Source organism: Pelobates fuscus, chromosome 6 (assembly GCF_036172605.1).
Source record: "Pelobates fuscus isolate aPelFus1 chromosome 6, aPelFus1.pri, whole genome shotgun sequence".
In the NCBI taxonomy this organism is placed as follows: domain Eukaryota; kingdom Metazoa; phylum Chordata; class Amphibia; order Anura; family Pelobatidae; genus Pelobates; species Pelobates fuscus.
In genome coordinates, this window is record NC_086322.1 from 276,272,688 (window position 1) to 276,344,776 (window position 72,089).

Consider the following 72,089-nt stretch of genomic DNA (forward strand, 5'->3'; position numbering starts at 1 on the left):
CTCCAAATTGAGGGTGAAGTACAACTGAGGTTTTTAATGACACACACTCTGCTTTTATGCCCATTCTACAAACATAGTACCACCCACAGGGTTTTGAAGTACAACCAATCAATACATACAATACACTCAGACACTCCCACACAAAATCCTTCCCTCTGCCTGTGATATAATTACTGAACACAATGGGCTAATGTAATTATCACAGGCGGGAAAATACACAGTTTTGCACAATATTCATAACTCCAAAAGTATACATCACATTCACATAAAGACTCAGCATACTCCAAATACAAACATACGTCAAAATCATACAAATTGGTCCAGTGGGTCAAAAGTTAGTTGGAAGTCCCTTTGTGACTGGGTGTGGTAAGCCAATTATCTCCAGCATACAGAAAATAGTTCTATTCACAACAACAGTAAAAACACATAAAAATTAATATCATACTGAACAGAACCCCCACATTCAACCTATCCCCAGATAGCTTGGATCTGAGCGCTCACTATATCCAAACAGCGCTCAGATCCCATGAACACAGTCAAATCGCCATGGGGTTAAACCATAGCAAGGGCTGATGAGAGACACTGGAGGGGCAAAACAGCAAGTTCCAACTGGTCTGGCAGTGTCTCTGGGACAATGCCCTGCTGGAGAACAATAGACAGGAAACGGGGGAGGGGGAGGGCCACACCTTCCCATGTATTCAAAGGGGCAGCCCCGTCTGGATAGCTACTGTCCAACCCCTAGCATACCACTCACGAACATGAACGCTTATAGCTAATTGTACCTGAGACTGAGCATGCACTAACAGACCCTCGAATTAACCGTGAAGGGACTTTACTACCAGGACTCAACCTCAGGTGTCTTACCTCACCATCATGTCCCGCGCAAATACCTACTGAACACTGGTCTTACTTTACTATTACTGACTTGAGCACCCGGCTCTGGAATTGCTGCATAGGCGCTCTGCAATATTTACTAACACTGCTTAATCTACTGTTGGACCTGTTTATCTTGACTTTAGTTTGAATCACGCAACAGCCTGTCTCAGAGCCTGCTACAACCCGACCTAGCATAGTCCTGCTTTCAGATTGTCCTAGGCTGCACAATTACGTACCTTGTCACTGCTGTTGGAAAGACCCTGCCTGTGTTACCTTATGCCTGAGCCAGTTCAGATGGCAACGCTAATCCTTAATTTACCTAACATGTACCTTAAGCGTGAACTTTAATCTATATCACTGAAAGAAGCTGGTATCCTTTCCTGTGTTTCGATAATATCTAGCTAAAATGTCTGATAAGCCTGTCTATTTTCATTTTACTTTTAAAAATTGTGCACAGTATTTTTCATGCCATCATACTATGTTATTGTATGGTTGCATACAGCTGTTGTGGCGAGGCAAGCCAGAATGTTATTCCATGCACAAACAAAAAAAAGATACTATATACGAAGGCCGGAGATTGCACCGAGGCACTAACAAGACCAGGAGGCTGGAGTTGTGAGTGCGGGATACTTGGAATTGTATATATGTATGCAGTGGTGTATCCTGGTTTTGTGCTGCCCTAGGCAGAACAAAACTCAGGCGCCCCCCGCGCGCGCCACCCCCACCCAACCTTTACCCCGCCCCGCATTCTAAATACACACACACACATTCACTGACAGATACGCATACACTAGCTAACAGAAACACACACTCGCTAACAGAAACACACACACTAATAGACAAACTCACACTCAGTAACAGACAAACACACTCACTAACAGACACTCACTAACAGACACTCACTAACAGACACACACTAACAGACACACACTCACTCACTAGCAGACACAAACTAGCAGACACACACACTCACTGGCAAACACACACACTAACAGACACACACAGTCAGACACACACTCACTCACAGGCAAACACACACACACACACACACTAACAGACACACACACACACACACACTAACAGACACACACACACTCACTCACTAAGAGACACACACACACTCACTCACTAAGAGACACACACACACTCACTCACTAACAGACACACACACACTCACTCACTAACAGACACACACTCACTCACTAGCAGACACAAACTAGCAGACACACACACTCACTGGCAAACACACACACTAACAGACACACACAGTCAGACACACACTCACTCACAGGCAAACACACTAACAGACACACACACACACACACTAACAGACACACACACACACACACTAACAGACACACACACACTCACTCACTAAGAGACACACACACACTCACTCACTAAGAGACACACACACACTCACTCACTAACAGACACACACACACTCACTCACTAACAGACACACACACACACACTCACTCACTAACAGACACACACACACTCACTAACAGACACACACACACACACACACTCACTCACTAACAGACACACACACTCACACACACTCACTCACTAACAGACACACACACTCACACTCACTAACAGACACTCACATTAACACTTTTTTTTTTTTTTTTTACTTTAACCCCCCCCCCCCCAGCCTCCTTACCTTTGGGAATGCTGGGGGGGGGGGGGGTTTCCCTGGTGGTCCAGTGGCTGCTGGGCGGTCGGGCGGCGCTGTTGGGCGGCCGGCGAGGGAGCACTTCCCTTGAGCTGTCTGTTCAGCTCCCTCGCGCGCCGCACAGTGAGGCTGGGAGGCGGAGCCGGAATATGACGTCATATTCCGGCTCCCAGCCTCACTGTGCGGCGCGCGAGGGAGCTGAACAGACAGCTCAAGGGAAGTGCTCCCTCGCCGGCCGCCCAACAGCGCCGCCCGACCGCCAAGCAGCAGCCCAGCATGTCTGTTAGCCGCAAGGCTAACAAGACATTTGCCTTGGGCATTTGGGGGGCGGCTTTTTTTGCCGCCCCCTGGAAAATGCTGCCCAAGGCAAATGCCTTGTTTGCCTCGCGGCTAATACGCCCCTGTATGTATGTATGTGTGTGTGTGGGGAAGGGGGGTGGGGGGTTACCTTAAATTATCAAACCGAGTGTACCTAGACTGACCGATCTATTAAACACAGATGTTAAATTAGCTTAATTTTCTATCTGAATTAGAGTGCAAGCTTTATTGGTAAAATTAATTACATTAGAAGGCTAGCTTTATTGTGCTTTAAACAAGGTGTTGTTGCATGATATAACATAATGGATGTGGGCATGATGTCCTAGCAAGCCAATTATTTTACAAGGTGTGCTTTTTTGTGCTTTAATTGTAGAAAGCGCAAAATGAGCCAGAAAAGGGTGAATAGCAGGACTATTGATTCCTTCTTCAGTACTAGAGCAAAAAAGTCAACTGAGCACAGCCTGTACTAGAAAGCACTTCAACTATAGAAAGTGACACTAGCCTCCCTTCGTGTTCTGGTACACATGTAGAGCCAATACCTTGTCAAACTGATTCTGTGTTGCCACTGTCTGTTGATACCCCACCTCAAACTGGCAGTATCCTAATGAATGACATTGGCACACATCTTGGGAAAATAATTGATGACTTCACCAAATGCTTGTTACTGGAAAATCCATGGCAACCTCCTCCTGGATATGAGCTAGCTTTCTCTGTTCAGAACATGACTTCCAAAAATGGAGAAACTCGGACAATCAAACGATACTTGTCAAAACAGCATATTGACAGTTTTCCTTGGCTAGTATATTTAGCTGTTAAGAAGGGTTTGTTTTGCAAGTACTGTGCGTTGTTTGCAAAACATCGCAAAGGTGGTCATAACAAAGGCATGGCACTTGGAAAATTGGTAACTGGAGATTTGGAAGTCCATGCAAGACTTGTTTATCACCAGGAGAGTGTAACCGAAGGAAAAACATTTAAAAAAAACCTACCATTCCCCTGACAATGGAATTGTCAATCAAATAAATTCACATCGTCTTCAGAAAGTGAAGGAGAACCAAGAGCGAATTCGTCCTGTCATTGAGTCCATTATATTCTTGGGTAGAAAAAAATATAGCTCTACATGGCCACTGAGATGATGGTGCATTAATGGATGACTCCACTCCGGACGTGAATGAAGGGAACTTTCGGGAATTGCTAAGATACCGCGTTGCATCTGGAGACAAAATGTTAGAGAAGCACCTCCTTACTGCATCTTCACGTGCTACGTACATTTTAAAATCCACACAAAATTACTTCATCAAGTGTTGTGGTGATGAAATCTGCAATATCATTGTTGGTAGAATTAAAGAGGCTTGCTATTTTAGTGTAATATTTGATGAAACTACAGATATTTTACATATAGAACAACTTTCACTTAACTTTAGATATGTCTACAATGGATCTATTCGTGAAGATTTTATAAAATTCGTAGATGCCTATGAATTTGCAACTCAGAGTGAGTCAGGATTGGATAGTTCAGATTCAGAACTGAGGCTTACAGGGCAGGTTTTAGGCCAGATGGTAATTCAACTAATCAAAGACCTCTCCCTGGACATCACTCAATGTGTTGGCATTGGAACAGACAGTTGCAGTGTTATGTCTTCAGAGGTGGCTGGTGCTGCTTCAGAAATTATTAGAGCAGCACCCAACAGTTGCAGATGTCCTTGCTACAACCATTCTCTGAACAATTCAATTTCAAAGTCCTCACAAGTTGCAGTAGCAGTGGTCATATCAACCATTTCATTTTTTAACCAATCAGCAAAGCGTCATTTTGTTTTAAAGCAGGAGTTAGGCTCTCAACTGACAAGTCTTTGTGAAACTAGATGGGTAGAGCGCCATGATTCTCTTATAAGATTTTGAGATGGACTAGTTAAAGTGGTGAGTGCACTATCAGCAATATCTCAATGGAAATGCTCAAGCTCTAGTTAATCAGCCTCTACTCTCATCCATTCTCTGTGCAGTGCAGAATTTATCTTTTCCTTGATTTCACTTATCAATGTACTGAAAGTAACCCTACCTCTGAGTCGTTTTCTTCAATCTCCAACACTTGATTTGACAAGCGCATCTGAATGTCTGAATGTCACCATGACAACCCTGGAGAATATGCGATGTAACGCTGATCATACTTTTTCCACTTTGCATATGGAGGCTACAGTATTGGTCTCAGAACTTGGAGTGGAACTAAAATTGCCACGTCTTGTAGAAAGACAAGTGCACAGATCAAATTACAATGCAGGATCAACTACAGGAAATCTTTGTATATTCCTTTGCTGGATAACATTATTAACGCTTTAAAAGCTTGTTTTCCAGAAAACCCGATGCAGTGTATGGGGTGGCGCAGGGGTGAGGGGGGGGGGAGGGGGCCTGAGTTTTGTCATGCCTAGGGCAGCACAAAACCAGGATACACCACTGCTTGCCACACCTCCCCTGGGTATGAAAAAAAGTGATTTAACTCCTAAATGGCAGAGAATTGAGCAGTGAGGCTGCAGGGGCATGTTATATACACCAAAACTGCTTCATTACGTTGTTTTGTCGACTATTGTGTCCCTTTAATAACTTTATCCCATACTATCTCTCATGCCAGCAATCATTAGACCTGTTTATTAGTACAGTGAATTAGGGAATTTATAATCTCATTAAATTGTTTTGCTGCCACAGTGTTCAAGTATTACTGTTATGCACATTTATGTTGTATTCAACAAAGTTGTTTTGAATACACTGACGTCATCACGCCTGCAAATCATTAGTGGACGTTAGTGGACAGAGCTAACAATCAGGAAGCAACCATGCTCCCAATCAGAGCTCTGATTCCAGGACTATCTCTCATTGGTAAGAGGGCATCACGGAGGGGCGGAGTAGCTGCTGGGGGTACACACCATACAGGTAAATGGCTGGCACACCCACCGATACAAACTTTTGGGTGGGGTGCTCATTTACACAGGGCCTTTGAAGGTAAATTCAATCTCACAAGCACACAGCCCTGCAGAATTCAAGACCGTCTCCCCTCCAAGGAGCCCATATGTTTTACCAGATAGAAATCAGTTTTTCCACTAACAGAACAGATCTGCATCCCCATATTGCATTGAAGCCCTCAACATGCTATACCTAAAGGAGAAATTCCCTGTTGGATTCTTTAAACACTGCCCTTGACTTGGTGAGATCTAACCATTGTTAGATGTACACTTTGGAATACTGATTAACTAAATTGGGGGCAAATATTTGCCTCATTTCGGGATTTTATTATATTTTTATGCTTTTTTGTTTTTGTTTCTTGTTCTTTTTATGCTTTTTCAAACTTTTGGGTGGGGTGCTCATTTACACAGGGCCTTTGAAGGTAAGTTCAATCTCACAAGCACACAGCCCTGCAGAATTCAAGACCGTCTCCCCTCCAAGGAGCCCATATGTTTTACCAGATAGAAATTAGTTTTTCCACTAACAGAACAGATCTGCATCTCCATATTGCATTGAAGCCCTCAACATGCTATACCTAAAGGAGAAATTCCCTGTTGGATTCTTTAAACACTGCACTTGACTTGGTGAGATCTAACCATTGTTAGATGTACACTTTGGAATACTGATTAACTAAATTGGGGGCAAATATTTGCCTCATTTCTGGATTTGATTATATTTTTATGCTTTTTTGTTTTTGTTTCTTGTTCTTTTTATGCTTTTTCAAATGTTTTTGGGTTTTTTATACATGCTTTCTTCCCTTTTTTGCTGAAGACCTAAAGTACTTAGAAACTAACTATGGATATACGTAACTTTATGGACTGAGAGACTTTGGCCCATATTGACTTTTTCATAGACTATCCTGCTGGATGAGTTTCCCGGTCTAGTGCTTAGGGAATGATCTTTGGACAAATATACTAGTTGTTTAAATGCATTGTATATTCCCTAGTTCACAGATTCATGATTTCAATATAGGAAACCTGTAGGAGAACGAGGCTTGGAACGTGACGCGCTCCCGGCTAAGTGGGAGATCCCGCGTGTCTCCACCAATTATCCCCCTACTAAGAGGATATATAAACAGGAACCTTGCTATAGGAGATGCACACCCTGCTGAGGAAGCCTGAGGCGAAATGCGTTCTGGACAACCTGTATCCATTTGGACTTATTTTATTTTGTATATTTTAAAATATCTGTTAATTTACAATAAATTTGATGCATTATTCCAAGGAAGATGGTATGGCCCTTAGCCATACAAAATGTGGAAAGTGAGCCCTATTTCGAAGCTCTTTATTTGTTAGTACCATTTTTTTTAAATGTGGGGAAAGTGGCACTTCTAATTGTAGTGTTTATTTTTTTTGTACCCTTTTATATTGGTTTTATACAAGATTATAATATAGTACTACTCAATGGTATATACCCCATTGAGTCACTCTAAAGGACATTTTGGGAAGACATGTCATATCAAGAAAGGCAAGGGTCGCTTTTACAGACCCTCATTACCAGAGCTAGGTTTGGCAGCACTGTATGATGTACGTATTCCACTGTTACTCTTACACAAAAACATTTTTGTAAAAAGTTTCACATTTTTGGTTTTTTTTTTAAACACTGCCTAAAAAGGTTTTAAGTGTGATTCTATTACTATTCACTTATTCGCTAAATAAACGCTCCGCTGTGTTGTTGTTGTTTTTTGTGATTAACCCCTTAAGGACACATGACATGTGTGACATGTCATGATTCCCTTTTATTCCAGAAGTTTGGTCCTTAAGGGGTTAAAAGAACAGCTGCCTGCAGTGGTGATGGTGCCAGGAGAGCCCTGCAGTCCCTGGGTTAAGCAGGAGAGCACACTACAGGTTACCAAAACTGACCACATAAATAATTACTGTGGGTATTTCCCAAATGCAGTGACAGGATTTATAATAACACCATCATATTCCCAGAGGCAATCATTTTATTTTAGTTCATTGATGTCTATGGTAATGGATTCCCTTTTGTCATTCCTTCTAGTAAGTCCCTATGCCTAGATTAATTAATATTCGTATTTCTTCCTCCTGAATTAAGCAGCAGGAGAGCACACTACAGGTTGCCAGTAACAGAATCCATTTTGTGAGCACAGAATAGCATCCAGGTCAGAGGTGAAACAGCTAGAGAAGGAGCAGTCCCTCCCATAGCAACAGTTGCTAAGAAGTTAAACAACTTCACTCTGACCTATAAAATCTGCTTTCCAGTTAACTAATTAAACTCTGTGATAACTTAAATATTGCCCTCCTCAACCAAAGTACTGTTTTGGTATCCCCACAATAAAAATAGATCAACTGGAAAAAAAACATTAACTTTAAAGTGGAAATTACACTTCTTCGCTTTTAGTATAATTAAACTTAAAAGTTTAATTGTTAAAAGTTTTTTTTTTTTTTTAAAGCGGCACTGTCACACCAAACTTACTTTTTCCCAAACTTTTCCTCTTCAGGGTCTATTCTTCTTTTCTTCCTACCTGATCTTGTTTTCTTTAAAACATAAGCTAAAGTAGGGACTACCTTGTCTTATGTATTTTTCCTACGCTTGACCTTCTTTGACCAAAGGAAGAGGTTAAGTCCGCTCCATTTCCTGTGATTAAAGACATTTTCCCACAATACTCACCCTCCTCCTGTGTTCTCGTGTTGCTTAATTTGCCGTTCGAACGTCATACTATTTAGACTAGGGCGCCGGCGAATTCCCGAATTTTGTCCTAACAGAATGAGTACAATTTGTCTATTCGTGTTAGGACGAAATTCTGTATTTTTTGTTGGGTTCGGAATTTCATTCGAATAAATTCAATTCTGATCTGATTTGTGCATTTTGCAGCCATTTTGTAAATAGCTCTCTAATTTCTGCAGTTTTAGGGAGCTATCTACTAAAAAATAACTTACTGTTAGTAAATAAGGGAATTGAATTCCCCCTTCTGCCTCTACTCGCAATGCCGTGAGTAGGGGCATGTCTACTAAAATGTGAGCAGCCGTTGGACCCCCCCCCTTACCCAATCTAATAAAGTGCCCCTTGGTTGGCCACCTCTTAAAATAATTATGTGAAACAAAGAGATGGTAGGAGTCCACACCCCAAATAATATTTAAGAAATATATATAAATATATACGTACACAATTCTTTTGATAATTGTACACACAGTTGACCTCGAAAACAAAAACAAAAATTATACAATAGTGCAGTACAGGATAGTTGGTGAAGAGTGGTGAGATAATCTTATGTTATAGCACTCACATTTGTTTGAGCTAACTTAGAGCTCAGCTGTAATACGCATGGACGGAATAATCCCCGTCTAAGGATGTGTGTAGATGTAGACGTGCCTGATGTCTTAAATAGGATGAGGTATAGGACATAAAAAAAAAACAATAAATAAAGCGCATTTTATTTATTGGTTTTATAGAGTTTATTGGTTTTATAGAGTTATTTGTGTCAGGATCAGGAGTGTATCCATTTAGGTCAGACCTTCCTCACTGCACTTAATTGTATTACACTATATGTTTTATTCTTTTACAGCAACTGTTTTAACCCTTAGGAGTAAGTGTATATTTTGCTTGCGCTGCACGTTTCAACTAGTGGTGAATTTTTTATCACTTATTTTCCAATTTACATTGTATTTGGTAGGGTATGAGAGTTCCTACATTGTGTGGTAGCAGCTATGATATTATTCCATTAGCACTTTATTGTATTTGAAGTGCCTTGTAACACAGAGCACCTTAGTTTTGATGTGGAATTATTAAAAATTATTATTGTACTTGTATTGAATTATTGTACTAACTCCATTTTAACCTTATATTGTGACAATCCTCCATTTTGTCCTCCTAACCTGACTTCTTCAAATCCTCCATTTTGTCCTCATGACTTAACTTGTTCATTTTAAAACTACATTACGTGACTGAACTTCTCAACCCAATTAATACAGTAGACAAAGACCGTGTTTCCTTCAAGGACAAGTACCAGGAGGTGCTGGCTACTCCTTAAGACTTGCTGGCTACTCCTTAGAGCTTGTAAGATAGTACAGTTTGAAGGCCACAGAACACAGTAGTAATGAAATGTTCTATTCATAAGAGACCTTGCACCTGGACATAAAGCCTGATATCATTGACCGTGTAAAATGACGCTTAGGACCCCCTTGTCCCCCACCCGTGTCCAGAATAATCCCACCTCTGATGGGTGGGCACGGGACTAACCTCTTAATTTTACTAACCAATAGGTAAGACACTAACTCCGTCACTTAACAATTAATCCAATTGATGATGTTTATTTGCTGATATTCTAATAATCAATGATGACGCAAAATGCCTCTTAAAAGGGCCTGCGCGCCCGCTTTTACTTCACTTGCCAATAAACTTTCTCGAAGTTATTTTAACCTGAACCTCGTGTGTCAGACTTAATTACTTCAGCGTATATACGCAATTTAATTTATTGATTTGGACAGGAACAGATAGACTTTGAACATTTTGGTTTACTTTCAAAAAGTACCATAACAACTTGGCGCCCAACGTGGGGCATCGGGCTATGTCCGGCCGGTGAGCCGTCCTAAGGAAGACAAGGGTGGACGGAGGAATCCAGGGGGAAGGAAGGGAGATTGATCACCTCCAGATACACGGTAGAGACTTCTGCAGAGCCACCGGTACGTTCCGGCCCCTTTGATTGACCCGTCCACGTGTCTGTGACTGCTTCCCGGGAGGACATCAAAGACAGGTAATATCTTGCCCGGTGTCTCGTTACTCACTTGTTTACCTGCATTTTAGTCTATCTGTTGCCTGGGTGTGTTTGAATTGTTTGCTTGTTTCCCCATTTTGAGATAAAGGGGGGGTGGACCTGCAGGGGTTTTGCCTGGGGTTCTGTCTTGCTTGTTTTCCCCTTTTTGGGATAAAGGGGGGTGGACCTGAGGGGATTTGCCTGGGTCTTCGGTTTGTCTGTTTATCTGTTTGTATTTTACCTCTTTTGGGATAAAGGGGGGTGGACCTGAGGGGATTTGCCTAGGTCTTCTGTTGCCTGTTTTACTCCTTTTAGGAACCACTGTGCTGTGGTTGTAGGGAAAAAGGGGGGTTGACCTGTGGATGTGTTCCTGGGGGTCATCTTTTCCTGTTTAACTCTTTTAGGAGCCTCGTGGCTGGGGCTGTAGGGAAAAAGAGGTGTGTTGGATCTGTGGAGATTGTGTAGACTCATAGTTTCCTGGGGATCCTTCTTGTGCCACTTTGATAGCCTAGCTAGCTTCTCTGTGCACGTTACTCTGCTTGCAGAGTGGTGGTACCCTCCAGCTTTGAGCGCTGAGCTGGAGCCATTCCAATTTTTATTTTGTGGTGTGTGAATTCGGGCAGGCATTGCTGTCTTCATCACCACGGAGTAGTGGGACTTATAAAGTGGGTCTTTATGGGGGCACTACAAGAGTGAGGGTAGCGCAGACACTACGAGTGGGCTGCTGTGACGAGGGAGGCATATGGATTTCGGACCGGTGTTAGCTGTTATCCTTGGCCGTTGGTAGTAAGATACTACGGGATTGAGGGAGGTGACTTTGGAGTAAGCACACGAGTAAAGGAAAGGAATTATTGTTGATTTCATTTGAATTGTGATGCATGCACTGTATTTCAACTGTATTGTTGTCTTGTTTGTTTAATAGGAGTCTCATGAACTCCTGTGTCTGTCTCTAAGGATTTTCCTTGCCTTTCATCTTTTCTGTACTTCCTATATTATTATACTATCCACTCCCATTCCTCTTGAAGGAGAAGTGATTGGTCACACACTTCTCACCTCGCTCCAATCCGTGTCTACCACCCCGGGTAGGCGGATTCAGTGACTAGTCTACGTTTTGGGAAGACGCACCTGAGAAAGTTTTACGGTTCTCGGGTGGCAGTCGAGCATTGTAGACGTTCTTGTTCCGTTTTCCTTCTCTCTCCCTATATCTAGGACGCTGGTATAGGGGTAAAGGGATTATGGGGCAGGATTTAAGCAAGCCCAATAAGGGCTGGTTAGCATGTGATTTGGTAGAAAACAGAGAGGGTGAGGAGATGGTTAAAGGTGTTGTAAAGATTGCAAAAGTATGTAAAATTACTGTACCAACGGGTGGAAGATTGCAACCAGAAAGTTGGCGTAAGTTACTGGCAGAAATGAAAGGCAAGCTTACAGATAATGGTTTATTAAAGACTGCTGAAGCATGGTACAGAGTAGCGAAGGCTATTCAGCTAGAAGGTTGGGTTGAGGAAGAAATAAATCACAAGGGTGTGAAATTGTTTGTGTATCATCAGAATTGCGTTGCTGGGGTCTACCCTCAGCCAGCGCCCCAAAGTGGCGCCCAGGGGACGTCTATCCCCAAGGTTCAGTCAGCAGTAGGTGATAGCCAGCTGACTATGTTCCCCGCTCCCAATCCTCCTAACACTCATCCCGCCACCTCCCCTGTTTGCCCGGTCCTGAATTCTGATGGATCTTTCTTTTCCCCCTCCCCGTCCCTAACATTCCCATCATCCTCGTCCATCCCTACGCTACCTGCTGTACCTCCCCCTAACATTTCATCTGCCATTCCTTCCCTACGCTCCCTCTCCGTTCATGACCCCCTCCCCTCCTCATCCGCCCAACTAACCACCTCTTCCACCCTCGCCCCGACTCCTCCCCCTCCCATCTCCACCCCAGTCCAATACCCCACCTCCTTCCCCTCCCCAGCCTGGCCCTACCCCTTCCCGTATCCCATGACTCTGCCCTATCCCGGATATCCACTACCCCTTCCCCAAGCCACTCCCCAGGTCCCGGTCATGCCCAGTCCGACACAGTCTGCCCCGGATGTGCCCTCTTCCAACATGGCCGCCGCTTCTTCCCTTAACCCTAATGTAGCACCTTCTCCGGCCACCAATATGGCGGCCCCCAGTTCGGCCCTGATGCCGGTAATCCCCGGTGACTACCTATCCCCAGGTTATGACTCACTAGCCACCCCTGCATCTGGGGCTCGTTCCCAACCACCGATCCTTTCACCTCATTCGGGCCCTGCACCACGCAAAAGAGCCAATATCATAGAATTCGATGATGACGAGATGGACAGGGTGTCCCATGTCTCATCGGAGCTTGCCGCGGGAGCCCCAACTCACCGTTCTATCGATGACCCTTTTGGCCACAAGGGTCGGGGAGAACAGGCCCCTTCTAAATATGTTGCCTTTAACCCCACTCAAGCTAGCGCATTAATGAAATCGCTCCCCGACCCAGAAAAACAGCCTATGCCTTTTTACCGAGGGATAGTTCAAATTCAAAAGACTTATTCCGCCGCATGGCGTGATCTACTCAGCATTTGTGCTATTAAAGCAGGGGATGCCTATTGGCCAAGTATGGCCCGTCACCTCAGTACAGATCTGCTTTCCAGTGATGTTGATTACCCCTCCGGGGTAACCTTTTGCACCCAATTAAGAGAATGGGCTAAGGACAAACTTGCAGATCAGGCTGCTGGCCTTACTGATGTTGTTCAAGAAAAAGGAGAATCAGTGGAAAAGTTTCATGCAAGACTGTATCAAATGTTCACAGATTTGGGGTTTGATCTTACTGACAAAATTCATTCACAAATGCTGTCAGGTGCGTTTGTCCAAGGCGTTAAAGACTCTATACGCAAGGGAATTATTGCTGCACGCCCTGAATATAAGGTTGTTCCCCTGGATACCCTGCTTTTAGTCGCTAGGGGCCTAGAATCTGCCCAGACCCCCAAAAGGCCAAGCTCTGCTCCTCTTATGGTATCACGCAGTATCCCTGTTCCCAGGGGCACCAGACCAGAGGATAGCTTCTGCTTTAATTGCAAAGCTAAAGGTCATTTTAAAAGTGATTGCCCGGAACCCAAAAGAGAGATAAGAAAGCCATCCAGACCTGCCCCGGTCACTAAGACCGAAAAAGGGGTCCCAATAGTTGAGGAACCCGATGAATAGGAAACTGGCAAGCCTGTGTCTGTAACCCCTGTAATGGCAGTGTCTACAGGGGATAAGGGGGGGCCACTTGCCACAGTGACTTTGCCCATTGAAGGCCACCCCACCACATTTCTAGTTGACACAGGTGCAGCCCGTAGTGTTCTACGAGAACAAGACTTGCCAGACCCATCTTTTCTGTCAAATATTGATGTCTCTTGTGTTGGAGTGGATGGCCAACCGAGACATAGCCCTCTAACAACTCCACTACGAGTTGGTTCTAGCCTGCTCGCTCGCTTTGTAGTATCCTCCACATGCCCAATTAACCTGTTAGGTGCTGATGTTCTCTCACGCCTGCAAGCATCCATCACCTTTACCCCGGATGGGCAGGTAGAAATGTTTACACCTCTGTCTGTATCAGACACTTCAGCCCTATGCTCTTTGCCTCTGATGCTGCATTTAGAAAAGCCCCGTGAGGAGACAGCAGAATTAAGGTCCAATTTCCCAGAGGAATTAAAAACACAGGTGCCCGCAAAGTTATGGTCCTCAGGCCCAGAGGACATAGGTCACCTAAATGTTCCCCCTGTGGTGGTAAAGCTTATTTCAGGAGCTAAATTACCAAGAAAACCACAATATCCATTAAAACCAGCACAGTCTGCTGCAATTTCTGTCCACATTAAGGCACTCTTGGAGAAGGGTGCCCTTGTCAAATGTAAATCTGAATGCAACACCCTGTTATTTCCTGTGAAAAAGAAAACTCCGAAGGGTGAGCCAGAGAAGTACAGGATGGTTCAGGATCTCCGTGCTGTTAATGAAGCTACAGTCCTGGACACCCCTCTTGTACCAAATCCTCATACTCTGCTCTCTGGAGTCCCACCATCTGCAAAATTCTTCACAGTTATTGACCTAGCAAATGCTTTTTTCAGTGTCCCACTGGACCCATCCTGCCAATATCTGTTTGCTTTCACTCATGAGATGCAACAGTATACCTGGACTGTCATGCCCCAAGGGGCACAAAATTCACCAAGTCAATTTGCAAAGGCCATGGCCACCATCCTTGACCCATGGCAAGCCGAGCACCCAGAAGTTGTTCTGCTTCAGTATGTGGATGATTTGCTGCTCTGTGGAGATGACATACCCACTACCGAAGAGTGCTCAATTAGTCTGCTTTGTTATTTGGCAGAACAAGGATGCAAAGCTTCGCTCATCAAGCTACAGTTCTGCCAACCTTCAGTAATTTTCCTTGGACACTGCCTATCTCAAGGTACCAGACATCTTACTCGGGACCGGGTAAGAGCTGTGCTGGATATTCCGCCTCCAAGGACTTCTAAGTCTCTTCATGCCTTCCTAGGCCTCATTTCCTACTGCAGAGCATGGATCCCAGAAGCCTCTCTGCTCATGCAACCTCTCTATGACGCACTTAAGTCTGACCCTTTCTGTTTAACTAAAGAAGCTATGGACAATTTTAATGCTCTCAAACGAGCCATTGCTTCTGCTCCTGCCTTGGGCCTCCCTGACTACTCCAAAACTTTCAAATTGTTTGTCTCTGAAAGACAAGGCCACGCAACAGGAGTGCTCACCCAAACTAATGACTTAAGAGGCCGTCAGAGGCCTATTGGATATTTCTCATGTCAACTGGACATTGTGGCCAGAGGGACTCCTTCCTGTCTCAGGGCTGTTTTTGCTGCGAGAGAACTCATAGAGAAGACCTCAGACCTGGTCCTTGGCCACCCTCTGGTTGTTTTGGCCCCTCATGACATCTCTGCCATCATCAACCAAGTCCAGCTCAAGCACGTGTCTCCAGCCAGACACCTGCGCTTACAGTGTCATCTTCTTTTGCCTGACAACATTTCCATCCAAAGATGTCAGGTGCTTAATCCGTCCACTCTTCTTCCACTCCCTGAGGGGGGTATCTACTATGGATTTATCACGGATGAAACCTACATTCACCTGCTCTGTGGATGTATCAAGAAAGTCATGCATCCACATTTGACATTTTATGAAGGTGAAAAACCTCTCTGTGAAGGCCCAGATCACGCCTTCTGCACCACGTGGTACAAACCAAACATTACCCCTGAACCTTGCTATGAAGATGAGCTTTACCACCGGACCGATGTAAAGCTTACTGCACAAGACTTCTATTGTGACTCTGACGGCAATAGTATGGTCTTGATCCAGCTACCTCAACAACTTAACTACCTTTACCGTCATTGGGATACTGCTATCCCACATATTCCTGTTACCAAGTTGAAGACAAGGTCATGGAATGATCTTGGGCCCATGGCAAAACTATGGGCCACCATGAATGAAGAACAGCTACAGGAAAATGGTATTGTCAAATACCCAACAACTGACCTTCTAGAAGCATGGCCACGCCATTTCCTGGAAAAGGAATTTCAAGATCTGGTCATAAAGAATGATTATGACCCAGAAACACCTCATGACTGTTTTGAACAGATGAAAATGGAAACAATGCACTTACCAACTGTGCATGAGAACCCATTACCAGATCCGGATTTTACCCTGTTTGTGGACGGATCGAGATATGCCGATGAAGGAGGAACATATCATACAGGATATGCCGTAACCACAACAGATGAAGTTATTAAATCATCATCCTTACCACCAGCAATGTCTGCACAAGAAGCTGAATTACAGGCTCTGACTTCAGCCTGCAAAATTTCCGAAGGAAAACGTGCCAACATCTATACAGATTCAAGATATGCTCTAGGCGTGGCACATGACTTCGGCCTAATTTGGAAGACTAGAGGATTTCTTACCACCGCCGGTACACCAGTCAAACACAGCACTGCAATCAAGGAGCTAATGGATGCCCTCCTACTCCCCAAAGAAGTGGCCGTTTTGAAAGTAAAGGCCCATGGGAAATTGGATACAGATGAAGCAAAGGGCAACCATTTGGCTGATCAGGCTGCTAAGTTAGCGGCCAGGGATTTGCAGGAAGTGGATGAAGAAGTGTCCGGACAAGAAGAAGAAGTCCCTATTTTTGCCCTGCAAACTCTTCCTACTGATTTGCGAATTTTACAAGAACAGCAAGCTGCAGTCACTCCTGAAGAAGTCCAGAAATGGAAAAAGAAAGGAGCTGTCCAAAAGGACGGAATATATTACAACAACTTCAAATTTTGTCTTCCCAGAAATTTGTATCCAGCAGTTGTCCAATGGGCACATGGGCCTGCACACCTGTCAAAAGAATTGATGGCCGCCCTCATACAGAAGTATTATGAAGCACCTGGAATCACAACATTGATCAATAGCTTCTGCAAGGCCTGTGTCATTTGTGCAAAATGCAATCCAGGAAGACCAGTTAAAGTACCTGCGAAACACCTGGCAAAGCCCATGTACCCCTTCCAGCGGATTCAAATTGACCACATCCAAATGCCCAAGAGTGGGCCCCATGAATATGCACTAGTAATAGTGGACATGTTCTCAGGCTGGCCAGAAGCCTACCCAGTGGCCAATATCACTGCAAAAACAACCGCAAAGCGCCTACTTACAGATATTGTATGTAGATTCGGACTCCCAGAAGTTATTGAGAGTGATCAAGGCCCAGCCTTTACAGCAACTGTGACTAAAGAAATTTGGACTGCTCTAGGGGTGACTCTAGCCTTCCACACCCCTTACCACCCACAAAGTAGTGGTAAAGTGGAGCGCATGAATGGCACCCTAAAAACTAGAATGTTAAAAATGTCACAAGAAACAAAGATGCCCTGGCCAGAAAGCCTACCAATAGCTCTATTTAGTGTTAGGCACACACCTAGAGGGAAGCATTCACTGTCCCCATATGAGGTTCTATTTGGGACAGCACCCAGACTAGGTTGTTATTATCCGCAGCAGTTGCAACTCCAATCAGATGTTTTAGTAGACTATGTAACTGAACTTGCAAATGTCCTAAACAAAATACATGCCCAAGTTTTCTCTTCAATTCCAGATCCCGAATTGGATACAGGTTCCCATAACCTACTTCCCGGAGATTGGGTCCTGGTCAAGAAGTTTGTGCGGAAAAATACCCTGGAACCAAGATTTGACGGTCCATTCCAAGTTCTCCTGATTACCGCAACCTCCGTCAAATTGGCCGGTAGGCCAAATTGGATCCACGCTTCCCACTGCAAGAAATCTCCTGCCCCAGAGGAAGCGAATATCGCACAAACATGTATCTCTGGTACATCTTCTCCTTAATTAGCCTTATGAAGGCCCAGCAAGTAGCCATTACCAAAGACATTAGTGGGTACACCTTCTGGTATAATTCATCATGCACCCAGGTGGCTACTTATACCTTTGACTACTGTGATATTGTAGAATGCCCATTTCCCACACCACAAATCCAGAGCATCTATAGAGATATCCCTCATTCGAAAGACCCATATGTTTGTGTAGTTGACAAACAATGGGGGCACAATTGTGATCACTGGGGGGCGGCGGGATGGAATGCCGGGCCTGCCTGGGGTTACAAACCAAAAAGTGCCGTAGCTAAAGTAGATGATCATGGTAGATCGCTTCTCCAGAGAATGACTTTGAGAAAGCCTGGGGGGAGCACACCAATGAAATTAATCCTTAACATTGAGCGCCCAAGCCCAACAGATGCAGACCAGTATGTGATGGGAATGTACTGGAAAAAGGGTTCCTACCAGAAATTAGGGCATTTCTACCTCAAAGATATGTGCAACTCTTCTGAGTGGCAAGGGGCCACCCATATGGTCCCTAACCCATTAAAACCCCATATCCAGACCTTTCAGGACATGATGGCCATTGCTAACCCCACTTTTGAAGATACCATGGCCGCTGAAACAGGTTTTAATGATGTAAATTTATGGTTAGAATGGATGAAATATAATGCTAATAAGCATAATAGAACCGCATGTTATGTGTGTGGAGGTGCCCGGCCTCACCTGGGTACCGTACCTTTAATCCTACCCGTAGATATAGAAGAATGTGTTTTAAGCCTTTTTGCCTATCACTATAATTTTAACAGGTCCATATGTATTGCATGGACAAAGGAGTATCCTCTTCTAGCCAAAGACGTCAAACCCCCTGATGGTATCACCGTATATAAAGGTAATTACACTTGCTATGCCATGTACGATGGTATTGGTAAATTTGTAGGTAACTTTTCCAAAGGCTATTGTGCTACATACAGAACTGTCCCTGTACGTTTGCTGCAACATCACACTAGGTCACTAGGAGACATTTATTGGTTGTGTGGGGATTTACAGCTAAGATCCAGAATGGACACAGAATGGTGGGGAGAGTGTACTTTGACTAAGGCCATTATGCCTATACATATTATTTCTGACACACACCTCAACACCCATGAGTTCAGCCACACTAAGGTTAAACGTGACGCCCCAGTGAAAGGAAGTTTTGATCCTCATGTATATATTGATGCCATTGGAGTGCCCAGGGGGGTGCCCAATGAGTTTAAAGCTAGGGATGAAGTTGCTGCAGGATTTGAATCAATTTTTACCATAGTTACCGCAAACAAGAATCTAAATTGGATAAATTACATTTATTATAATCAACAGCGTTTTGTCAATTACACCAGAGACGCCCTCCAGGGATTGGCCGAACAGTTACAGGCCACATCCCAAATGACTTTTCAGAATAGGATGGCCCTAGATATGATCTTAGCCGAAAAAGGAGGGGTTTGTAAGATTTTGCCCGACACTATGACATGTTGTACCTACATCCCAGAAAACACAGGCCCTAATGGTAAAGTCACACTAGCTATAGAAAAATTAAATGACCTGTCTGAAGAGTTAAAAAGGAATTCTGGGATAAAAGATCCCTGGGAAAGATGGTTTGGTTGGATGACAGGATGGCAAAAGGCTTTAATGCAGATTGGTATGGCTATACTAATTTTTCTTTTTATTTTTGCTCTTCTCTTTTGTTGTGTCCTCCCATGTCTGAGAAAATCCCTCATGAAGACTGTTGACCAAGCGGCACCCGCTTTTACCCATCTCGAAGTTGATGACCAAGAATTTCAAGACATCAACTCACCCTGTCTGCCGCTGCAACTTATCCCCTTTGTTGATAAAGTGCAGGAATTCTAGGAAGGGACTAGATTAGGGACAGCATCTGTCAGTGAATGGTAAAGGCCCCATGTGGAGAAGTGGTGGGTTAGCTGCCATGGGATACCCTTGGGTGTGAAGCGTTCGAGAGCCATACTGACGGATGGTTAGCCTATTAGGGTCAGATCTAGGGACAGCCTTGCACTTTGCATTAACATCTAGCTAGCGGCCACGGGGTTTCTGTGCCTTTGGGTTAACACGTCTTCTGATACTAATATAATAAAGTTTTATCTCTTAGAATCTAACATTTCATAGGGGGGACTGATGTGGAATTATTAAAAATTATTATTGTACTTGTATTGAATTATTGTACTAACTCCATTTTAACCTTATATTGTGACAATCCTCCATTTTGTCCTCCTAACCTGACTTCTTCAAATCCTCCATTTTGTCCTCATGACTTAACTTGTTCATTTTAAAACTACATTACGTGACTGAACTTCTCAACCCAATTAATACAGTAGACAAAGACCGTGTTTCCTTCAAGGACAAGTACCAGGAGGTGCTGGCTACTCCTTAAGACTTGCTGGCTACTCCTTAGAGCTTGTAAGATAGTACAGTTTGAAGGCCACAGAACACAGTAGTAATGAAATGTTCTATTCATAAGAGACCTTGCACCTGGACATAAAGCCTGATATCATTGACCGTGTAAAATGACGCTTAGGACCCCCTTGTCCCCCACCCGTGTCCAGAATAATCCCACCTCTGATGGGTGGGCACGGGACTAACCTCTTAATTTTACTAACCAATAGGTAAGACACTAACTCCGTCACTTAACAATTAATCCAATTGATGATGTTTATTTGCTGATATTCTAATAATCAATGATGACGCAAAATGCCTCTTAAAAGGGCCTGCGCGCCCGCTTTTACTTCACTTGCCAATAAACTTTCTCGAAGTTATTTTAACCTGAACCTCGTGTGTCAGACTTAATTACTTCAGCGTATATACGCAATTTAATTTATTGATTTGGACAGGAACAGATAGACTTTGAACATTTTGGTTTACTTTCAAAAAGTACCATAACAGTTTCTGTAAGTGATACATGTTGAATATAAATTAACAATGTTTTTAAATTACTTGCCAAGTCAATGTCTTGCTGGCTCACTCTGTTCTGTCCTATATTCCTTAAGTCAGCATTGGGAAATGTATGCAGATAATCTTTAGAAAAATATTAGAGATGTCCTTATTTTCCCTTAATATACACTATATATACACTATCATTTACATGTTTTGACACTTTTTAAGTGTGATATAGACACAGTGTTTAGGTAATACAGTCGCATCATTGTCTACAGTCACAATATTATTGGTTAAGCACATAAGTATTGCAGTCACTCACATTTGTTGAATTGGCGCATGGATGTGAGCAATAGCGCCACGTCAAGGCTTCAACCCTTGCTGCTGTCCATTCACATCTTTCATGTCTCCTTTCACACACAGAAGCACACACCATACTTTTAATTCATACACATTCGGCACTCCAGATGTATTCAACTACACCTCCCATGATGCTTTGCCAGCATTATGGCTGTAAGAGCATTATGGGAGATGAAGTCCACAAACATCTGGAGTGCCTAAGGTTGCCTACCCCTGAACTAGGCAATGATCACAGTCCACAATGTTAACGTTGTTGCGCAAACAGGCAGCCAGGAGAAGCTTGTCACTTGTCAGATGTCTCTTTGAGATCAATACTCCACCCTGGACATGAGCATCAAACATAGGCCTCATCATCCTCTTCATTTACCTCGTATCCTCTAGGAGAACATGCTCCTCACAGTTGTCACATACAAAATAAATTAAAAAAAAATATTGTCTGCATAAGCGCGGTACAGCAGACCCCATCCTCCAGCTATTCATCACTTCTGGTGAGGCCACGTCACCGGAAGTAACGAGGGTAGGGAATTTTCAAGGATAGAAAAATCTGATAGAACACCGGAAGACTTGCCCAAATATAAAAAGATTATACTAGGTCATCTTTGATTTTGGCTACAACAGCCATATTCCGCCACTGGAAGTCTGTTGATTTGCCACATATCCATGAGGTTTTACATTCTGTATTTGAAAGCAAGTGTTGTAAACTGTTTTTTCATTTACAATCTGAGTACATAATTTACCATTACTTTCATTTTCCAAAGCCTATATATATTTTACTGTATTTCAGATTATGGGTGTTCCTCTGAATTACAGTAAATGGCAGCCTTTGACCAATAAATGAATTCTTCTACAAATGGAAAACATGACAATCCTAAATTAACTTCTTTATTGTATGTGAAACAAGCATTATATCATGTTTATTGGAGGTGTCACATATGCTGTCTTATCTTGTAGCTCTTTCCCCAGGTATATAATCATTACTTTAATACAATTGAGTAAAGTCACTGCTCAAACCTCACACGTCACTAAACTGCAGTCCTTGTCAGACGTTCAAATACACATGACAGATGCATCATCACCAAATTGACAGGTGACTTTAACCCCCATACCTACCCAATAAAACACAGACACAAAAGGTATATGGTTAAAATGTTGTCCACAGCTTTTATTAATAATAAAATTAAATTATAACAACTTATAACATTGCATAAAGTCATGTATGTACGTAGTGGGGAATCGCGATGCAGCCTAGAACAAAATCTAACCCCATTAAACCCCCCAATAACGACAGACCACTTAGTATGGATGAAACAGGCCACAGCATTTATTATCACAACTAAATTACTGCATAACACATCCATAACTTTATTTATTAAATCTCTTCTTTTCTGTAACCAAAACATTAGACATAAATAAGCATAAATTAACATATATACATATATAACTCCACCCATAGTGTTATACAGTGACCCAACCGTCCTTGCCAATAAAAACATGGAGTGGTTCCTAATCACCACTCCCTCTCACCTCCCCCCTCGTCATAAAAATCCTTCCAATGCCTGCCATCAGCCGACCTTATCCACGCTCGATGGGCACGAGACCTCAGGCAACCTAAAGTTAAACCTTTAGAGCAGGGGAGGTTTGAGACCTTAAAAGACTTGTTCATCTCATTCCATCTACTTAAACGTAACCTCAAACTCAATTGGCAAGGACATACCCCCGGCTAGCTGCGACAAAATATAGTATAGGGTGGGCGGGAGGGAAGCTGTTTGCTGGCCCGAATCCCAAGTGGCACTGAGGTAAGACCTCCCCCACACTGTCTTACACAGAACATAATCACACCCACAGATTCTTCACAACCAATCCCATGCATCTATCCCCACACTCCTACATGTGCCCTTGTCCGCTTAGCTGCGCTATCTCCCCAGGGCCTTGTATGTACGTAGTGGGGAATCGCGATGCAGCCTAGAACAAAATCTAACCCCATTAAACCCCCCAATAACGACAGACCACTTAGTATGGATGAAACAGGCCACAGCATTTATTATCACAACTAAATTACTGCATAACACATCCATAACTTTATTTATTAAATCTCTTCTTTTCTGTAACCAAAACATTAGACATAAATAAGCATAAATTAACATATATACATATATAACTCCACCCATAGTGTTATACAGTGACCCAACCGTCCTTGCCAATAAAAACATGGAGTGGTTCCTAATCACCACTCCCTCTCACCTCCCCCCTCGTCATAAAAATCCTTCCAATGCCTGCCATCAGCCGACCTTATCCACGCTCGATGGGCACGAGACCTCAGGCAACCTAAAGTTAAACCTTTAGAGCAGGGGAGGTTTGAGACCTTAAAAGACTTGTTCATCTCATTCCATCTACTTAAACGTAACCTCAAACTCAATTGGCAAGGACATACCCCCGCCACAACCCCGCTGTTTTACGCCTAAATCAGCGGGGGACCCCACCACAACCAGCCATGGCCTGTTCCACCACTTCACGCAGCGCTAGAGTAACAGAGGTCAAGTCCGACCTCCAGCAAGCGCACCCCTCCCTTCGAGATACCCAGGCCACCTTTGGCCAAACCCAAAATGCGAACTGGAAGTGTTCATGTTTTAGTTATTCATTTTGTCCGTTATACATTTAGTCATTTTTGTTATGGCCATGACAAACCCAGAAACCCATCTATTCTGATGACCGACGGCAGCGCACCAGGGCACTCACATTGCGGAGTGCACTGCCAACAGGAAAGGGGGATAGGCGCAGCCTAGCCCCTGGGAACCTCAGGGAAGAAACAGAATGCGTAACATGTCCCGATCGAAGAGCACCCAAGTCCTAAACCACCACCGACCCACGTCATTCCACCCAGGGAGGACAAAACCCCTGGTACCCCATGAGGCGGGGCAGCTGACCCCGTATGAGGAGGAGCCACACTCCCTTCACGTAGCCGGAGCCAGACCACCGAACCTCCGCCATTCGAGCCCTCTGAACCATCGGCGCAGGCACGCCCAGCCTGGCGGTGTCTGTAGCCGCCCCCAACCAAAATAAATGCCCTTTGAATTCCCCACCATCCTTATCCAGGAAGTCGAGCCCCCAAGAGGAACACCCCAACTAGATGGACGCGGGGGTGAAAAACCCATCGCCGAGAAACAAACCGGGGAGGAGGCCGAACAATCCCAGGGACGGAACAGTACTCCCAATGAAAACAGGCAAATGACGGAACCCTGCACCGCCCCCGATCGGAATGGTATATTACAGACCATCCTGGAAACCCATTACAGCTTGCTAGGACAAAATACAAACAGTATATCTACATATGATACCTCCAAATTAGTGACAATGGCATCTAGATATACCCACACTTATCTGGTGTAGTTACAACAGCCTCTCAAGGTCGTGGCCCAGTTCCTGACCTTTTACAACATTTACATAGACACAGAGGGGAATGAGATACGGCTGTACATAATCTAAAACAGGAACAGAAAAAATAAATAAAATTACATAGTGTAATACCGCAAAAGAAAAGATAATGCGCTGATACAAGATTGCACTCACAAGATCAAAGTGAATAAAATACCAGAACAAGTGCCTGCCCGGATAAGCTTGGGCGGCTGGACGTCTCCACTCTCCACTGGAACTCCAAGCGGACCAAAAATGGAATGAGACTTCAATAGAGGTAGGTAGAGACTTCCACAGCTTGGTAGGAGCCCAACCATAACCCCGTGCATCCCACCTACCCCAGGAGGATGCAGAAAGTCAGCCCTGCAACACCCAAGAATTGCAAAGATTCTATCGATGAAACAGCCAACCTCAACCAACTTACCCTTCCCAACGACAACAGCCATCGAGCTGCGAAACCTGAAGGAAGTCCATTCCAACGCTTACTCAACGGAACCAAACATGTATATGAGCAGTCAAATCCCGGAACCCAAAAAGAAACGTACCCATCCGTCCCGAACCCTCCAACCTTACTGGAGCGGGCCCCACGCCGCCCCAGAGATTGCCTACAGACCAGCTTCAGCAGACCGCTGGACCAAGTGACCACACCTCCACTGCCATACAAATCGACCCCGTGACACCTCCACCCGAGTACGCTCTATAATGAACAAGACAGAGCATCGGCCATCATATCGGTACCACCGGACAAACCCTGACCAGCCGCCCCTATACTCAAACAGCACCAAGCCAGAGTACCAGAGTACCTCCGGGGTATAGGGTACTGTAACATGTGAAAGACAGCCAGCATCACCCCACGATGGTCCCCAAGGAAAACCCACCCCCTTGTTCGTGAGCTGGGTACCACATGCCTACCATGCCGCCAGAAAGGGGGACCTCCAAGGACACCAGAGTCCATCAGAGCCAGCGTATTGGGCAAGAGGCAGCACACCACCGAGACCCAAATCCCCAAAACCTATTGCGGCGGCAAAACAGTTGGAAGCCAGCGGAAAGGACTCAGGGGCCAGATTGCACAAGCCAGCGTTAAAAGAGGCCCCAGCAGGAACCCCATACAGTCCCAAGGGCAACCCCAACAGGCAAAGCCCAGCTTTCCCAGGAGAGACCATGAGTAGCGCAGCCGAAACCCACAACGCCCCTCCAAACCACAGACGCCTCCTGCCTGATGCCCCAAACCGCAGCCAGGGGCACCGACGTTCCCCTTACAGGAATTGATCCCACTATCCAGAGACAAGAGCACACATCCTGACCCACGGATAAGGCCCGGGCCACGGAACTCCGAAACTCCAATCCCAAGAAAACACTGTAGCAGCAGAGCGCGTACATGCACCACTGACGGTCCCACACAAGCGACATCGGGAGCAACTCACGTGGAGGCACATAGCCACCTAATCCTGACCGTCAGAAAACACAGCCCGAAACCACAACTCGACGGGCGTACCGGCAGCAGCCGGAAAACCGATTCCACAGCCGCCTTCGTCAGAAAGGCCCCAGGGCCCTGCAGCCCTACCCACGCAGACCGCTGTGGTGAGCCACCAACTCAAAACCCAGCCCCGGAAAGAAACGACAACCGAGTAAATAAGGAATCAGGCTACATCAACCCCGTTCCTCCATGGGCACCACATCCCCAAGGGGGGACCCGCAAAGTGGACCCCAGGGGCCCACTAAACGATTGGGAAGTAAGCTAATCGAGCGCTCTTGGTAAACTGGACCCACATCACCCGAAGGAGCTCTCTAAGGGTCCTGCACCGAGAGCACCCACGTCCCCACCCCGACAGATTGCAGAGAGGACGAGAAACGCACCGTGCTGAGGCACCAGGCGAGTCCTAAGTATAACCAGAGGCCGAAGCCCATCCAGCCCCAGGCCAAGAAGGGTCGCACCGCCAACGAAAGTGCAAAACGTACCTCCACCAACCCAGCTCTGACAGCAGCGCATTCTCGGGGAGCCCTCTCCCCGACCATGCTATCCAGAACACAGTGGTGCATTCGAACATGCGCCATGGGGCGCTACCGTCCACGGCACGTACCCCATGACCCACCCGGAACCCTTAATGTTCCTTTTTAGTCAAGGCACCCCCCGAGGCAGGAGGGAACGTCCCTGCAGTAAAAAGCCCCTCCCCCCCATTTGCACCCTAGCATTGCGCGCAAGCCAAGCGAGCCATAGTAGCTCAGCAACACCCAGAGTCACGCGAACCCTGGACGCTGCAGGAAAGCGCACTTAAACATACGATACATACTGACAATTAAGGGGGAGGGGGAAGCGGCGTCCATGCACCCAAGTACTCGGATTATATTTCAGTTTTTCTTTTTTTTTTTTTTTTTTTTGAACGTTTAACCTTCTTCCTGTATTTGTCATTGTATTTTTATCTTTTTTTTTTTTTTTTTTGTGATTTATTCCATGTGGCAATTTACAGTTTATTTCTGTCCTGTAATAATTTGTTTTTATCTTTTTTTTTTTTTTTTTTTTTTTTTTTTTTTTATTATTGTGTGCAAGAGGACATGACTGAATAAAGGAAGGAACAACGTATGCACGCGAAGCGCGAAAAGGAGGGGGGAAGCGTACTCACCGGTGGCAGCCTGGTGATCCAAGCCCGGCACTGCGCTCACAGAAGGCTGAGGCGAAGAAACAGCAGTCCCAGCATCCACAGAAGACATCAGCTTTGATCCAGGCGCCACCTGCTGGACGGTCCATGAACTGCAGCAGGACCCTGAGAAGAAGCAGCAGAGAAGATGAGAGCCCACGCCCCAGAGGAGATGGCCGAGGTAAGTGACCTACAAGGGGGGGGGGGGGGGGCAGGTTTAGGAAGGGGGGGGGGAACAGAGGAGAGGCAGACGGGGAGAGACAGAGAGGGGGGGGATTACAGCAGAAAAGGGGAAACAGGATGGGAGAGGGAGAGGGGGGGAAATTAGAGCAGATGGGGGGGGGGAAAGGGGGCCACCGGAGAGGGGGGGGGGGGGTGGAGAGGAAACCAGGCAAGAGGAGGGGGGGGACCAGCCAAGGGGCCCCCCAGCGGAACGGACAGCCCAACAGGGGAAAGAGGGGGGGGGAGACAGGTGAGACAGCCCTGGGAGCCTTCCTCACCGGCAGAGGAGGCTCCCGACGAGCAAGGGGACCCCCCCTGGACTCCCCACGGCGGTACCAAGGTACCCCGCGCGGCCCGCAAGGGCCTACTCACCACCACACCACCCCGCGGGCCGCGGGGGGACCCGGACCGTTGCCGGGCGGCCGCCTGCCGCCCGGATGGCTGTAACCGCCGCCCACCGCCCCCGGACCGCAATCCAGCACAGGGGGGGCGGATGGTGAAGGAAGGAGAAAACATGTAGGCCGCGCGGCAGCCGCACCAGGAGGCCGCGCGGCGGTAGCAGGCCGCATCCCCGGCCTTGTAGCAATAGGCCGCGCGGCTGCGGAAGCAGAAGGCCGCGCGGCGGTACCAGGCCGCATCCCCGGCCTGGGAGTCCCAGGCTGTGCGCCAATGGAAGCGGCTGGCCGCGCGGCAGTGGCAGGCCTCGTGGCAAAAGGCCGTGCCACGCGCGCAGCCGCGGAAGGCCGCAAAGCACAGCAACTGGAGGTAGGCCGCGTGTCTGGGGCTCCAGACACGCGGTCCCGTTGATGCCTCGGGCCCGGGCTCCACCTCATCAACCGGGCCCGAGGAGTGGAATCAGGGGAGAGCCTGGCAGGTGGGTGGGAACGCCTGCCAGTGCTGTTGCGGCCCCCAGGGGCAGGGGCCGCAGGGTAGGCAGCAGGGGAGACCGCAGGGGGTGCTCCAGGGGAAGGCAGCAGGGGGAGGTAGGCCACGGGGGGGGGCCCACACCGGTAGCCATACCTCATTAATGCTTGCCCATTGTACCCACAGGTGCCGGCCACAATCCACGCTGCAGCAGCCCTGAGGGAAGCCAGAAGCCTCAACCATCAAGCTGTGTCAATCTGCAGGCCCAGGCAAACAGGAGCAGGAGGACAGGAAGCTGTTTGCTGGCCCGAATCCCAAGTGGCACTGAGGTAAGACCTCCCCCACACTGTCTTACACAGAACATAATCACACCCACAGATTCTTCACAACCAATCCCATGCATCTATCCCCACACTCCTACATGTGCCCTTGTCCGCTTAGCTGCGCTATCTCCCCAGGGCCTTTGCCCCCAATCCGGCCATACCATATATGTATCCCAACACTTGTAAAAGACAATGACCCATATCTGTAGACATAAACATAACAATATTTAACAACATGAAACATAGATAAGTAAAGTGCCAATGTATTAAAAACCATGGTAGGGGTTTACCCTACACCCACCAGGTTCTGAGACACCAACAAGCTCGAAACCTACCAAACTTACCAAGAACCATATTAACCACTTCTTAACTAGATGAATAACTACCCTCTACTTTGATTCCAGAAAAACAAATGCAACTTCGATTGTGGTGTCATGGTTAAGAAAGCCAATTGTGGTTGCTGGTTGCAAAATAATTTTTTCGTCATAGCATAATTTGCTTCTTTGTTTGAAAACTATTTATTTTTTATTTTGTGGTATAGAATAGTCATTAAAAAAAATGCAGGCTGGTATACCTTCCATGAAACTACTACACTCCAAACTGTTGTTGTGATGGTTTGCTGTGAAGGAGGGAGGAGAAAGGAGAGAAACAGACATTTTTTTTTTAAGCTTATTACTGCTGAATGAATTTTATGGTAAGCACCATAAGCAAATAAAGTTATTTATGGCATTAACTTCTTTGTTCTCCTTATCCATATTCTTTGCTTTGCCATGCACAAACTACGCTACGAAAACTACGAAAGGTGGTTTTCCCGTCCTGGCACAAAGAATAAGTCTATAGCAAGTCAGCGGATGAATGTGATCTATCACTCACAGGGAATTATTTTCTAACAATATATATTTATTTTAGTGTTTGCTTCTTCTTATCAGATGATCCAGAGAGGAAATGAGGCAGAATGAACCTTTTTGTCACAGTTCTCATTTAAACTCGATACTGGTGAAAGACGAGTAATTTGAAATGTCAACCCGTAGAATTCTATTATAGCTTGTGCATCTAATTCTGTAATTCTGTACAATTACATCAAACAGCAGCCAGAAACCATTACTCTTTACTATTGCAATATAATGACCTCTGTTTGGGCCACTTCCTCAGTGGACCACCACAGCTACAAGGACATAAATACTGTTAGGGTTTGTGGCATCTCAAGATGTATTAAAAAGTCAAAGCTCTAAAGGAAACACTAACCCATATAAGAGTTTTTTTTATATTGATGTAGTTGATCCATATACTTGAATCTTTTAAAGTGGAAAGCTAAAATAATAAGCATTAAACAGAAGAAAGAAAGATTCTAATTCACCAGCACAGATACCCGAATCGGTAGTGTGCCAGGAAAAAGATGTACAACCCTTAAGATATGTCCTTATGATTAAAATATCGTAGTTTATTGAATAAAGCTTAAAAACCTTAGTCTCCAGTCCACTAAGTACTAATAGTCGTAGGTAAAAATAAATATTCTATGCAAAAAAGCTAAAGGCGACAATCAGGGATAATCGGTAGCTTACTCTAAACAAGAGTCCTAGCAAAAACTGATCATAAGTAACCAGCAGGTATTAAATCACTCCTGTCTGTGCTACACAGCTAAAGTTCATCTGTAGCTTCTCTTAATCAATTGCCAGTTAAGTGCTGCCTGAATACTGTCCCTATTACCTCAGCATAGCATAGAGCTCATGCCTACTAAGACGATAGTCCTGTGGAGTGACTAAAAAAAGTTAAAGAAAAGTGCTAACCCTCACATCCCAAGTGCATAGTTAAAATAAAAAAAAAGATCAAAGCCCAACGCGCGTTTCAGCGTATCTAGGGGCAGCTATGAAATCTACCGGTCTCTCCCACTTCCTTAAAAGGCCTAATTCTTAATTGGTCATCGTTAGCAGCTGATCCCCATCACACAGACTCACAGTCCATTGGTCCGGACGAAACTCCTCCTACCGGCCTAAACCAATGAGTCCGTCGCAACACAGCTTACTTCCGTGTCTCCCACGTGACGATTACGTCATCGCGTTCCGTCACGTGGGCAATGGGAATGTGGTTGCGATATCTGGATAGCCCACGTGACGGTGACGTTGAGCGTCACGTCACGTGGGCGGGGGAAAGGGGGAGGACTCCGTCTCCATAGTTACATCCCCTCACTAGCAAACCACGTGACTGGAGATGTCACTGGGTAGGCGGGGTTATTGGAGAACTCCGAAAACCTGCTATAGCGAGGGGATTTAGAAAACTGATCAACCCTATAATAGAATCTTAAGGGTGATCGGATCCAGAATTGTCTAGTAATTTCCCGGGTATTGTGACAACACCATGTACAGTTGTAAGGGACACACACACATGGGGCCCACTAGGGAAATGAAAGTAATGAACTTACATTTATATTTGGGATTGGTCACACTCAAATTCAGAATGTGCCTCTTCCACATTATCTAACCATAAAAGGTCAATGTAGAGCCCTCTTATATATTGCATAACAAGGGCAAATATAGATCCCTCCAGACAATCAGGTGACTAGGGATAACCAATATAGCATCACTGAAGTGTATAGGGAGATATACATGGTAGATAAGATCCCTAAATAAGCACCAAACCAACCAAAAAGTGAATCATAGCTTCAAGAATAAATATTGAATAAAAGTAATAATCATAATAAACAAAACCCTTGTAACGTTACTGAAAAGAGTATGTTCATTGAATGAAGGGGGTATATGAAAACCCCTCATTTAAACCTTGTGGTGATAGGGTTTGGAGTTTAAAAATCCAAAAAGCCTCCCTCTGACGGAGTTTAATATCCCACCCTCCTTTTCGTGGAGGTTGGGGGATATGTTCTAATCCCAGGAACCGTATTCCTGCTGAAGAGTGATTATGGCAGAGATGTAGATGTCTTGATATAGGTGTTTCAAGACGTCTCCTCACTGAGTTCACATGTTCCCTAATTCTGAGCTTGAATGGGCGAAAAGTTTTCCCCACATACATAGGACCGCACGAGCAGGTAAGCAAATAGATCACCCCTGTGGTTCGGCAATTGATGAAAGAGCGCAAATTAAAGGTCTCAGAGTTAGAACTGTTATTACAGACTTTAGAGTTCTTCTGAATATAGGGACATGCACTACAGTGACCACATCGGTATGTGCCAGTGGGCAGATAATTCTTAAAGGATCCTGGGGTTGATAATGATGATAGGTGGCTAGGGACAAGTAGGTCCCTTAGGTTCCTACCTCTACGTGCCGTAATAGAGGGGTAGGCTGTCACTACATCTTTAAGATGTTTGTCCGAGGATATGATGGGCCAATATTTCTTAAAAATACCCATCATTTGGGCCCAACCGGCATCGAAAGTTCCGATGCATCTTATCAAGTGACCCTCCTGTTTGGTGGAGTTGTCATCAATGAGAGTTTGTCGTTCGGTTGAGAGAGCCCTCACATACGCTCTCTTAAGCACCCTATTGGGGTACCCTTTTTCCCTAAAGGATAATCTCAAGGTCCGTGCTTTAGATTTAAAGTCATCTAGAGATGAGCAATTCCGTCGTAACCTGAGGTACTGTCCTATAGGGATCCCAGCTTTTAATGGGGTAGGGTGATAACTCGAAGAATCCAAGAGGCTGTTTGTAGCTGTTTTTTTCTTGAAAAGGGTAGTGTTTATTTTGTTTGCTTCCCCTATTTCAAGGGAAACATCCAAAAAGCATAGTTTCGAGCCCCCCATCTCGCTGGTAAAGCGCAGGTTATAGCTATTGTCATTAAGGGTAGCCACAAAGTCAGTGAAATGCTCAGAGGTCCCCAACCAGATGACAAAAATGTCGTCAATATACCTCTTCCAGTACAGGACGTGGTCCATATACTGTTTGAGGTTGGGGTCTTCTCTGATTGTTCGCTCCCACCGGCCCAGATGTAGGTTTGCATAAGATGGTGCACAAGGTGTGCCCATGGCCGTGCCCCTTGTCTGTTGGTAAAGTTTCCCATTAAAGAGAAATATGTTGTGTGTTAACACAAATTTCAACAGGTTAGATATGAATTCAATGTACATCTCAGGTAATTTCGGATTGAGTGAGAGAAACAGTCTGCAATGTTCAATTCCAAGTTCATGGGGAATTGAGCTATACAGAGCCTCGACATCAAGGCTACATAGTTTGGCATGAGAAGGAATCTCAGTCTGAGTAAGAAACCCAAGTAATTGTTTGGTATCCCGAAGGTGTGAGGGTAAATCTTGTACCATAGGGGATAAGATCTTGTCAAGGAATACGCTTACATTCTGGGTAAGATTACCGCAACCAGATACGATTGGTCTACCTGTCAAATCTGACATGGATTTGTGTACTTTCGGTAAGCAGTAGAAAGTTGACAAGACGGGCTCTTTAGGGTACATAAACTCAAACTCATCTTTCGAGATGAGTTCCTTTTCAACAGCTTCAGTCAGTAAGGTACGTAATTCAATCAAAAAGACTGGAGTTGGGTCCTTTTTGATCACACGATACGTATTCTCATCGAGTAACAGGCGTTCAGCCATCCTTATGTAGTTATCCCTGTCCATGGCCACCACATTTCCCCCCTTATCTGATGGCTTAATGATCAAGTCCTTATTAGCCTGGAGCTGACTAATGGCCAACCTCTCATGTCTCGGGAGGTTACCCCCAGAACGTACTTGGAAATCGTCGTTTGGTAAAGAGACAATTTCCCTACAAACCATGTCCAGGAAAACCTCCAAATTCCTATAATCTTTGAACGGAGGGGTAAACCTACTTTTGGATCTCAGATTAGTTTGGGGAACAAGGTTCCTAACCGATCCGTCACTGGATTCCAGTAGTTCAACCAACATTTGGAGGCAATCTAGGTCCTTGGGGAGTAGTCCCAGACTCTGTGCTTTAGTTTCTTTGCGTTGCTCATGATATTTATGCAAAGCTAACTTCCGCACGAATAAATGGACATCCTTTGTCCATATAAATTTATTAAAAGTCGGTGTGGGGACATAAGACAAACCCTTTGATAATACGTTCATTTGGGCATTTGAAAGAGTGAATTTGGACAGGTTAATGATCTGTAAGGATGGTTTAGATACTATCTTCGGTATCTCTGACCTCGGCCTCTGTTCCTTGTACGGGGACCCTGAGACAGCTCTGCCTGACGTAGGCCTAAAAAATCCACCCCTTTCTTTAGGATGCTTTTTGGTGGATTAGCCTGTGTCAGTGTATGAGAGGTAGAGGGTCTATCAGATTCTGTGTCAGTGGATTCATATTCTGATGTACTTGCATAGTCAGAATCCACCTTGCTCCTTCTCTTGAAGGGATGATACACCCTACCCCTCTCAAAATCTGAAACATCACGAAGATATTTCTGATGCTTTCTAACCTTGATTTGATGTGAGAATTTATCAAGATTAGTTTTTAACTTGACTTCCAATGGTTCAAATTGAGGGTCAGCTTTCACCTGTTGGACTTCATCTATTTGTTTATCTAGTTCTTGTTGTACATTCTCAAGACTCATAGATTCATATTTGCAAATTATGTTCATAAAGGTGTTTGAACAGTTAGTCGCTGCCTCCTCCCACTCCTTATAAAACTCTTCCAGAGCCATTTGTCTGGCCGGGGGTACCTGTACCCGTAAACCTCTAGAAACGCGCGTTGGGCTTTGATCTTTTTTTTTATTTTAACTATGCACTTGGGATGTGAGGGTTAGCACTTTTCTTTAACTTTTTTTAGTCACTCCACAGGACTATCGTCTTAGTAGGCATGAGCTCTATGCTATGCTGAGGTAATAGGGACAGTATTCAGGCAGCACTTAACTGGCAATTGATTAAGAGAAGCTACAGATGAACTTTAGCTGTGTAGCACAGACAGGAGTGATTTAATACCTGCTGGTTACTTATGATCAGTTTTTGCTAGGACTCTTGTTTAGAGTAAGCTACCGATTATCCCTGAGTGTCGCCTTTAGCTTTTTTGCATAGAATATTTATTTTTACCTACGACTATTAGTACTTAGTGGACTGGAGACTAAGGTTTTTAAGCTTTATTCAATAAACTACGATATTTTAATCATAAGGACATATCTTAAGGGTTGTACATCTTTTTCCTGGCACACTACCGATTCGGGTATCTGTGCTGGTGAATTAGAATCTTTCTTTCTTCTGTTTAATAATTTTCAATGTGGGTTACCCCCTGTAATCTGTACAACCTGGTGGCTCCCTTTGATTTCAGGGTTCTGGGAGGGATACCCGCCTTTTCACCCCACTTTTCCGTTTGGGCTGAGAAAGGGGGTCTCCCAACTGAACCTGGAATCTACCTTTAGATAAAATCATAAGCAGCTTTTTTCATTTTCATTCTTTTGTGTGTTTATAGTGACATTCTTCACAGTAATATTTATATTCACTACAATAGATTTCTGTGTTGCTTAAACATGTTTTTTTCAACATCAACAGAAAGATGTGAAAAATCTTCATCTCTGCTGCTTATCGTATTACAAATAAGACATCTGGTTTCATTAGTTAATTATTCCTGAAAGATTTCATGGACCCAGGTGGGATCTGGTGTGCTGTTGTTCTCGTTGTCAATATAACCGTTGAGTCTTCTTCCATTTTGAATTTCTTGTTTTCTCTCCTCGTGCAAAATGTCAGCTATTGTGTTGAGCACAGAGTTTGAAAAGCAATTTGACACATAACCATATTCCTCCAAAAATATCTAGTAACCAGTTTTTTAATTAATCCATTATTAATTAATTGACGTGGCACATGTGGAGCCTGTAAAAAAAAAAGAGAGAGAGAGAGAAATTCACTCATCCTCATGATAAGTTTTTTTTTTTTTTTTTTTAAATCCACTTGCTTTTTCACAAAAAATATATATCTGATTTTATGTTTTATGTACATGAGGCCTGTTTTATGTGGGAAGAACCACTAGAGTTTTGCACATAAGAATAAAGAAGCACATAAGGAAAATTAAAACTGGATTTCCCAAACCAATATACAGTAATTTAGTTTTATTTTAATAATTGTAAATATACCTTTAAAAGTGGTTGTATTTGTATCAATTGGTACATTTACACCATGTACTTACAATTTATGAATTCTTGGTAATTATATGGATTAATATAGTGGCATCCACATACAGGGAGTGCAGAATTATTAGGCAAGTTGTATTTTTGAGGATTCATTTTATTATTGAACAACAACCATGTTCTCAATGAACCCAAAAAACTCATTAATATCAAAGCTGAATATTTTTGGAAGTAGTTTTTAGTTTGTTTTTAGTTATAGCTATTTTAGGGGGATATCTGTGTGTGCAGGTGACTATTACTGTGCATAATTATTAGGCAACTTAACAAAAAACAAATATATACCCATTTCAATTATTTATTTTTTACCAGTGAAACCAATATAACATCTCAACATTCACAAATATACATTTCTGACATTCAAAAACATAACAAAAACAAATCAGTGACCAATATAGCCACCTTTCTTTGCAAGGACACTCAAAAACCTGCCATCCATGGATTCTGTCAGTGTTTTGATCTGTTCACCATCAACATTGCGTGCAGCAGCAACCACAGCCTCCCAGACACTGTTCAGAGAGGTGTACTGTTTTCCCTCCTTGTAAATCTCACATTTGATGATGGACCACAGGTTCTCAATGGGGTTCAGATCAGGTGAACAAGGAGGCCATGTCATTAGATTTTCTTCTTTTATACCCTTTCTTGCCAGCCACGCTGTGGCGTACTTGGACGCAGTGGCGTACATACCAGGGTCGCAGGGGTCGTGGCTGCGACCGGGCCCGGCCCACCAGGGGGCCCGGCCACCCCTGCGACCCGGTATGTAGCCACTGGGCCAGCCTCTTCTCCTGGGGGGCCCTAGAGCCGGCCACCTCCGGGCCCCCCGAGGCTGGCCCTGCGGGCGCGCGAGGGAGCACTCTCCCCTAAGTGCTTCCTCTTCAGCTCCCTCGCGCACCGCACTGATACCGGAGCCGGAAGATGACGTCATCTTCCGGCGCCGGTATCAGTACGCGGCGCGCGAGGGAGCTGAAGAGGGAGCACTCAGGGGAGAGTGCTCCCTCACGCGCACGCCAGCCTGACTGCCCGCCGGGTGACCGCCCCCCCCAGGAGCCCAGCAGCACCACTGGACCCCAGGGAATCCCCTCAGCACTCCAAAAGGTAAGGAGGCTGGGGGGATGAAATAAAAAAAACAAAAACGCATGTGAGTGTGTGTTAGTGTAAGTGTGTGTTAGTGTTTGTGTCTGCTAGTGAGTGTCAGTGAGTGTGTTACTGTGTGTGTCTGTTACTGAGTGTGTTTGTGTGTGAGTGAGTTTTAGTGTGTGTGTTAGAGTGTGTGTGTCTGCTAGTGTCAGTGAGTAAGTGTGTCTGAGTGTGTGTCTGCTAGTGAGTGTCAGTAAGTGTGTTACTGTGTGTGTCTGTTACTGAGTGTGTTTGTTTGTGTGTGTGTGTTAGTGAGTCTGTTTGATGTCTGTTAGTGAGTGTGTGTTTGTCAGTGAGAGTGTATGTTTTGTAAGTGAGTGTGTATGTATGTCTGTCGCTGAGTGTGTCTCTGTCAGTAAATGTGTGTCTGTTAGTGTGTATGCGCCTGTTTGTGAGAGTGTGTGTGTGTGTCTTCAGCACTTACCTTTCTCCAGCGCCGGACTCCCTTGGCGCAGGGGATCCCTCCGCCTCTCAGCTCCGAATGCGCATGCGAGGCAAGAGCCGCGCACGCATTCAAACCGCCCATAGGAAAGCATTACTCAATGCTTTTCTATGGACGTTCCGTGTCTTAAAATCGCAGAAGCGCCTCTAGCGGCTGTCAGTGAGACAGCCACTAGAGGCTGGATTAACCCTCAGTGAAACATAGCAGTTTCTCTGAAACTGCTATGTTTTCAGCTGCAGGGTTAAAACTAGAGGGAACTGACACCCAGACCACTTCATTGAGCTGATGTGATCTGGGTGTCTGTAGTGGTCATTTAAGTGTGTGTGCATCAGCATGCACTGGCGTACATACCGCGGTCGCAGGGTTCGCAGCCCTGCAACCCCTGCGACCAGGTACCCGCCGCAATGTGTTGCGGCCCCGGCTCGCCAGAGTAAGCGCATGGGGTTAGGGGGGGCCCACGGATCAATTTTCGCACCGGGGCCCCATGGGTCATGTGTACGCCACTGCTTGGACGCGTGTGATGGAGCATTGTCCTGCATGAAAATCATGTTTTTCTTGAAGGATGCAGTCTTCTTCCTGTACCACTGCTTGGAATTGTCTTCCAGAAACTGGCAGTAGGACTGGGAGTTGAGCTTGACTCCATCCTCAACCCGAAAAGGCCCCACAAGCTCATCTTTGATGATACCAGCCCAAACCAGTACTCCACCTCCACCTTGCTGGCGTCTGAGTCGGACTGGAGCTCTCTGCCCTTTACCAATCCAGCCACGGGCCCATCCATCTGGCCCATCAAGACTCACTCTCATTTCATCAGTCCATAAAACCTTAGAAAAATCAGTCTTGAGATATTTCTTGGCCCAGTCTTGACGTTTCAGCTTGTGTGTCTTGTTCAGTGGTGGTCGTCTTTCAGCCTTTCTTACCTTGGCCATGTCTCTGAGTATTGCACACCTTGTGCTTTTGGGCACTCCAGTGATGTTGCAGCTCTGAAATATGGCCAAACTGGTGGCAAGTGGCATCTTGGCAGCTGCACGCTTGACTTTTCTCAGTTCATGGGCAGTTATTTTGCGCCTTGGTTTCTCCACACGCTTCTTGCGACCCTGTTGACTATTTTGAATGAAACGCTTGATTGTTCGATGATCACGCTTCAGAAGCTTTGCAATTTTAAGAGTGCTGCATCCCTCTGCAAGATATCTCACTATTTTTGACTTTTCTGAGCCTGTCAAGTCCTTCTTTTGACCCATTTTGCCAAAGGAAAGGAAGTTGCCTAATAATTATGCACACCTGATATAGGGTGTTGATGTCATTAGACCACACCCCTTCTCATTACAGAGATGCACATCACCTAATATGCTTAATTGGTAGTAGGCTTTCGAGCCTATACAGCTTGGAGTAAGACAACATGCATAAAGAGGATGATGTGGTCAAAATACTCATTTGCCTAATAATTCTGCACTCCCTGTATATGAACTTAATTGTTACAACATAAATGGTCATATTAGTAATTATGTTTATTTTTCATACAATTACTTAATTTTGAGCAATGTGCTAAGCAGAAATCACTAGACACATACATTATCTATGATTGTTATAGCCAGAACTTTGCCCGATTTCAATATAGCGGTCGTAGGAGAGGGGAAGTGACGTGAAGGTTCATCATCATCACTTTCAGAGTACAATCAGCCAGCAACACATCACAGATGTTGGACACACACTGGATTGAGACGTCTCATGCAACTGCAAAGAATTATTTTGGCTCAGCTAACACATTTTCCCACAAACAAATCATTTTGTAAATCTTGGCTCTCCTTAAGTTAAGACTCGTCTTTTTTTGGCGGCTATATTCTGTTTTTTCAGTATTTCTGGTATTTTCAGTCTTTTCTTTATTGAAATGATTATAGCATTGAAAGCATACATATCTCTTAAGTTGAGGGTGAGAGGGGAGGAGACAACTCGTTGCTGAAAATTACTGTTGAAATGTTTGAAATGTTTTATCCGACCTACCCCTGTTAAGCTATACATAGATCCATAGGAACTCCATAGCGAAAGAGCCTACAATTACATTCGAGTTTCTGCATACTGTTCCTCCTATCTCTTGCCACTTTTAACCCCTTAAGGACACATGACATGTGTGACATGTCATGATTCCCTTTTATTCCAGAAGTTTGGTCCTTAAGGGGTTAATCTGTAATCTTTAAACCACTTGTGCCCCCCCCCCCAAATTGAAATGTATCTGTTTTATTGCTTAATCTGTAGGAGATTTCTTCGTATATCGTGGTTTTAAGTCGTCTAATGACTTGATACAACTCTGAAGGATCTTTTTCTTTCCATGCTTGGGCAATTGCTGTTATTGCCGCTGTTATAATATGCATAGCAAGGACTTTTCTTGGTCCCCGTACTTAATGGTCAAACATGTCTAGCAAAAAGACTTCTGTGTTCAATGGCAACTCATAATCAGTTGTTTTGTTAAAAAAAAGCCCCTGTATCTCCTTCAAAATATTTGAATATTTTACCTAGTTTGACTTGTTTTAGTTAATTTGATTCCTAAATATTTCAAAGAGGTTGTGTGCCAATTAAATTAATATTTTGATTTTAGATTCACTACTGTCTCCTGAGAAATACCGATAAGTAAAGCCTGCGTCTTGCTGAGGTTGTTTTTTTGTAAAAAATTAACTTCTCCATACTGCTTCAACAGGGCCATTAGTGCTGGAAGTGAAATTTCTGGCTTAGTAATACTTAAAAGGATATTGCCTGTAAATAAAGCTATTTTTTTTTTACATTTTAGATGTACGAAGCCCTGTTATTTCATTTTATTGTTTAATATTGTAAACTAATGGCTCTAGCGCTCAAATTAATATAAGAGGAGATAACGGACAGCCCTGGCGTGTACCGTTATGAAGGCCAAAATTTACTGGGTAGTGGGTAGGGGCTGGGTAAAGAACATTAATTGCCTCTAAAAATGGAGATGGAAAATCACATTTTTTTCATGTGGTGTACATATAATCCCAATTTAACTGGTCGAATGCCTTTTCGGCTTCCAACACTAAAAATAATGTTAGTATCTGATATTTTTTTGCTATTTCAATTAGGGATATATATCTCCTAGTATTATCATATAACTGTCTTCCTTGGACAAATCCTACTTGTTCTAGTGATATGAAACCGGGGAGTATCAGACTTAGTCTGTTTGCCAATGCTTTTGCGTAAATTTTTAAATTGCCATTAAGCAAGGAGATAAGTCTGAAATTAAAAATGTAATGTGGCGGTTTCCCTGGTTTGGGTAAAGTAATTATAATGGCTTCCAACATTTCCCTTGGTATTGTTCCAATACTCTTGATATGATTGAATAAATTCCCTAAGTGGGGTATTAATATGTCTTTACATATATGTATATGTCTTTCTGACAATACATATTGGAAAACCCATCTGGTCCTAGAGTTTTATTTCTGGGATGCTTTGTAAGGCTATATTCTGTTTTTACTGTTTTAAAGTTGATAAAACTGAGTGAGCTACAAATCGTGTGCTAAATACATTTTAGAACACCGATAAAAATTATTTATTAAGCATATGATATAATTAGCCCCGGCAGGCAGTGTAATAGACTAAAATGGTGGCAGTTCTACTGGCAGACTGGACCCTTCCACTTGTAATGAGCAGAAAGTAAATGTAACATTCCTTCCTCAGGCTTTGTGTATGGTACTTTTTTTTAATACTTTTTTTTTTACTTATATTGCACAATAAAAATAATGAAATAAGGACAATTTATGGAGTACCGGTAACTGCTTTTTTTTTTTTTTTTAGATCACACCAATTTGTTTTACTACAAAACATATGCCTATGTTCATCAGAACTTTACTTATTATTTCTACATCCTAAAGTACTACTCAGCACTTTTATCTACACTATTGGAACTATATTTATATTAATATGAGGACTTTTTATGTTTATGTATATGCTCCACTTTTACTCTTGTTTTTATCTGTGTATGTGTTATATAACGAGAGCACCCCACAGGCTGATAGTGAAAGAATCCGTTTTGTGAGCACAAAATAACATCCAGGTCAGAGGTATGTATGTACATAGCGGAGAATGTGGTGCGACTAAAAGTTAAGAGACTACCCACTTATCCCCCCAATAACGACAGACAATGTATATTGGATGAAACAGGCCACAGCGTTTATTACAACTGTAGGACTCATCCGAACTTTATTCTTTTCCTTTAATTCAAATATAAATAAATACATAAAAATATATCCATACCATAATTAACATATAAATTAACACTTATTGCCCTACAGCCTCCACCTTAAATAACCGTCCTTGCCAACGAACTTAACCAGGTGCCTATGCACCAAAAACTTTACCCACTGGTGTCTCGCCTCCCCCCTTGTCCAAACCAAATTCCCATCATCTTAAATGCTCTAACCACCAGCCGGCTCTTTGCTCGGTGGGCACGTCCAATTCAGTAACTTGAAAGTTTACCTTACAGAGTAGGGGAGGATGAGACCCACCTTGTCCATCTCCTGACATTCCATCTGCTCCCCAACCCTGTTGGCAAGGACACGCTCCCCGCCACAAACCCCGCTGTTTTAAGCCTAAAATCAGCGGGGAGCCCCACCAAAACAACCAAGGCCTGTTCCACCGCCTCCTGGATAGCAAGATTAAAAAGGTCGAGCCCGACCTCCGTGAGGTGCACGCCTGAACAAATTAGCTGCCAAATTAGTGAAAGGAATCCAAAACCCATGCTCAAACCCATCCAGCAGGATGTCGGCAGCACGACGATTCCTATAACTGGCGAGCCAAGGGCGCCTTGCGCTTACGACCACCGGCGTCGTTGTCCTCTGACCCCAAATCCCCTTTCTCGACAACTTTGCCCTGCTTGAAGCAGCGGGAGACGGTATGGGCTCCCCCGCAGGTGGAACATGCATGCTTGAACCGGCAAGATGTCCCCCATTTGCAGTGACTGTCGTTGAATTTCCAACAACAGCCTGGCCTCTGATGTGCGGCCGGTGAGGAGGAGGATTCCCCCCCCCTCTGCCCCCCCCGAGAAAAGACGAGAACTCACCCTGTTGGGGGGCTGGGCGGGTAATAATGGAGAGCCAGAGGCCAATGTCCATCTGGTCCTACGAAATGGAGGGGCGCACCGCTAACCGTTGACGGAATTGCTCTTCATATTTCCACCACCCCATACCGCCATAGGTATGACAAGCATTCCAAATGGTATCCTGGTAGCAGAACAATGCGGAGCACTTCTGCGGAGCCCTTTCCCCAATCACACTGGCCAGGATCGCAAATGCACAAATCCAATTCCCGAAAGTCTTCCGGTACCGGTACTTCTCCTTGTCTTTGTCGGATTCCTTCCCGTCCTTTTCCAGTAAAGGAGGAGCCTCCTTTATAGGAAAGAGGGAAACAATCTCAACAAATTCACCCCTCCAAATTTTTCCCCGAACCTCCTGTTTCAAATGCAAGCACAAGGGCCCTGACCAAGACATATAGGCGGACACACGCGCAATGTCTGCAACACCCAAGGGGTTACCCAACGCCAGGGACCCCCCAGCAACAGCCGGCACGGGGCACCGGACGCCATAGCAGGGGTGCCAGCATGGCCACCCAACACGGGAGAGGGGAACCCCGTGACCCCAGGAACCACCAGAACCCCCTGTGGCTGCAGCGCTGAGGACCACACTGACCGAAGCTGACCATCTAATAGGGGGACACTACCTTCTTGCGCATCCTGCTCCCACTAATCAAGAAAATCCCTAAGCCCTTGCAGAAACCCCCCCAGCGAGGGAACCCCAGATTGAAAAGAAGAAAAATTTGTAAACTCACCAGCCGATGCCCGAGGAACCTGCTGCGGCAAAGGATACGAAGATGATCCAGGCAGGACAGAGTTAACATCATTTTCAGTACTGCTCAGCCTTGCAGCAATACCAGGCGCCATCTGCTGGATGGTCCCAGGAGGCGGCTGTAGAAGCAGGCCGTGTGTCAGATGCAGCTGACATGCGGGCCAGGCGGTGCCTCGGGCCCAGGCTCCTATACCGGGCCCGAGGTAAAGCATCAGGGCTCAGCCGAGCAGGCTGGCGGGAGCGCTGGCCTGTGCTCCTGTGGCCTACAGGAGCTGTAGCCGCGTGGGAGACCCCAGGAGAGGCCTGACCGCGGGGGGGTGAACCCTCACCGGCGGCCACAGGTTGCAGGTGAGCATATTGCTCCCTTAAGTGCCTACCGCCATCCAGGGCATCAGCAGCTCTGAGGGCAGACAGGATGCCTTAAATATCCATCCCTCAAGCAGGAAAGTCACCAGGCCCAGGACAAATAGGAGTGCAGAGGCAAGGAAGTTGTTGGCCAGAATCCAAACAGGCACTGAGGTAGGATGATCCCTGCCCCACTACAAACCTATAAACACTCCCCTAAACACATACAGCCAATCAATAGCACCATCCCCACACTCATAGATGTGCCCTTGTCCGTTTAGCTGTGCTGACTCCCCAGGGCCTAATGACTTCTAGAAGGAGCAGTCCCTCTCATAGCAACAGTTGCTAAGAAGGTATAAACTCTGTCCTATAAAATCTGCATTCCAGTGAACTAATTCAACTCTGTGAAAAATAAAAGATTGCTCTGCTAACCCAAAGTACTGTTTTGGTATCCCCACAATAAAAAAAAAAAAGATAAAATGAAAAGAAAAAAAAAACAATTTACTTTAAAGTGGAACTGACACTTCTTCACTTTTAGTAAAACCAACCACATATCTAAAAGTTAGCTATTGGTTGTGCTAAAGGATTTTAAAATGAATTTGTTATTATTATATTTAAGATCACATAATTTACTGGCCAAAGTACATAAATGAGTTAACTCTCTCAATGCTTTTGGGGAACTGGCCACACAAAATGTAGTGTGCATGCTTTTCTTAGATGTACTCCCGCTATACTATGGTCAGTAGGACCAGCACTGAAATAGTTCTCCCTGCGCGACCCATGTATACTTCTGGCAGACCTGCCCCCTTTTTCATTTGTTTGTGATTTCAATTACGCAAATCACAGCACTGGCTCATCTCATTCTACACCCGCTGGCTGGCATCTTGCTTGCAGCATCATATATTTTCATTTCTGCCAGCGTTATGGCTGCAAATAGCGAACAAAATTTACAGTTTGCAGGTATAAATTGCCACTTGTGCAGCCTTCCTACTGTAGTGTTGCAATTTATGCAAATAATTTTGGTATAACATTCTAGGTATCATAACCAGATTTTTGTAGGCCTGCCAACTGTCCTGATTGCAGCGGAACAGTCCCATTTTCCGAGTTATGTCCGCCATCCCGACTAGGTCCTTAGTATACCGCTTTTGGGTACACCAGTAAACTGTACCCAACAAGCATAGCCACAAGTGCATCATTAGACACACTTGCAGACACTACTCCCTTGGAATGAGAACTTGCAAGTCCCTCTCCCTTCAGTGTGCTATGTGTGCTGATGTACTAACACATTGATATTAATGAGTTGGTATGAGGGAAAGGAACTGTATGTTCTGCTCTTTGATTGGCAGGGCTTCTAGGCGGAGCTAAGAGCTCCATTTTAAAGTTCTGTTTTGAAACATTTAAGTTAATTTTAAAAATAAACTGGAGAGCTGAACTCGCAATGCTGGGAGGTAATGCATGGAAGGAGGGGAAGGGGGCACCTAAGCTTCCTCTTGAAGGTGCGGTCCCAGCAGGCTGCTTGCGAGGAAGATTAAAATTATGTCTATTGCCAGCGTGCAGTGTGCCCTGACAACAGATGTAATTTTTTGCACAGAATTGACATTTGGCAGTGTGCCCGGGTAGTAACTAGCCCATGGCACACGTGTAAATATTTAAGCAGAGACACTGTTTCATAAATGAATGGATTCCTTTTCACAAAGGATGGGAGGAATTGATCTGAGATCGCCTCAACACCTGCGCTGGTAGTACAGAATATTCGGTTGGCCCTAGGAGAAATCTGAAGTTGTCTTCAGATCTACCCAACCTGTTGGGGTCTGGCAATCTTGCATGCCATGCAAAGGCTCCTCAAGTGCTATGCATGGCATACATGTCATAGGTTGCCTACCCCTGTCCTGAGATATTGGTTGCTATTGCAGCTTGTGGTCTCTGTTCATGCTGTTCACACCAGATTTGAAAGAAAGTGGGATACTTTACAATTGCATATTTTATATTTATCGACCTATGAACATTTGCTGTTTACCTTTTGAAAATGTCAAAGTGATCACAATCCCACCATTTCACCTCACAACACAACATTTACCAGCATGGGACCCGTAAAAATGGACACTTCACCTTACGTTAAACAATTGCATGATTTTGCTATTACATTACGAAAAGTCATGATTTTATTAAAGACACGTATTGCATATCCCTTTCTTTACTGTCCACCAATAGCAGCAAAGAATACAAACAGAATGAAAAAATAATGAACATACATTAACATAGGCCCCTACCCGCTCAGGTCCCAGTATAATAGGCAGCGCTTCCCTTCCATTTCCCTCTTTCTGAAGATGCGACCGTAGTAACAATGTCCAACCAAGAACGGTAATAAAGTCCAATAAGTAGACAACTTATAACTGAGGAGAATAATTCAACAACAACAGGGAAGCACGACCGAATGAACCGTATGTCAGGGTCTTACCTGAGTTGGGAGTCTGTAGCGCAGATATGTTGCTCACCCTTGCAGATAGCCACAGGCCAAGGTGGTCAGGTAAGAATTCACCCGGCCTGTGGGTCTGTGCACGGGGGCTGTGCAGGATGCAGTACCAAATACGCAGGGCAGGCAAGGACTGAAGCAGCAGGATAGTCGAGGGATAGCCGAGGTCAAAGGATGCCAGAGGTCAGGAACAACGAGGAGTAGCCGAAGTCAAGGGATGCCAGAGGTCAGAATAAACGTAGTAGAAGCCGAGGTCAAATATAAGAAGCAGATAAACTGGAACACTGGATCGACACAGGAACACTAGATCAAAGACTTGACACTGAGCACAGGGCGAGGCTGGGTTTAAATACCCTGCTGATGATCGATCAGAGTCAGGTGAGACACAGACAAGTCAAGGTGCAGCCCCCGGTGTAGCAGCCATGCCAGGATGAACAAGACCGGAATCAGTAGTCTCTGTGTAAAGCTGCTGTGGCTCAGAGGCAGAAAGCAGGACTAGGATTGATAAGTTCCCCGGTTCAAGTCCCCTGTTGGGAATTCCAGGAGCGACCACGCCTGGCCGTCTGTCTCACAGGTGAGAACCCTGACAGTACCCCCCCCCCCCTTTAAAAACGACCTCTGGGTGTAAGTAGGTTCTCCTTCGAAATAATCCGCATCTCCAGAGTCACTATCAGAACCCATTGAGTCCCCATAGTGAAAGTCCTCAGTATGGAATCCCGTATTAGCTTGGGATTTCCCAGTACCAGCTTCTGGTACGGCTGACGATCTGTCCAGGTCTTTTAGGTTCCGGGTACAGGTGGCAAGAACTTCCACAACTTCGGCAGGAACAGTGCTCGTAGCTAGCAGTGCTTTTTCGAACACTTCTAGGTCTTTTTTACAGACCGTAGTGCCATAAGAAGCAATGACACAATCCATAGGTAAATCCTTTTCAAGTGGGCAGGAAGTAGTGGTGGTATTACAGGAAGTAACTTTGGTAGTAGATGCAGACGACTCTGGAGCAGGAGGTGTAGTATTTTCCATGGAAGCCAAGCCTGGGCAGGAATAACGGCTCCCTTGTAGCTCCTTAGGCTGATATGCGGTGTACACTGGACGAAGGATATTATTACCCAGTCGGAGAGCTGGAGGTCTAGGGGGGCGAACAGGACAAAGCGTGATGAAGTGCCCTTTTTCTCCACAGTAGAAACACAGACCATGGCTTCTCCTTCGGTCCCTCTCCCTAGGTGTGACTTTGCAGTGGACAAGTCCAATTTGCATAGGTTCCTCAGGGTCAAGTGGAACACAGGATACCTCTGGAGTTTTCCTGGGAACTGGATCATAAGAGGGCATCACTGGGGTGTGGTGATAGTACTCGGTTCCTTGGTTACGTAGACTCTGCGATTTTTTAGTAGGTGGAGCTGGCTTGGGCTTAGTGGTCCTGCACTGTGAGTCCATAGCAATAATAAAGGATTCCCAGCTGACAAGGACAGGACTCTTCCTCTGCAACATTTGGTAAGACCAAACTTTGATGCGTCCAGACAACAGGTTGATAGCCGCTCTGACCCTGATGAAATCCGTGGCGTAAGTTCGAGGCTTTAAAGAAAACAATACCTCGCAATCCATCCTGAATGACTGAAAGGACGTGTAGTTACCATCAAATCTGTCGGGCATGATGACAAAGGGTTCCGGAGCTGGATGTACTGCGCCTTTAAGAGAAAAAATTTCTTGCTGCAACTCCGAAACAGTCTGGGCCAGGCTGGACACTTGCTGGAGTGAGGGTGAGCACATTTCTGCGGACTCCATATTGGTCAAGTCTTTTGTCAGGGTCTTACCTGAGTTGGGAGTCTGTAGCGCAGATATGTTGCTCACCCTTGCAGATAGCCACAGGCCAAGGTGGTCAGGTAAGAATTCACCCGGCCTGTGGGTCTGTGCACGGGGGCTGTGCAGGATGCAGTACCAAATACGCAGGGCAGGCAAGGACTGAAGCAGCAGGATAGTCGAGGGATAGCCGACGTCAAAGGATGCCAGAGGTCAGGAACAACGAGGAGTAGCCGAAGTCAAGGGATGCCAGAGGTCAGAATAAACGTAGTAGAAGCCGAGGTCAAATATAAGAAGCAGATAAACTGGAACACTGGATCGACACAGGAACACTAGATCAAAGACTTGACACTGAGCACAGGGCGAGGCTGGGTTTAAATACCCTGCTGATGATCGATCAGAGTCAGGTGAGACACAGACAAGTCAAGGTGCAGCCCCCGGTGTAGCAGCCATGCCAGGATGAACAAGACCGGAATCAGTAGTCTCTGTGTAAAGCTGCTGTGGCTCAGAGACAGAAAGCAGGACTAGGATTGATAAGTTCCCCGGTTCAAGTCCCCTGTTGGGAATTCCAGGAGCGACCACGTCTGGCCGTCTGTCTCACAGGTGAGAACCCTGACACCGTAGGACCAGAGAGTATCAGCGGGGGGAGTCCTCTCAAGCTGGATAACGGCATGCCATCTTGTCAGATCAGGCTGTGAAAACATAAAGGAACAGGAGCCGACAGGTTAAAGTCGATAATTGCAACTAGTGTCAAGTACAAACTGAGGAAAAATCCCACATATATACAGTACCACACTACAGGGTGATTAGCAAGTAACCAACTAAACTTACTATTACGACACGGCCCCACTTACCGTACCAAAATATTCGATGTGAACTCGTGGTAACATTCGACAACTGGGTGGGGAAATTATATAACATTAGTAATAGAACGTGGGTGGGACAATACTCGCCTCCATGTCTTTAATAAAATCATGACTTTTCGTCATGCAATAGCAAAATCATGCAATTTTATAACAAGACACGGAGGCTCATATTGCAAGTTTAAAGCTGGTCAACTACTGCAGCAAATGTATGTGGGGCATGGCGAAAGTAAAATTCCCGGAAAGTAGACTCCCTAGACCAATCGGCTGTTTTCATAAGGTTCTCCAGACGTACACCCACAGTCATCATCGAGGAGGCCGAGGCCTCCCGGACCGAATGGGCGCCAAAGACTGTGGTATCAATGCCCGCCTGGGCCAATAACCATTTCGCCCAGCGTGACAATGTGGTGCTAGAGACCGGGCAGAAAGGAGGGTGAAAGGATAAGAATATCTGTGGGGATACAGCTGAACGGTGAAGTATGGTGCGATTTTCGTATTCGCGTAGGCAGGCCACTGGACACAATGTAGGAGAGGTAGGGAAACTCAGGTAGGACACCGATTTGATAGAGGTCTTCGTCCGTCGGCTGATGTTGAACGTTACCCCGTCCGGGGTGTATGATCTAGCGTCGAAGTCCAGAGCTCTGACGTCCGAGACTCTTTTGCATGATACAAGGCAGAGCAGGCAAACCAACTTTGCAGATAGTTGTTTCAAGGAGAGTTCTGAGTTAGCGGGCCAGGACGAGATGAAGGACAACACAATGGAGACATCCCAGGTCGTGGAGTAACAAGGCCTGGGTGGTCGGGAGAATTGAGAGCCCTTGAGGAGTCGGCATACTAAGTGGTGTTGCCCCGCAGGGCATCCGTCAAAGCCTTGGTGAATCGCAGAGATGGCCGACTGGTAGAGGTTGATAGTCCTGTAAGCCTTCCGTGCCTCAAAGAGGGAAGTCAGAAATTGCAGGACCATGGTTACAGGGGCCGAAACGGGATCCGCGTCCCTAGCCAGGCACCAGCCAGCCCAAGCTCGCCAAGCTGACCCATATGCCCGTCTAGTTCCGGGAGCCCATGCTTCCGCCAACAGGCATCTAGTCGCATGCGAAACTCCTTGGATCTCCCAGGGTCCCCGGAGATCCGCCACGCCAGGAGTGGAAGGGAGCCGTCCAGCCGGAGTGGGTGACCTCGTCCCATCGGATCCAGCAGTAAGTCGTGGAACAACGGCAGTAGTCGGGGATAGTCCATCACCATCTAGAGTATTTGAGGGAACCATGACTGCATTTCCCAGAAGGGGGTCACCATAAGCAACTCTGCCCGGTGTCTGCGGGTCTGCAGGAGTGAGCAAGGGATCATGGAAAATGGGGGGAAAGCATATGTTTCAAGCATGGAAAGTCAGTCAATGGGGGGGAGGGGTCCGATTCTAGTGCCCCATCTACTACCACTGGGGTTAACGCAGATGAGGGTCGGTGCTGTCGTGGCTAAACTGCTACAGTAACCAGGCGGATGCACTACTACTCAGGGAGGGTTTTACGTATGGCTTTTTTATTCCGTTTTGGGAGTTTTTGATTGGCGTTTCTATAATTTAATATCGAGAAGAAGAAAGAATTCCTGTGTGTCTGTGAGATGGAAAGAAGGGCCCAAAGTTTCCTTCAGGTATCTAATTACAACGCACAGCCACAGGTTTTACCCATGTAGAACAGTAGACACCTCAAAAAGTAGGTAATTAACATCTAAAAAGAAAAGAAAAAACCTTTATTTACATCGTCTGACATTAAAACTAACGTGAGAAAAAACACACAATTAAGTGGACAAACCAGTGTGAAGTATAAGGTGATTAAAAAGGGATCTAGCGGAGCTTGTTATAGTAGATCCATACACTGACTATTATAAGTGGAGTATAAATATAGAAGATATGTTACAGGTATAGGCACATCTGATATGTTCCTGAATGCGCTTTTTGAAAGGGCGGAATGTTTTGCCAACGTATTTGAGATTACGTTGACAGGTCAGCAGGTAAACTAGACCTGCTGTATTACAGTTGAAAAAAGAAACTATTTTGAATTCCCTAATATTGTTACTATCCCTAACTTTCTTCGAGTCCCTCTTAATGAATTTACACGAGACACATTTGCCGCATCTAAAGGTGCCAGTTAAAGGATTATGAAGCCATCGTTTGGGGACAGGGGGTCTACATTGTAGATGACTTGGGGCCAAAAGGTCACAAAGGTTTTTGACCTTTTGACATTTTCCCATCCTGCATCTTAGGAGGCAATCAATATCATAGGTTCTGCTACAGCATTGAATACGTCTCCCTATGAGATTTTTTTATAGCCTCATGACATTTGCACAGACGTTATTCGGCATGTGCTAAAACTTTATATAAACCTTTGCACAGACGTTATTCGTCATGCACTATAACCTTATACTAAATAAGACACGGACACAGTTAATTCTGTTGGAGTACAAAGTCCACGGCTTTTATTAATTAAATTATTAATTAAATTATCATAAATTAACATAATTAACATAATTTAGGGTCATTGTCCAACTATACATTAAATTACTATACCCCCCACACAGTACCCCTGACAATGACCCTACCAATTGAACAATATATAACCAAATAACAATTCACTTGAAACACGGCCTACCAAAGAGGCCCCACATCATATTGTTAACTGTAGGGGTGTACCTCAGACACCCCTACACCCCCAGGCTCGTCGCCACCGAAGAGCTAGAACCAACCAGTCCTTAATTCCATCAGGCCTACACCTCGGCCTGTCCAGTTCAAACTCCACGCCAAATTCCAATTTTTACTATGCCCTGTTCCGCCGCTGTGACTTAAACGGAACTGCTAAACCTAGGGAGGGTGGGTGGGACAATTTACAGGTAAGAGAGGCTCTGGTTAAAATGGCCCCTATTCTAAAATGGCTGCTCTTTATACTCCCTGTCTCCGCCCCCAAGCACCATTAAACTAATCCAACCCCCAAACACTAGCACCTGCCCCACTCCCTGGCTCTGTCAAGGCCCACTCCTCCTACTGCGTTGTTCCATGGGCTTCATGACATTTGCACAGACGTTATTCGGCATGTGCTAAAACTTTATATAAACCTTTGCACAGACGTTATTCGTCATGCACTATAACCTTATACTAAATAAGACACGGACACAGTTAATTCTGTTGGAGTACAAAGTCCACAGCTTTTATTAATTAAATTATTAATTAAATTAACATAAATTAACATAATTAACATAATTTAGGGTCATTGTCCAACTATACATTAAATTACTATACCCCCCACACAGTACCCCTGACAATGACCCTACCAATTGAACAATATATAACCAAATAACAATTCACTTGAAACACGGCCTACCAAAGAGGCCCCACATCATATTGTTAACTGTAGGGGTGTACCTCAGACACCCCTACACCCCCAGGTTCGTCGCCACCGAAGAGCTAGAACCAACCAGTCCTTAATTCCATCAGGCCTACACCTCGGCCTGTCCAGTTCAAACTCCACGCCAAATTCCAATTTTTACTATGCCCTGTTCCGCCACAGCACATGGCTTGACCTCCTTAAGCGCATGTGCGACCCCCACCACACCTAAACAGGGCTTGTTCAATACCTTCGTGGAAGCCAAGGTTCAACAAATCATTCCCCACGTCTGACAGGTGTACCCCGTCCCTCCTAAAATACCCAGGCAACATGCCCTCCAACTCCCTGTGACGCACCACTATGCCCCCAGAACGTCTGATAAAAACTGCCATCATCTTATTAATTTTACCCCTTGATCGAGCTATTGCAGCCGGATCCCTGGCGTGTCTCCACGCAAAGCGTGGAACCATCTCGGACCACACCACCACCACACCAGGAACCAGCTCCCTCAGCCGATCCACATCCCTTTTCATCCTCCTCACCAATTCCCTTTGCGGAATCCCACCTAAGTCGTTCCCCCCTCCGTGAACCAACACCACATCCGGGACCGACCCACCAACCGCTTTCCGAAACAAGAAATTACATAAACTCTGCCAACTAGCGCCCCTAAAACCAAACCAACATAGAGTCACTCGTTCCAATGGAAAGCCCAGCTGTGATCCGCTTCTGCGAACTGCGGCTCTCTTCTCCGCCCAGTACACATACGGGTGGCCCAGCAACCAAACTTCCAGACCTGAAAAGAGACAAAATTAGTGGCAGAAAAAAGGCAACGTCCCCATCTCAGATTCTTGCACCCGAACAATTACACCAACTTATCCGGCCTTACGTACGAGCGGAATCGCACGGACTCCCACCTCCCTATTTGTTTGATCCTCTCGTCCCCCAAACCTAAACGCGCAGCCTCTGTCGCTGCCCCAATGCGAAAAGAGTGCGTCCCAAATTGGCTCGGTTCCAGGCCCATCTTCTGCAAACCCATCCGAAAGACCCGCAGAAACTGAAATCGTGACAACGCCGAGCCATCGGCGTGCAAAAAGAAACAACCCTTCCCTTCCGGCCGAACCTCGCAGTACCTTGCACCGCAAGCCACCGGGCAAGCCCCTGATCCTGGCAACTCATACAGCACCACCGCACATCCCTTGCCGTAAACGTCCGTTTTAGACCGGCGCAGCCATATCTGCACCCGGTCACTACCTATGACCACGTCCTCGACCATCAACCCGCCGTTCCCCAACTTGTTGGCACTCACCAGCAGTGTCACCTTCACCTAATGCGAAAAGCCCCAAAAAACGCCCAGACAAACGCCCCAGAAAATAGTGTTACTTCGAAAGGGGAATTACACAGATCGATCAACACCCCTAACAGGTTTTGCAAGACCGAAAACGACACTGGCCGCCTCGGGTCCGCGATCTTCTTACCCCTCTTAAAGCCCTTCAAAGCCTGGCGTATTAAAAAATTCTTCGTAATGTCCTCCCACCCGTTGAACTTGAACAAAAACGCCAGGGCAGACATGTACCTATCTATCACGGCCGGTGACGCCTGTTTAGCAAACAAGCGATACAGTACCCACAACAGCACGTCCACCCTCTGCCCCTGCGAACTGTCGCCCCCTACCTGATGTACCGCCTCTTCCCATTCCTTCCAAACCTTGACGTAACCTGACCAAGTGCTCGGCGCCAGAGAATTCTTTATACACTCCCCAAGCATGCGGTCCCGAGCTGCCACATCTCGCCCGGGCAAGCATGCCCATGTGCCATAGCTTCCGGCGCCGCTTCCCGAAATCGTTCCCACTGAAAACGAGAAAGCGCATCAGCTACCACATTCAACATACCAGGGATGTGCCTAGCCCTAAACACCAAATTGAAAGACATGCAGAGAAGGACAAAACGTCGCAGCAAACACAAAACAGGGGGAGACGACGCCGACAAACTATTGATCGCCTGTACTACCGCCATGTTATCTGAGTGAAATACAATATGCTTGTTGGACAACACCTGCCCCCACAAACTCACCGCCACCACCACCGGGAATAGCTCCAGAAACGCTAGGTTTTTAATCAACGAGCTCTGCCTCCCGGCCTCAGGCCATGGCTCGGCGCACCAGTGACCCCCCAGGTAAGCCCCAAAGCCTATGCTACCAGAAGCGTCGGTGTACAGACCCACGACCTCCCCTGATGCTGCCGGCTCTCGAAAAATCACCGTCCCATTAAAAGCCTGCAAGAACCGGTCCCACACCATTAAACCCGCCTTCATATCCGCCGAAACCCTGATGTAATGCGACGGCAGTCGCACCTTGCTCGTAGCTTGTGCAAGGCGCCTACAGAAAACCCTCCCCATGGGTATGACCCGGCACGCGAAGTTAAGGCTCCCCACCAGCGATTGGAGCCCACGCAGTGTCACCTTCTTGGCCCTCCCTACCGTGGCCACCAGCTCACGGAGCCGTGATAATTTGTCCCCCGGTAGCCTGCATTCCCATTTACCGGAGTCAATTTCTAAACCCAAAAAGCTAAGGCACGTCGTAGGCCCGACCGTCTTGTCTTCCGCCAGAGGAACCCCGACTTTGTGCGCTACCCATTGAAACACGTCCAATATCTGTTTACAACGGTCCGAGTCCCGCGGGCCCACGCAAAGAAAATCGTCGAGGTAATGCACCACCGCGCCGCCTGCCGATTCAGTCCGCACAAACCACTCCAAGAAGGTACTAAACCTCTCGAAATAGGCGCACAAGATCGAACACCCCATTGGCAGGCACAGGTCAACGAAAAATTCCCCTTCAAAACAGCAACCGAGCAAATGATGGCAGTCCGGGTGTATAGGGAGCAGTCGAAACGCTGCTTCCACATCTACCTTTGCCATCAGCGCACCATGCCCCAGCCTCCGAACCAACTCGACTGCCTTGTCAAATGACGTATAAGAGACGGAGCTAAGGGCCGTGTCGATGTCATCATTCACCGAAGCCCCTTTCGGGTAAGATAAATGATGAATCAACCTGAATTTGCCTGCTTCTTTCTTGGGGACCACGCCCAGCGGGGATATTCGCAAATCGGGCAATGGCGGTGACGAGAACGGTCCCGCCATCCTCCCCAGTTGCACTTCCTTACCTAGCTTTTCCCGCACTACCTCTGGGTGTTCCCGAACTGACTTGAGATTCCCACATAACGTACCAGGTCCCCTAACTACGTAGGGAATAAAGAACCCCTCCCGAAAACCCCGCCACAAGAAAATTGCATCTTCCCTGTTAACGTATCGCCTTAGCCAAGGCAACATCACGTCTATTTTCACCGGAGACACCCCCAGCGGAAGCTGCGGGGGCCGCCGCCCCTGCGGGCCCTCCACCCCCGCCAGTCTTACCCTTTTTGAAACAACGGTTGACACCGTGGGTCCCCCCGCAGCCTGAACATTCGTGCCGGAACCTGCAAGTATTTCCCCATTTGCAATGTCCCTCGTTGAACATCCAGCAGAAACCTTTCTTTTGCCCAGCCGACCCGGCCCCTGAGGCTGCGCCGGCTGCCCCGGGAAAGGGCGCCGCCTTCTGGGCCATCATAAGGCGCATCCATAACAGCAGGTCCATTTGGTCCCACCGCATGTTCGCATTTGCTGCCAGCCGTTGACGAAACTGCTCGTCGTACCTCCACCAAGCCAAACCTCCGTAGGTTCGGTACGCGTCTCCTATCCCATCCAAATAACAGAAGAGTTCTGAGCAACGCCCTGGAGCCTTCTCCCCGATTACACTAGCTAGAATGCAGAAGGCCCTCAACCAATTCCCAAAAGTCTTAGGTATCTTGCGATACCTCCGCCTTTTTTCCTCCTCCTCCTTTTTGGCATCCTTCTTATCCTCCTCCTTCAAGTCCAAGAACTCCTCTAGGGGAAGGAGGGAGAATATCTCCACAAACTCACCTTTCCATATCTTCTCTTTCACTTCCGCTTTCAAATGACATCCGAGGGGGCCCGCGAAGGACACGTGCACATTCTGCCGCGCCGCATCCGGGACATCACTTACCTCACGCTCCTCGCCCCCTCCTTCCAACCCAGACAACTCCGCCACCGCGCCTGACTCACCTCCGCCGGGCGCGGACAATCGTGTCCCCCCGAGCCCCACCGCTGGGTCCCGACTACTCTCTCGCGCCCACACCTTCCCGAATTGCGCAGGCGACCCCTCCGTCCCAGACCAAGAATCTAAAAATGTTCTTAAATCATTTAACAACTGTCCCGGGTGTCGTGTGTGTGAGAACTCACCACTCGAACCTCTGGCCGCAGCTGGCTGCAGAGGCGCCGTCCTTCCGTCCACCTTTCCAGGCACCGGAGAATCCCGTTGTCGCCGACTCCCATCCGCCTGGACTCGCCTCGAGACCGTAGGGGTATTGCTCCGAGACCTGTAGGGAGAAGGAAATCTGGGTAGTCTGTCCTGAACCGTCCTCACCCGCCTTTCCTCCCTACGTTCCTCCCAATCCTCCCTAGCAACGCTTCGTCTCGCAGGGCGACTGCCCTCACGAGGTGGTCCCCTCCGCCGATCACTGATCCTCCCTCCCGGGGAACCTGATCTTCCTCGTTGACTCCTCCTTCCGCTATCCCTGGAATCGCGCCTCCTGCAACAGGAGCCTGCTACGCTGCACCCGCTCCGCGCAGGTGACCTCTCCCTGCTTCCCGAACTCCTTGTTCTGCTCCTCGAGACGCTGCGCCTGACGCCAGAGAAGCGTCGTTCTGCTCTCCACCCGCTCCCTGCGGCCTCCATGTCGTGAAGCTGACCCTGAGAGCGGCCAGATGGGCCCTCTCGCCTACCGCTGACATCCTTAACTAACTTAACAGGAGGAGCACCCTGCCCCCCAACTGTCAGTGCCGAGCCTGGCCTCTCCTCGGCCGTCTGCCCCAAGCCAGATTCAGCATCACTATCCTGGCAGACTTCCGTGTGCCCAGACCCACTCGCATCCTGTGAAGTCCCCTTGTCCCTGCAGCTGTCTCCCTGCCCCGTCTCTGCCTGAGACGTCCCTGCCATGACTCCGCTGTCCCGGCCTCCCCTTAAGGCCTGAGGGGCCGTCCCATACCCGCCATCACCATCACTCCCCTGCCCTCCAGCACTCGCACTAGTGGCTGACTCACCGGGACGTGTCTGCTTCGCACTGCCGCTCACATGACCCCCAGCCTGCCCGGCCTCCGTCCCGGCCGTCGTCTGAGATCCGCCCGGACCGTTCCTCCTGCCAGCCGCGGAACCGCGTGGCTTGGATCCTTCCGCCACCGTGCGCTGTACGGCCGTCCTCGCCAGGCCGCTGCCGCGCCCACCGGAGCGAGCCGTGCGCCTGCCTGGCTCCGTTGACCGGGCCTCACCCGGACCGTCGGTCACTCCACATCCCGCCGAAGGGCTCCTCCTCCGCCGCGCTACGGGCCCAGCGCCCGGGCTCAAACGCTGAGGTGGTCACGTCCTCCTCGCCGGTCGACGGGCCGGTACCGCAGGAGCAGGCCCGGCATTCCCCAACTGCTGATGAAGCCAATCCAGCCCTCTGTCCTTCACAGCTGCACGAACACCATCCAGGATCTCTTCTAGCGACGCCATAATCCTGCAGAAACGAAAAAGAAAAAGAACCTCGCCGACCTGACACAATTTACAGGTAAGAGAGGCTCTGGTTAAAATGGCCCCTATTCTAAAATGGCTGCTCTTTATACTCCCTGTCTCCGCCCCCAAGCACCATTAAACTAATCCAACCCCCAAACACTAGCACCTGCCCCACTCCCTGGCTCTGTCAAGGCCCACTCCTCCTACTGCGTTGTTCCATGGGCTTCAATACAACTATTTTATTTAAATATTTTCATATATATTATTTTATTAAAGCTATGATATTTAATTCCACTTTAACTTTGGTGTCGGTGTCCTTTTTTTTTTTGTGGGGGGAGTATGGTAATAATTTTATTTGACATATGCCAAAAAGACGACTATGTGCATGTCATGATCACACTGATCAGTGAAATGTGAAGAGATCCAACTGCACATGTGCAAATCTGTCAGACATGCCCAATGCTCTTTTTCAGCATTCCTAGGGACAAGACACTGATTGGTTAGATCAGTGTACCCCATGAAGTGGGTGTGGAAGAAGCAGATAAATATGAAAAAAGTAATGTTTCTTTGCTTTTTTAAGTCTGCAGAGTGAGGCAACTGGCTTATTCAAAGTTAAAGCTTTTAAATGAGACAGTTGTCTCAAAGTGATGCATTTTCATTTAGATTTGAAATTCACTTTGATTTGTCAATTTAGTAAACAACTCTGTAAATCTTGATTAAAATACTGTAATGTAGTTGACAATTATGTAACAAATGCACTAGGTGGCAGTCACGCTCTTCCACTTCTATCACTTTCATCTCTTCATTATGAAAATCAACACATCACTAACCTTCTCCTCTGAAAAGCTCATTATGCACCCCATCTACACCAGGCTTGGTTACATAAACTCCCGATCACTTGTCCCACATTAATCTATTTTTCTAGTTTAACCATTTCTCATCATGTCCTTGTTGGCTCATGCCCAAACCTTCCTACAAAAACTTAATTGGCTTCCAATACACCTGGGTTCTATCTTCAAATTTCAGCAGGCTGAGGTGGTTGTGGTTATTAGAGTTGGCCTCAGGTGTAGAAGAGGAAAGAAAGATAATACCTGTAGGGTTATTCACTATAGTGAGAGCTTTCAGGAATTCAAAGTGAATGCAAAGTGAATTTAAAGTTTAGGCGAAGGTAGCTGAATTGGAAGCATATCTAACTTTTTTTACTTTGGCCTTAAATTTGAAATTGACTTTGAATTCTCTTTGAATTTCCTATAGTTTGCACTTTGGCGAATAACCTTGCTAGATGTTACATTTATATTGGAGCTATTTCTTCTCTATGGTTATAAAACAAAATTATCGTTTTAATACACAATAAGAATATAAGCTTGGGTACATGATAGTACATCTGTATTATAATAGGAATTAAACGGTTATGCAAAAAGTGTCAGTTCTCTAATACATTTATAACAAAAATTCAGTTAAAGGACACTCCAAGCACCATAACCACTACAGCACACAGTAGTGGTTATGGTCCCAGGAGTTTCTTTGACCAAGTTTTTTGTGACCAAACTACCCTCGATTGTAAGTTGCCAAACTGTTTTAGCACAATCAGCACAAGTGTCAACGCTATAATGCGTCTTTCTCAGTTGCGTTAGTACATAAAACTACAGGCGCGCAGAAGGAGGTGCAGGTTCTTCGGGAAAGCCGATTCCTGTTGTAGCAGGCTTCTTGGATGAGTGTTAAGTGCCACTCTCTTGCTGGGGTGCTTAGCGGAATCCGGGGTCAGATGAGTAGCATGAAATCTTGGTGAACTTTGTCTCATCCGCCACCATATTCAAGCTCTCTTCACTTTGAAAACCATGGGTTTGCAATGGGGTCGTGGAGGCAGCTCTTCAGGCAATTGGTCTCTTGCTTTTTTGCTCCGGAATCTGCCCCTCCCTGAGATCAAGTTTCATCCAGAAGGCAGCAAATACGCTGTCCAGCCTGGCTTTGATGTCCTAGCATTTGAGAGAGCACGTGGCATCCACCATTTTCTGCATCTCCATATATGCATTCCGCTCGCCCAGTGTCAGCTAGCGTGTCTTGTGTAGCTGGGTTGCCTCCCTGGAGTGGTCCGGGATCACCCCCACTGGTCCATGGGGGAGGTGGGAGGCTTAGGAGGTCTATGGATCTGAGTCGCCAGTGTCAGAACGAGGAGAGCAGCCACTTCTCCTAAGTTCGGCCATCTGTAGGCCGCTGTTAGCCATCAAGGGCTCCTGATCACAAAATTACTGGGGTCAAGCAGGCAAGTTACCCTAACTTGGGTAATGCTATTTGGTGCGTATTCAAGCTTGAGAAATGTATGTTTTTTATGGGAAATCAGCTTAAACAGCGTGAGCCCTGTGAACATGCATCTGTTCAGGTTGCAGGTCAGGCTTCGCACCCCCAATGTAAGATTTTAACATTGTTTTTCAATAAATGTTATTCATTTTATCCTAACTGGTGTTGCCTTTCTCCATCTCCATCACTTAGGACCAAGCCATCATCTACCCTGGCTGAAGCATATGTATAACACTCAAAGCTGTATTACCTGAGCGAATTACCATAACAGACTGCATAAAATGTGTGTGACATTTGAAAGAATAATTTGTTATAATATTATACATAACTATTGTTTTGCCCTATGAGAGTTTTTGTGTTTCTCTCATTTCTCCAGAAACACCTGTTATGCATGACCTCACTAATTTTGTTGTAGTGAATTAATTGTATTACACACATTTTGATTTGAGCGCTGTTCACTTTTATCTGTTTGCTGTGTAACGTGTATGTGCATGAATGTGTGTCTGGCAGTGAGTATCCTTGCTCGTCTCTGGTATATCTGTGTGTATGTGAATTTATGACTGTGCCTAGAATGCCTGTGTCTGTGAGCATATGAATCTCTGTGTCTGTGAGCATTTGTGTGTGGGTAACTTCTTGCAATGTGCTGTGTGTATGGAGGGGTTGGGGGGGGGGGGGGGCTGCTTGTGGTTTTGCAGTGTGTCTTGTGTTTATGGTGGGGTGGTGTGTGTATGAGGGATAACTGTGTGAGTATGACGCTTACTGTCTGTGGGGGTTGCCTGTGTATGAGGGTGCATGTGTGTGTACGAGTGTGACTGTGGCAGGGTTATTGTGACAGTTTTTGTGTGGGTGTGACTGTGTGTTATTGGTCTGAGGGTGACTGTGTGTGAGGGGAAAGTGTGGGGGGTGACTGTGACAATGTGACTTTGTATGTGTTTGTTCATGTCTGCACACCACACACTCTATTTGTGCAAACCAACCTATGTCCCCAGGACTGATTACTAAATCATAGGCGATGGAACTGCATAGAATAGAGACTGCCCTGGTGATGGAATAAAGGCATGTTTTCTTACAAATTCTAACCTTTTTTATGAGAAATGGGACCCAATAATCTAAATGGAAAAAAGCAACACTCTTAACAATAAAAAATAAATATTTTTAACGTTAGAGTGCTCCCTTGATTATTATTGACAAGTAATCAAATTACCTACATTTCATTAGTTTGGTGGTCCATCCATAAATAGACTCATTCCAATGTGCTGCTACTGTTAAAGGATCACTATAGGGCAGTGATGGCGAACCTTTTTGAGCCCGAGTGCCCAAACTGCAATACATGCCAACTTTTTTTCCCTCAAAGTGCCAACACGACAATTAAACCTGAATACTGAGGTTTACGTTTAGAAAAAACTACTCGTACAGTTAACAACTTTTGTTTTAAAAGAAGAACACAACATAGAGTTAAATTATACAAATTTTAAATAATGATATAAATTAAGCTTATATTAGTATCTCCAACAAATGCAATACATACACACAGACTGCTGAACACATTCACACACCGAGACATAGACAGACTGCTAAATACACACACAGTCCGCTAAATACACGCACACTGCTGAGTACGCAGTCTGCTGAATACACACACACACACACACACACACTGCTGAATACATAAAGACTGCTGAACACACACATATACTGCATTGAGGGGTGCAGTGTATGTGTCTGTGTGTAATGTTGTGTGTGGGGGGGTGGGGTGCTGTGTGTGGGGGGTTGGGGTGCTGTGTGTGGGGGGTTGGGGTGCTGTGTGTGGGGGGTTGGGGTGCTGTGTGTGGGGGGTTGGGGTGCTGTGTGTGTTTGGGGGAAAGGGTGGGGGAAAGGGTGCTGTGTGGGGGGGGAAGGGTGCTGTGGGGGGGGGAAGGGTGCGCTGTGTGGGGGGAAGGGTGCTGTGTGTGGGGGGGGCAAAGGGTGCTGTGTGTGTGGGGGGGGAAGGGTGCTGTGTGTGGGGGGGAAAGGGTGCTGTGTGTGGGGGGGAAAGGGTGCTGTGTGTGGGGGGGGAAGGGTGCTGTGTGTGGGGGGGGAAGGGTGCTGTGTGTGGGGGGGGAAGGGTGCTGTGTGTGGGGGGGGAAGGGTGCTGTGTGTGGGGGGGGAAGTGTGCTGTGTGGGGGGGGGGAAGGGTGCTGTGGGGGGGGAAAGGGTGCTGTGTGGGGGGGGGAAAGGGTGCTGTGTGGGGGGGAAAGGTGCTGTGTGTGGGGGGGAAGGTGCTGTGTGTGTGGGAAAGGGTGCTGTGTGTGGGGGGGAAAGGGTGCTGTGTGTGGGGGGGAAAGGGTGCTGTGTGTGGGGGGGAAAGGGTGCTGTGTGTGGGGGGAAAGGGTGCTGTGTGTGGGGGGGAAAGGGTGCTGTGTGTGTGTGGGGGGAAAGGGTGCTGTGTGTGGGGGGAAAGGGTGCTGGGGGGGGGAAAGGGTGCTGTGGGGGGGGGAAAGGGTGCTGTGGGGGGGAAGGGTGCTGTGGGGGGGAAGGGTGCTGTGTGGGGGGGAGGGTGCTGTGTGTGTGGGGGGGGAAAGGGTGCTGTGTGTGTGGGGGGGAAAGGGTGCTGTGTGTGTGGGGGGAAAGGGTGCTGTGTGTGGGGGGGGAAATGGTGCTGTGTGTGGGGGGGAAAGGGTGCTGTGTGTGGGGGGAGGAAAGGGTGCTGTGTGTGGGGGGAGGAAAGGGTGCTGTGTGTGGGGGGGGAAAGGGTGCTGTGTGTGGGGGAGGAAAGGGTGCTGTGTGTGGGGGGAGGAAAGGGTGCTGTGTGTGGGGGGAGGAAAGGGTGCTGTGTGTGGGGGGAGGAAAGGGTGCTGTGTGTGGGGGGAGGAAAGGGTGCTGTGTGTGGAGGGAGGAAAGGGTGCTGTGTGTGGGGGGAGGAAAGGGTGCTGTGTGTGGGGGGTGCTGTGTGTGGGGGGGTGCTGTGTTTGTGGGGCGGTAGGGGTGCTGTGTGTTGGGCTGCTGTGGGTAGGGGTGCTGTGTGTAGGGGGTGGGGGTGCTGTGGGTAGGGGTGCTGTGGATAGGGGTGCTGTGGGTGCGGGGGTAGGGGTGCTGTGGGTAGGGGTGCTGTGGGTAGGGGTGCTGTGGGTAGTGGGAGTAGGGGTGCTGGGGGTAGTGGTGCTGTGGGTAAGGGGGTAGGGGTGCTGGGGGTAGGGGTGCTGTGGGTAAGGGGGTAGGGGTGCTGTGTGTAGGGGGAGTAGGGGTGCTGGGGGTAAGGGAGGTAGGGGTGCTGTGGGTAGTGGGAGTAGGGGTGCTGGGGGTAGGGATGCTGTGGGTAAGGGGGGTATGGGTGCTGTGGGTAGTGGGAGTAGGGGTGCTGGGGTAGTGGGAGTAGGGGTGCTGGGGGTAGTGGGAGTAGGGGTGCTGGGGTAGGGGTGCTGGGGGTGCTGGGGGTAGGGGTGCTGGGGGTAGGGGTACTGGGGGTAGGGGTGCTGAGAGTAGGGGTGCTGTGGGTAGTGGAAGTAGGGGTGCTGGGGGTAGGGATACTGTGGGTAAGGGGGGTATGGGTGCTGTGGGTAGTGGAAGTAGGGGTGCTGGGGGTAAGGGGGTAGGGGTGCTGTGGGTAAGGGGGTAGGGGTGCTGGGGGTAAGAGAGGTAGGGGTGCTGTGGGTAGTGGGAGTAGGGGTGCTGGGGGTATGGGTGCTGTGGGTAGTGGGAGTAGGGGTGCTGGGGTAGGGGTGCTGGGAGTAGGGGTGCTGGGAGTAGGGGTGCTGGGAGTAGGGGTGCTGGGAGTAGGGGTGCTGTGGGTAAGGGTGCTGTGGGTAAGGGTGCTGTGGGTAAGGGTGCTGTGGGTAGTGGGAGTAGGGGTGCTGGGGGTAGGGATGCTGTGGGTAAGGGGGGTATGGGTGCTGTGGGTAGTGGAAGTAGGGGTGCTGGGGGTAGGGGTGCTGTGGGTAGTGGGAGTAGGGGTGCTTGGGGTAGGGGTGCTGGGAGTAGTGGGAGTAGGGGTGCTGGGGGTAGGGGTGCTATGGTAGGGGTCTGTTGGTAAGGGGAGTAAGGGGTGCTGTAGGTAAGGGGGGTAGGTAATTAAATCAGTATCCCCCCCTTCCCTTCTTGTTACCTTTGGTGAAGGGGAGGGGGGGAACACAGCCATCCCTGGTGGTCCGGTGGTGGTATGCAGGACAGGACAGGTCCTGCAGCTCTCCTGTCCTCCCGCGCGATGCAGTGTGGAGCGTTGCCATGGTAACGCGCGGCAACGCTCCACACAGCTCGAGGGAGGACAGGAGAGCTGCTTCCTCGATCCCTCCCCCCTGCTTCCGGTCCTGCCGACACGGAAGCAGAGTAGGCGCCTGCCGTTTCGGGCAGGCAGGCGCCTACTCTGCAGTGATGGCAAACCTATGGCCGCGTGCCCACAGAGAGGGCACGCGTGCCATAGGTTCGCCATCACTGCTATAGGGTCAGGAACACAAATATGTATTCCTGACCCTATAGTGCTAGAACCACCATCTAGCTCCCCTGGGCCCCTCACACCTCCATAAATATAGCAACATCTTACTGTATTCAAGCCTGAAGCTGTAACTCTGCATGCTGTTTGCCTAAAAACAAAACAACAAAAAAAACAAGCTGTCTGCTGACATCAGCAGAAGTGGTAGCCTGATCCAACCCCAATGCTTCCTCAGAGGATTGGCTGAGACTGACAAAGAGGCAGATCAGGGGCAGAGCCAGCATGATTCAAACACAGCCCTGGCCAATCAGCATCTCCTCATAGAGATGAATTGAATCAATGAATCTCTATGAGTAAAGTTCAGTGTCTGCATGCAGAGGGAGGAGACACTGAATGTTTGGATGCATTTTAGGCAGCCATGACCCAGGAAGGATCTCTAACAGCTATCTGAGGAGTGGCCAGTGAAGTTATCACTAGGCTGTAATGTAAACACTGCATTTTCTCTGAAAAGTCAGTGTTTACAGCAAAAAGCCTGAAGGGAATGATTCTACTCACCAGAACAAATTCAATAAGCTGTAGTTGTTCTGGTGACTATAGTGTCCCTTTAACAATTTCTTGTGGGACGTTAATTGCACACCCATTGAAATAGCAATTGGGTCCAGTTATGGATCCAATCAACAGGAACAACATCACTGTATTAGACAGAGCAAAAATAATGGGTTTTATTTTGAATTCTATTTTTTTGTGTAGTTGGAAATATAACAGTAGAATGTAACTTGGGAATCAAAGAGGAATTCTTACCATTCAACTTTCCCTATACCCAATAAGTACAACTGATGCACTTCCTTGTCTGTGATGTCTATCAGCAGTAACTATAAAACATGCTTCCAGTACAAAATTTTCAGCTTGTATAATAGGTATTATACTATATTTCTCTATCTTCAACAAACACATATCTATTATATTACCTCCAAATATCAGTTTGCTCATCACTTTTTCCACGGCACAAATCCACTCCTACGTTAGCAAGCTAGACATCGGCAATTATTTTCTTCTAGGTCAATACTTCCTAACCACAGCAAATTGATATAATTACCTATCACACCCTCTTTAATGTGTTTTTTTTTTTTTCATAAAATGCTGTCTCCTTGCTGCTAGAAGACCACTGGTTTGACATCTGCCGGTGCTTTAATTTCCGAGTCTTTAGTTCCATGTACAAATACCTCAACAAACTCACACCTCACTGATAATTTATCACCAATTATGCCCACCAAAACTGTTCCTTCCATAACACTACACTCAACATTTTCTCTATTTGTACTTTCCAAGTTCAAAGCAGACACTTCCCTAACTCCCAAAATTCAACTATTTTAAAACTTGAGTCCTTGACACAACTTTATGCAATTCAATTGTCGGGGGGCGGTGCCTAACCATCATGTAGATCAGTTGCACTTTCTGAGAGCTCCTCAACTACTCTTGTCAATTAATGCGCATACTGACTCCCAATACCCACAACTGGCCCAACTCAAGGACCTCTTGCCTCTTGCACTGCTGGGAGTGCCCCTCTGTAGAGTGCACTGCGAATCTGTGGAGATTGAGTCTGGACAGCTCCAGTGAGGCCTACCACGCCGTTGGGCGGGAGAGATGGCTGCTCCCTCGTTCCGCAGTATTGGACCCTCATCGATGAACTGCACAGACCTAAACCTAACCTCTCCCCCTTTTGGATCAGTGGGGGTTATCCCAGTCCCCACCAGCCTGCTCCTCGACCTCTACTAAAGCCTGAAAGCCGCAACTGCATCAGTGTCAGAAGCTTGTGTCCCAAGATGGCGGTAATACCAGCCTCGGAACATAAGCCATTACAGCATTGGACAGTACAGCATGGTCCTACGGAAAGGACATGGAGGCGTTTAAAGGAGCTATTTGACTGCTTCTGGAAGGTCACAGAGGCACGCATAGCTGGAACCCTGTCTCGAGATCTGGTGGGTGGTCCGAGATGTGGGAGCCATAGAGTGAGTGGGACATCCTCAGGTGCAACCTCAGCAAAGAAGCCTGTTTTTCTCAACTTTAGCCCGTATAGGCCAAAGGCCAATAGGGGCGCAATCCCCGTGCATCATCCACACAAGCAGAAGACCGATTGCTGCGGGCGATGAAGGATCACCAAGGTCTTTAGCTTTTCCCCAATAGGGAAAGACTTGGACTACTCACCACTGGCTTCCCACTACTATATGCAAGCACCCTGCACCACTGCTACAATTCCCCATTCTTGGTATCAGATGAACAAGCTCAGTGGGGAGGCCTTTCTATTTCCAAGCGGACTTTCCACCTCTGAGATCGGACGCTTTCCTGCCGCAACCAGCTGTCTTAGGTCTCCTAAGCCCTGCTGATGCCCAAGGATGTTGGTTTTTTTTTGTGTGCATATTTTTTCTTTTTCTTTTTCCCCTTTCAATTTGGCAATACAGTATGCTTCTAGGAGGTGTAGGCTAAGGTGGCTATTATTTAAGCAGTATCACAGCTACTCTGTCCTTCATGTTATATATGCCTAACTACATGCTCTTACTCCATGTCCAGTTAATCTTCTCCCATAACACTGGCATTCATGACATATATGTATAACCTGTTCCATAGTTACTCTCCTTCCCATTATTTTAGTCTTGCTCAGTCCCAAACCTACAAGCCTAATATGTTTTAGCTTGTCATATGTTTTAGCTATGTCATATGTTTTAGCTATGTCTACTATGCAGTATCGAGTAGACAGTTCAGCATGTTATCTTATATTAAAATTGGACAGTTAATCCAGGAGTCAATGTGAAAAATATACTGTTGACACTGTTACATATGCTTTTACTCATTTTCACTTCTATAACACACCTCACAAATGTCTCAATAAAAGAAAGATAAAAAAAAACACATTATGCAATTGTCTTCAGGTTATAAATGTCCTACTAAAATGGGGCCAGTTCATTCGACTTCACTGCTTCTTCCAACCAGTTTTCCCCATCACTCTGACCTTTACCTGTCCTGAGTTACTTTTAATGTCTACTCTGATTCTGCCCAAGTGTATAAATTGCCCCTTCAACTGACAATCTAACATTAGGAATACAAACACATCTTATTTAGATTATTGGACGCTCTCGATAAAAAAAAAAAAATGTACCTATTCTCAACAAATCCAGTGCTTCTCCATGGATATCTGCCGGCCAGTAGGTGGCACTGTGTATGGAGAGGATATAGGAACAGGGATAGGGATAGGAAGCTACATCTTATCCCAGCTTCTCTCTCCTGACTGAATCCGCAGGGGAGCAGCCCATGCAGCCAGAGACAGCCTACAGGTCAGGTAAGTGAGGCATGGGAGGGTGGGGGGGGGGGGGGCAGCCTATAGATCATGGAAGTGAGGCATAGGGGGGCAGCCTATAGATCAGGGAAGTGAGGCATGGGTGGGGTGGGGGCAGCCTATAGATCAGGAAAATGAGGCATGGGAGCAGCCTACAGATCAGGGAAGAGAGGCATAGGGGAGGGCAGCCTATAGATCAGTGAAGTAAGGGATAGGGGAGGGCAGCCTACAGATCAGGGATGTGAGGCATCGGGGGGCAGCATATAGATCAGGGAAGTGAGGCATGGGGGGCAGCATATAGATCAGGGAAGTGAGGCATGGGGGGCAGCCTATAGATCAGGGAAGTGAGGCATAGAGGGGGCAGACTTTAGATCAGGGAAGTGAGGCATAGGGGAGGCAGCCTATAGATCAGGGAAGTGAGGCATGGAGGGCAGCCTATAGATCATGGAAGTGAGGCATTGGGGGCAGCCTATAGATCAGGGAAGTGAGGCATTGGGGGCAGCCTATAGATCAGGTAAGTGAGGCATAGGGCGACAGACTTTAGATCAGGGAAGTGAGGCATAGGGGGGCAGCCTATAGATCAGGGAAGTGAGGCATTGGGGGCAGCCTATAGATCAGGGAAGTGAGGCATTGGGGGCAGCCTATAGATCAGGGAAGTGAGGCATGAGGGCAGCCTATAGATCAGGGAAGTGAGGCGTAGGGGGGCAGCCTATAGATCAGGGAAGTGAGGCATGGGGGGCAGTCTATAGATCAGGGAAGTAAGGAATGGTGGGCAGCCTCTAGATCAGGGAAGTGAGGCATGGGGGCAGCCTCTAAATCAGGGAAGTGAGGCATGGGGGGGCAGCCTATAGGTCAGGGAAGTGAGGGATGGGGGGACCCACCTACAGATCATGTAAGTATGGGAGGGGGAGGCAGCCTACGGGAAGGGTCAGCAAGGAGCAGGAAGGTAAAGTTAAGAGAAGGAGCAGAAAGGAGAAGGAACAGAAATTAGCAGGAATGGTCATCAAAGAGCAGAAAGGGGCAGCAAGGTGTTGGAACTAACAGCAACGAGCACAAAAAGTAACGGAGGAGAAGGAGCACAAAGGAACAGAAATGAGCAGCAGGGAGAAGGAAGGGTCTGCAAGGAGCAGGAAGGGTCAGCAAGGAGAAGGAAGGGTCAGCAAGGAGAAGGAAGGGCCAGCAAGAGCAGGAAGGGTCAGCAAGAAGCAAGAAGGGGCAGAAAGGGTCAGCAAGGAGCTGGAAAGGGCAGTAAGGAGCAGGAAGGGACAGAAGGAGCACAAAGGTAAAGTAGGAGAAGGAACAGAAAGTAGCAGGAAGAGTCTGCAAGGAGCAGGAAGGGGCAGGGGTGTTGCTGATTGGCTAGAACTGTCACTTGGCACTGACAGGACCACTAGAAGCGGGGCAGGCCAGAAGTTCTATCGCAAATTGTGATAGCTCAGGCCACAGGTCAAGCCTGCACACCCAGTAGTCAAGGGGTTCATCGCTCTTCAGAGTGTTGATATCTGCAGTTAAGGCGAGGTAGTCTGCTACCTGTCGGTCGAGTCTTTCTCTGAGGGTGGACCCCGAAGGGCTGTGGCGATGCGTAGGACTTAAAAAGCTCCGCATGTCCTCCATCAACAACACGTCTGTAAAGCGTCCTGTCCTTGCCGGCGTGGTCATGGGAGGAGGAGGATTACTTTCACCTCTTCCCCTGTTAGATTCCCGTTGTGCTGTGACATCACCCTTATACGCTGTGTAAAGCATACTTTTTAATTGATTTTGGAACTGCTGCATCCTTTCCGACTTGTGGTAATTCGGTAACATTTCAGGCACTTTCTGCTTTTACCGGGGGTCTAGTATCGTGGACACCCAGTACAGGTCGTTATCCTTCAGCCTTTTTATACGAGGGTCCCTCAACAGGCACGACAGCATGAAAGACCCCATTTGCACAAGGTTGGATGCAGAGCTACTCATGCCGTTCCTCGTCCTCAGTGATCTCACTGAAGGCATGTTCTTCCCCCCAGCCACGTACAACACCACGGGTACCAGATAGGTGACAACGAGCACCCTGGGATGCCTGTTGTGGTTGATCTTCCTCCTCAAAGCCACATTCCTCCTCTGACTCCTCTTCCTCACAATCCTCTTCCAGCGTTGCCGCAGGTCCAGCAAGCGATGCTGATAAGGCTGTTTCTGGTGGTGATGGTGACCACAACTCTTCCTCTTCACGCTCATCTACGGCATGATCCAGCACTCTTCGCAGAGCACACTCCAGGAAGAAAACAAATGGTATGATGTCGCTGATGGTGCCTTCGGTGCGACGGACTAGGTTTGTCACCTCCTCAAAAGGACGCAGGAGCCTACAGGCATTGCGCATGAGCGTCCAGTAACATGGCAAAAAAATTCCCAGCTCCGCAGAGGCTGCCCTAGCACCCCGGTCATACAAATACTTGTTAACGTCTTTTTCTTGTTGGAGCAGACGGTCGAACATTAGGAGTGTTGAATTCCAACGTGTCGGGCTGTCGCAAATCAAGCGCCTCACTGGCATGTTGTTTCGCCGCTGGATATCTGAAAAGTGTGCCATGGCCATGTAGGATGCCTGAAATGGCCACACACCTTCCTGGCCTGCTTCAGGACATCCTGTAAGCCTGGGTACTTATGCACAAAGCGTTGTACGATCAGATTACACACATGTGCCATGCACGGCACATGTGTCATCTTGCCCAAATGCAATGCCGCCAACAAATTTCTTCTGTTGTCACAACCCACTTTGCCGATCTCCAGTTGGTGCGGAGTCAGCCACTGATCCACCTGTGCGTTCAGGGCGGACAGGAGTGCTGGTCCGGTGTGACTCTCTGCTTTCAGGCAAGTCAACCCCATGACGACGTGACAATGCCGTATCCGGGATGTGGAATAGTACCTGGGGAGCTGCCGTTGATGTGGAGCAAGACGCAGCAGCAGAAGAGGACTCAGCCGAGGAGGTTATGGAAGAGGATGGAGTATGAGGAGTAGAGGAGGTGGCAGCAGGCCTGCCTGCAAGTCGTGGCGGTGTCACCAACTCCTCTGCAGAGCCATGCATTCCATGCTTGGCAGCCGTCAGCAGGTTTACCCAATGCGCAGTGTAGGTGATATACCTGCCCTGACCATGCTTTGCAGACCAGGTATCAGTGGTCAGATGGACACTTACCCCAACACTGTGTGCCAGACATGCCATTACTTCCTTTTGCACAATCGAGTACAGGTTTGGGATTGCCTTTTGTGCAAAGAAATTTCGGCCGGGTACCTTCCACTGCGGTGTCCCAATAGCTAAAAATTTTTGGAACGCCTCAGACTCCACCAGCTTGTATGGTAAAAGCTGGCGGGCTAAGAGTTCAGACAAGCCAGCTGTCAGACGCCGGGCAAGGGGGTGACTTTCTGACATTGGCTTCTTACGCTCAAACATGTCCTTGACAGACACCTGACTGTGGGCAGATGAGCAGGAACTGCTCAAGGCGAGAGAGACGGAGTGGCGGATGGTTGAGAGGGGGCAAGGAGGACAGCAGTGGTTGACGTGGCTGAAGATGCTGGACCAGGAGGAGGATGGCGGCTTTGAGTTTTTGTGCTGCTTGTACTCATGTGTTGATCCCATAGGCGTTTGTGATGTGCGATCATGTGCCTTCGCAAAGCAGTTGTACCTAGGTGGGTGTTGGACTTCCCACGACTCAGTTTCTTTTGGCACAGGTTGCAAATGGCATCGCTGTTGTCAGAGGCAGACACACAAAAAAAATGCCACACTGCTGAGCTCTGCAATGACGGCATTCTGGTGGTGGCAACAGCATGTGTTGATTGGCGTGCTGTCTGGCTGACCCCGGGTGCCGATGCATGCTGTCTGACTGTGCCACTAGCTCCTTGCGACGACCTCCCCCTGCTTCCAACTCGTCTCCTCCTCCTCTCTGTCTCCCCATCTGAACTTTCCCCCTGTTCTTCTTCTCTTCTAGCGGGCACCCACGTGACATCCACGGACGCATCGTCATCATCAACCGCTTCACTTGTATCTGACAACTCAGCAAAGGAAGCAGCAGCGGGTACAACATCATCACACCGTACGTCCATGTGTGTAATGCTGCCTGACTGAGACATATCCCTGTTATCTACATCCTCTGGCAATAATTCTTGCGCATCACTCATTTCTACCAACTGATGTGTAAATAACTTCTCTGACATATCAAGTGAAGCGGCTGTGGTGCTAGTGTTGGTGGTGGCGGCAGGCGGGCGAGTGGTAACTTGAGAGGTGCCCGAAGCTAAGCTGGAGGAGGATGGTGCGTCAAGGTTCCGAGCGGAAGCTGTAGAAGATTGGGTGTCCTGTGTTAGCCAGTCAACTATGTCCTCAGAACTTTTCGAGTTCATGGTAAGTTGCCTTTGAACACTGGGCATTATTCTAGGGCCAAAGGGAGTCACAGCACCACGACCACGACGGCCC

At 46.9% G+C, this 72,089-nt stretch overlaps 1 pseudogene; it reads right to left on the bottom strand.

Annotated features, from left to right (window-relative positions):
- Positions 1–29,594: 29,594 nt before the first annotated feature.
- LOC134566167 (ubiquitin carboxyl-terminal hydrolase 12-like) lies at positions 29,595–43,265 on the bottom strand (annotated as a pseudogene).
- Between the last annotated feature and the right edge of the window lie 28,824 nt (positions 43,266–72,089).